General features: G+C 39.6%; 4 protein-coding genes across 6 annotated transcripts; all 4 read right to left on the reverse strand.

Annotated features, from left to right (window-relative positions):
* Positions 1–245: 245 nt before the first annotated feature.
* On the reverse strand, positions 246–7,477 carry cdk21 (cyclin-dependent kinase 21). The gene is made up of 7 exons (XM_026164272.1): positions 6,743–7,477; positions 3,845–3,977; positions 3,594–3,761; positions 3,297–3,406; positions 3,102–3,152; positions 2,201–2,333; positions 246–1,007 (listed from the first exon to the last, which is right to left on the reverse strand). Exons 1-7 carry the CDS (start codon positions 6,970–6,972, stop codon positions 930–932), a joined length of 903 nt encoding a protein of 300 aa, XP_026020057.1. The 5' UTR covers positions 6,973–7,477; the 3' UTR covers positions 246–929.
* A 191-nt stretch (positions 7,478–7,668) lies between these two features.
* Positions 7,669–15,020, reverse strand: retsat.2 (retinol saturase, tandem duplicate 2). The gene is made up of 11 exons (XM_026164275.1): positions 14,786–15,020; positions 13,765–13,947; positions 13,344–13,585; positions 12,153–12,354; positions 11,868–12,065; positions 11,664–11,783; positions 10,412–10,550; positions 10,005–10,114; positions 9,751–9,920; positions 8,353–8,512; positions 7,669–8,256 (listed from the first exon to the last, which is right to left on the reverse strand). The coding sequence occupies exons 1-11, from the start codon at positions 15,003–15,005 to the stop codon at positions 8,108–8,110; spliced, it is 1,893 nt and encodes a 630-aa protein (XP_026020060.1). The 5' UTR covers positions 15,006–15,020; the 3' UTR covers positions 7,669–8,107.
* Positions 15,021–17,250: 2,230 nt separating this feature from the next.
* On the reverse strand, positions 17,251–25,690 carry nmt1a (N-myristoyltransferase 1a). Its single transcript, XM_026164276.1, has 12 exons — positions 25,315–25,690; positions 23,004–23,109; positions 22,667–22,811; positions 21,192–21,310; positions 20,774–20,865; positions 20,570–20,686; positions 20,209–20,379; positions 20,005–20,113; positions 19,736–19,906; positions 19,482–19,646; positions 19,262–19,399; positions 17,251–18,667 (listed from the first exon to the last, which is right to left on the reverse strand). The coding sequence occupies exons 1-12, from the start codon at positions 25,512–25,514 to the stop codon at positions 18,647–18,649; spliced, it is 1,554 nt and encodes a 517-aa protein (XP_026020061.1). The 5' UTR covers positions 25,515–25,690; the 3' UTR covers positions 17,251–18,646.
* A 1,134-nt stretch (positions 25,691–26,824) lies between these two features.
* On the reverse strand, positions 26,825–56,169 carry plcd3a (phospholipase C, delta 3a). Of its 3 annotated transcripts, none has more exons than XM_026164291.1 (15): positions 55,701–56,168; positions 41,847–42,011; positions 37,795–38,023; positions 36,828–36,957; positions 36,069–36,294; positions 33,164–33,365; positions 32,926–33,070; positions 32,553–32,705; positions 32,316–32,468; positions 32,071–32,221; positions 31,794–31,910; positions 31,461–31,639; positions 28,749–28,884; positions 28,273–28,422; positions 26,825–28,175 (listed from the first exon to the last, which is right to left on the reverse strand). In XM_026164291.1, the coding sequence occupies exons 1-15, from the start codon at positions 55,786–55,788 to the stop codon at positions 28,033–28,035; spliced, it is 2,367 nt and encodes a 788-aa protein (XP_026020076.1). In that variant the 5' UTR covers positions 55,789–56,168; the 3' UTR covers positions 26,825–28,032. The 3 variants fall into 3 exon arrangements, with proteins under 3 accessions (XP_026020076.1, XP_026020078.1, XP_026020079.1); XM_026164293.1 differs by lacking the exon at positions 55,701–56,168 and adding an exon at positions 54,404–54,864; XM_026164294.1 differs by lacking the exon at positions 26,825–28,175 and having other exon boundaries at positions 28,322–28,442; positions 55,701–56,169.
* Between the last annotated feature and the right edge of the window lie 352 nt (positions 56,170–56,521).

Consider the following 56,521-nt stretch of genomic DNA (forward strand, 5'->3'; position numbering starts at 1 on the left):
GTGATTCTTCCCTTAAAGGGTACAAGTGTTTCCTCAGAATATACCAGAGCAAGGAAGGGGTCAAAAGTTCAGGGCTTTCCTTTAACCTGTCCCTACTGTGAAACCTGTAAATGTGAAGGCAGGCTCCACTGTAACGGCTCCCTTCCTGTTGGAAAAAAGTGTTATAACAGCGCCCCCTTGTCTTCGCACTTTGAAAGTGCAAGTGGAACACACAGCAAGGAACAAAATTCAAACTCAGCCCAATGTAAGAGACAGTTATTTATAGGAATGCTTTTGAAATGAACAGTGCAACTTGTGTAGAAAAATAAAACAATCTGTTAATACACACACAAATACCAGTGTGCTCTATACTGATTACACCATCAGTTATCAGTAAATATTTTTACAACAATATCAAAAATAAGTGTGAAATTTCCTCCGATTCAATCAACTCTAGAACGATTTTTTGTGTTAAAGAAACAGCAACAAACTTAAAGGTGCTCATAATAGGTTTTTGAAGCATGTAACGAAACAGTAAAACCAAACAACAAAAAACAAGCACACTCTGTAAATCAAAGAACACACACAAAACACATGAAGTTGAAATAAGAAATTATAACAGTGTAAAATAAAACCGCTTCATGTTTTGAAATTTATCGAATTTATCGAAATACGACCCACTGTCTTCAAGGTTGTGTGCCATAACATCCATATTCGGCGAGTCAGGCATCCTAATTGACTGATGTATAAAAAGGTGGAAACCTCAGACCTGACCACAGTCTCTCATGATGGTGTGACTGCAGTTTAAAACCTCTCAAAGGCAATAATCAAACTGCGCTCTAAACAAAGTTGACGGTGGATTTTATGGCACAAAACTATTATGTAGGTGGGAGAAGCTCAGAGCAGCAGCTGAATTGCTCTTTCTTCCTCTCCTCATTCGACCGAGATCTTCAGGGCTTCATGAAGAAAGGATGAGCCAGGGCTTTGGCGGCTGAGATGCGGCGACTCGGTGTGAATACCAAACATTGCTGCAGGTGAGGAGATGTTACACCTTACTAACGGTTTACAGACAATTACTATCCCTACTTTGTGAAACCACATTCTCAAAGTTGTTTGCCTTTGATTAATCTCAGATTTTTGAATTATCACTTATTCAAATCAGCAACCCAAAGAACAAAATATTACTTATATTAAGACACAAAAGCAAGCAAGCACTGCACATTATGGAGGACCAAAAATGCCAAATAAATAAATATTTAAAAAATGTAATTAGTCATTACAATACTTTACTGAGTGTAATTACAATACAGTTTACTATTAATTTGTATAATTAATATTTCTATTAAATAGTTTATTTATTTTTATATATTTATTTTATTTATGTATTTTTTTTTCCTTTTTGTACTTTTTTTCAAATGTTTTTAAATTGTATAATTTTTAATGCACTTCTGTTTCTTTATGCAAATAAGGGGCCATCATTCAAAGTTTATCAGTAGGTTAACTTTTGGGCTATTCTTTAAATAATTTCAGGAGATGAAACAGCCTTGTTTAATTAGGCGGAATAATGCAAATATATTTGAATTTAAAAAAATTCAACAAAATAAAATGGAAAGAAAGGGAATAAATATAAAAGTAGAAATTTTAGAAAAAAATTATCATGAGTTTTAATATTAATTTAATAAATGGCATAATAATTAATGACAAGGTTTTTTTTAATTAATTAATTTCCTTTTTTATTTTGGGCAGTTTGGGTACTCCGTAGAGGCGTGGATATGGGAACACTGGCTGCAAGCTGTGTAACAGAAACAGAACTGCTATGACATTAGGTTTAAAATGTAACGTTTCCATCAGAATGATGCACATTTTTTTTCAGTCCTGAGTTTAAATGCAGTGGCATCAATGTGTCCTGAAAAAATAACTTTTTTTTAAACTCCGCTGTTTTTTAATGCTCTGCAAATATAAACGGTCTAAACTAAGATGATAAACAAGGTAAACATTATGTGGCAAACATGTTTGCCATGGCAACATAAGCTAAATATGCACCGCTCTGACTAAAAACAGCCTCATAGCGCTGACAGCAGGGCTGTGTACATCTCATGCCCTTTTTTTCACAAATTCAACTATTCTATTTTTTCTACTGTGTTGAACGAGTGATTACGGAGGGGATGTGGACACAGCTGTCATAAGTGCAACGTGAACACACAAACACAGATCTGCTCACAGACAAGAGGTCATTCTCATCTGGGCCCAGGTTGGGCAGCAGCTTGGTCAGAGAGCCTTGAGGTCCCCAGTTGACTGAATATGAGATCGGGCTGTCTGTGGGCCAGTCCTCCTCACCAGGCAAACCAATCACCCTGAAAAACATAAAGCAAGGAACAACTGTGCAGCAGCACAAAACACAGAGTATGGTACAATCAGAAAAGGTATGATTTGTATGGAAGGGTTCTCCCTCTTCTTTCTAAAGGCCACGGCTAAAGTTTGCAAAGTTGCATCTGGACAAAAGCAAGACTGCATACAGCCCATGTGACTATGTTATAAATCAACAGGGTTAACAGTTCTCTTCATTGTCCTTGATACAACAAAGGTAAACAAACTTGGATATGTTTACAAACTTTTTGGTGAGGAGGATGGCTTGCGTGGATTAGAGGAGGGGGTTACTAATGTTTTGACAAATTTTCTTGCGTATTCTTGCAGTCAGCTGTAAAACTGGTAAAATTGGCATTGACCGCATCTTTGACTATAGACTTTTCTAATTTCACCTTGTCTCTTCTTTGTCTCCTCTGCTTCCATCTCTGTGGGGAGACTAAGACCCAAGAAGAGCAATAAAGGATTAAGCAAACTAAGAAATGAGAAAGTTAACCTCCAGCAGCCCCCAGTCCCTCAATAGAAAGGCCTACTTTGGTTCTGGGTTGGCTTTATCCCGATTGGTTTGGGTTTGGACCAACGATGACATGCACCACAGGGATGAAAATTCAAATGCTTGACCGCTTCCTGTGTTTCTTGGTGCATTTTCAGTATTATTGTTACAAACAACCCTGCATGACAGCAGAGAGGCAGTGCAGAGCAAAGAAGCTCTCCCCCCGTTTTTTTTAAAGATATACACAAAAAACAAAAACACTCACTGGAAGATTTTTTGCAGCTGCTGCACCTCTGTGTATCCCCGAAACAGCGGCCTGTGGGAACAAAGCTCAGCTCAAATCACACGCCAACTTCATCTCTATTTTCACAACTGTACAGAAGGTTTTATCTCCAAATTTAGAATAACATTCCAGCGTCAAATATGTCTTCCAGCGATACAAAGTCTGAGCAGCTCTTACCTCAAGAGGAAGAGCTCAGCAAAGATGCATCCAGCACTCCACACGTCCACCGAGGACATGTAAACAGAGTTCAACAGCACCTCAGGAGCTCGATACCAGAGTGTCACCACCTGAGCAGAAACGGGAGAGAATATAAGACATAAAGTTACAGGCGGGGGTGGAAGAAGCAAAGAAAAGGAATACGTTTTTTTTCACCTCAGGCCCAAGAACAGTGCCGAGTGTAAGAAAACTGTGTGAAGATAGGATTATTGTAGTGAAACGTAATGCTTAACATCAAATTTCTGTTGTCTCACTTACACCTGGGGTAAGAGCAATATTAAAGGTGAGGATCCGTGCCAGTCCAAAGTCTGCAATCTTGACTTCTCCACGGCTGCTGATGAGGATGTTTTCTGGTTTTAGGTCTCGGTGCAGCACCATGTTCATGTGTAGGAAGTCCAGGCCCTGCAGCAACTGCTGCATCACATCCTGGGAGCAGCATGGCAGTAATTACGATTCTATCTCAAGCTGTGAGCTTTGACTGCAAAGCAATATCAGATCGTGACTCACACCTTTATGCAGTCACGGCTCAGTCCAGAAGCAGGAGCTTTTGAGAGGTAGGTGGACAGGTCCTGGTCAATGTATTCAAGGACCAGTGTGAGGTCCAGGCTCACGCCCACTGGTACAGCAGATGCATCCAACAGCCTGCAGAGTAGTATACAGCGGTAGAGTTGAAACAAGTCAATGCACACAATTAGTGCACAAGTAAAATGAAACCAAATTAGGATAAATGTCCAAAAATCAATTTAGAATTGTGGAAAGCTTGAAATTAACAGGACAAAGGGATGTTTAAAGTGAGGCTAGACAGGAGTTGTGGCAGGATGTTAACAATAATAGAGGATTGAAAGACTGTACACAGATACCCATGAAATGATTTTCCAATGCTACCCTGTAAGCGTTCCCATAAAATTAAAAGGAACAAATCAAGCATAGTGCATGTAACACGAAGAGCTTTCAGAGGCTACAGAATGAAGCTACAGAGTAAATAACATCAGGTCTAACAAACTGGAAAAATAGCATCTCATACTTAGATTTTACATGTAAAAGTGTATCATCAGTGTGTTTAATCTAAAAAATTCAAATGTAGCAACTCAAGATCATCATTAGAGCATCTGGAAGACATCAGTGTGGTTTGCTTCTTTGTGTCACACCTGGTTACCTGTTCAGGTGCCTCTCTCCCTATGTCAGTACAGATTAGGGTGTAGCCATTTTTTTATTGCTGTAATTTCTAAGTGACCAATTAGTTGCAAATCCAGTTTAATGTCAAACGTAAGGTAAGTTCTATATTACAATGCTTTTATTACAATGCACATCTAATAAGAACATCTTTTAAAAAAGCAAGAAAACACATTCTTAATGAAAAAATATTTACATGTAAATATTTTTTCATTAAGAATGAGAAAGAGATTCATGACATAGTTAGAGGACTTAAGAACAAAACCAGTACACATTGGAATGATAGTGATATGGTAACAGTAAAGACAGTTATTGATGGTATTGTAAAACCATTAAAATATATATTCAACTTGTCGTTTCAAAAAGGGGTTTTTCCACAAAAAATGAAAGTTGCTAAATTTATTCCCATTTACAAAACCGGTGAAAGGCATCATTTTATAAACTATAGACCAGTGTCAATACTCCCCCAGTTCTCTAAGATACTGAAAAAACTTTTCATAAAAAGATTTGACAGTTTTGTGGAAAAATATGAATTACTGACAGATAGTCAGTATGGGTTCAGAAGCAACAGATCAACAGCTTTGGCACTAATAGATTTAATGGAAAAGATAACGGAATGTATGGATAATAAGGGGTATGTGCTCGGAGTTTTCTTAGATCTAAAGAAGGCGTTTGATACTGTTAATCATGAAATTCTAATAAAAAAAATGGAAAGGTACGGGTTTAGGGGAGTGGTTTTGGACTGGTTAAAAAGCTATGTAGGGAATAGGCAACAATATGTACAAATAAATGAATATAAATCTAATTTGATGGATATAGCTTGTGGAGTACCTCAAGGTTCAGTACTGGGTCCAAAAATGTTTATTATGTACATAAATGATATCTGCATAGTATTGCAGATTTTAAAGTTTGTAATATTTGCAGATGACACAAATATACTGTGTTCAGGTGTGGAATTGCCACAGGTTTTGGAGATGGTCACACAGGCAATAACGATATTAAAGAAGTGGTTTGATATAAATAAATTATAATTGAATCTAGATAAAACCAGATTTATGTTATTTGGAAAACAAAAGAGAAACATCAAAGTAGAAATATGTGTTGACAATGCATTTCCGTCCTGGGGAAAGCAAAGCATATGTTGGATCAGAAAGCAATGCACATTTTATACTGTGCTTTACTACTGCCATGTATGAGCTACTGTGTAGAGGTCTGGGGAAACACATACAAAAGTAACACACAAACAATAACTATAATACAGAAAAGGGCCATTAGATTAATAAATAATGTGGGGAACAGGGACCATACAAATGCACTCTTTGTCAAAATGCAAGCTATTAAATTCCAAGACTTGGTGAAGCTTAAAACAGTGCAAATAATGTATAAAGTAAGAAATAAATTGCTTCCAAAAGAAATCTGTAAATTGTAAAATTGTTTCTGTAAATAAAAGAAAGTAAAAAATTAAACTATAAAAACCTCATTTTAAATAAGTATAAGAATGAAGAAAACAGGGTTAACCCAGGACGGTAATGTTGCTGGAAATGGTGTTTTAGTTATTTTTTGGGTTGGTTTTTTTGTTTGTTTGTTTTTCCATAACTTGTGAATCTGCAAATTTACACATTCTGTATTTTTCATATGAAAGAAACTATACCGTGGTGGGGCTTGCTTATTTCTTGTTTTTGATTTATGTATGTTTGTTTTGTTTTATTTTGTTTCTTATGTTGTTTGTTTAATTTAAGACTAAAAGAAAATTAAATGAATGAGAGGTAAAACTTGAGGGGGCAGGGACAAATAAGTAAATACTTCTGCCTACTCCTTTTCAAACAAATAATGGAAGGATATTTTGTAATGATTGTGAAAGCATATGTTTGAAATGTTTGAAATAAAATGAACTGAACTGAATATGAAAACGCATTAGCTAAAAACAATAATTATATTTTAGCATTAAAAAAATAGCATTTGGATTAAAGAGCTCATGCATAATGGTGAATTAAGCACTGCAGAAACATCAAATCGATTTTGGTAATTACCAGTCTTGTTAATTTAAAAAACTATACATTGAGTGATAGTGCTTAACATTAAAACATTTTGAAGCACTAAATACCTTTTTTTTTCTTTTTATAAATAGATTTTTTTTAAAAAAAACAGGCCTTTCTTTGAACTCATGTTTCATGTTAAAGATAGATTATGTCACACTGTGTTGTATTAGGACTGTAAATGACATATAAACCTACTTGACTATGTTGGGATGGTTAAAGTGCTGCATCTTGCGCAGCAGCGCCACCTCTCGGATCATGAAGGCAGGGATTCCGGATTCCGACGTGTCTCCGTGGATGGTGAACTTCTTAACCGCGAGGAGGCGCTGTTTCTCTCCCACCTCTCTGGCTTTGTACACTTTACCATAGTAGCCTTGTCCTACTTCTGCCAAGAGCTCATAGCACAAAGGTTGAGTGCCAATGCTCATTGTTCTTGAAATTCAGGGTAAATTAACCTGAACTTTGCTCGAAAGACACACTTTTAGGGTGACAACGGCTCACACGCCCTTCTAGCTGCAGTCACAGTAAGCTAGCTAATGAGGCTCTGCGAGTAAACTGAGGGTTTGCAAACGGTAATAACCAGCTGTCACAGCACCGCTTCAAACCACCTGTAACACCGTTGTTTTTATGTATTAATAAACTCTGAATTATGATTAAAATAGCTACTGTCGTTTTTTAATTTTACCTGAGAGTGTTCAGCGCCCTTTTCGCCACCACCCGGCGACGACGTGAAAATGTCTTTGCGTGACTGTCACCAGCATGACAGAAATTATGAGAAAAATCACACCCCTTTTAATCGCCAACTAATCAGAAAGCACAAAACTTGCGTTTAGCTAAGCCCACTCCTGGTACACGTGTCCACGCTGCTGTCAAATGTCACTGTACACAGCATGCTGCGTTCAGGTGTTGGACATTAACAAAACAAATAAACAAAGAAGAGCTTTTGGCAAGTGGCCATTTTTTAGTCATTCACTCAAAGCTGGGTTAGATCCTAATAATTACTACTGAAGTGGGTCTGCTTTACATGGACTATTTCTAATTCCCATTGTACTGGGAATAGAAATATTCCCAGTACAATGAGAAATTAATCTGACCTGCTCATAAAACACACAGTGCACCAGAGATACAGTTGTAACCATTTTATTATTTGCACCCCTTGTTTAATGTTTAATGAAAGAACTGTTTTAAAAAAAAAAGTAAATCAAACATATGTCATAATTAGGCACATTATGTGCAAAAGAAAATTAGCATAAAATACCACACAACACAGTGGATATTAATTCTGTCTGTGAATGACTCACAAAGCATTTACATGAGTCGTGTTAAAGCCTGAGTAAGTACAAGTAGGCTTTTATAAGGACCACATTATTCAGACATGTTAAATCTGGTATTACAGACAACTTAACCAAACCGCAGAAGAGAAATGTAAATTAATATGAGTTCTCCAAGTGTTATGGAAGATTAAACTCTTTCCAGTATTTTAATGTTACTGATGAGCAAAAGTGTCACAGCACTGATTAAGTGCTGCATGAAGCGCTCTCTCAGCTGAATGGTGTTAGGCAGTTACTCCCCTTTCAGCTTGGTATTAATAAATGCTGTCCTCTTTGCCAAGGCGATGGTATCCAGATGGAGGTTTCGCTTGAGAATGGCAGAGCCGCAAGTGAGAGCTCCGGCGAGGGCACCGGCGAAACCGCACAGAAACACATCCTGGCCTGTGAAACAAAGGCATCAAGTGTTATACATGCAAAGTAAATCACAGCACACTGACTGGATGTTTGGATGTTCTAAACACACAGATTCACACACACCTGTCAGATAGAGGTTCTTCAGTGGCGTCTGAGCTCTCACTGTAATGTTCAGCTCAGGGTCGAACCGGCTGATGCCGTGATCTGCGCCATAGATCTCGCCTTTGGGGGCTCCGATGTAGTGTGTGTTTGTGATGGGAGTACCAGCATCAATGTATTCAATCTGCACAAGGAGAAAAAACAAATATATGGCTGCACAGAACTATTTAACTAGGAGTTCAAGACTGCTTCCATCCATCTGTCTTCTTCCATTTGTCCCATTCTGGGTCACAGCTCGGCTGGAGCCTATTTTCCAGCTGTCATGGGCCAAGAGGTGGACTACAGGTTAGGACAGGTTACTAATCTATTACAGGGCTAACACAGATAGATGATCACCAGTTAACCTAAAATGCATGTCTTCAGTTACTAAAAATCATGCTCTGTTGGGTTGTGACTGATTTGGCTTTTGAAAAATGTCTGATTTCTCTGCCTTGAGAAGCCCTTTGGTTGTTTTTGCAGTATGCTTTGGGTTATTATTAGCAGACACGTTATTAATAAAAAGTAGTGATACAGTTCCATACGGAAGTCACTTATTAAACTGCTTGTCAGGCAATTATCTAATTATGTCTGAGCCTCTGAAACAGTTAATGCAAAAACGTGTGCAAAAACCTTTGGCCTAAAGCTGAAAGTCTGCACTTGTTTAACATATTGTTTATTTGAATTCAAATCCGATGTTGTGGTGTAAAGAGGTCCTAATTGTATTAGTCATGAACTGTTTGGCTTCAGAAAGATGTTTTAGCTGTTTTTCAAACCTCCAACTTTATGCAGCCTGAACCATTCCCTCCTTAGATCTGTCACAATACAACACCACTGTCACTCTTTGACAAAACAACAACAATCTGTTTTTGGCTTCACTAATACGGCTCTGCAATGTGACTTCTTAGCCACCCTTGAAACTTTCCCACCATAAACAGGTGGTGTGTACATAAAGTGGGGATATAATCAAACTCGTGAACTACACTCAGCAACAAGTGGTCTTAAAATGGTGATTTTGCTTTGATGGTCAGTTCAAAATGAGCAATTATTAACAAATTGTGCAGCAGAGAATTTTAGATTATAAAAGAATTCTTACACAAACTTCTATTCTTCCCCTTTGGAGAATTGCTCCACCACGATTCATGAGAGATCAGCCACAATAAAAAGAAAGCACGTTCTGCAGGACTGAGAGAGTTTGAAGCAATGGAAGACAGATTGTTCCTAGAGCTTATTTTTAGGAGCCAAAGGCCATAGCTGTTGAGTGCATTCTTGATTAAGTTATATAAATAAGGTGGTTGTAACCGAAGTTTTGCTTTATATAGTACATAAGTGCCAAATTCCATCATTAAGCCCATCTACTAGAAGCTACATGGGAAGAGTTTTTACCTTGTCTCTGGTGATCTTGGGGAAAACATCCATTACTACTTCTAGAATGGTGTCAATGAATGCCTGTTTCAGCTCCGTGTAGTCGCGCCCTCTGTTTGTCACCTTGCCATCCTTCCACTCCTCAAACCATTCATATTTGGCAAAAGTGACCAGACTCAAAGTAGACTTCCCTAATGTGAAGGAAAAAAATGAGACTGTTTTTGAAAAAAATAAAATAAAATAATCTATCGAGTTGAGATTTTGTGATTCTGTACCTGGTGATCTCGCCTCCCAAGTAGGATCTTTAGCTGAGGGAGAGGCGACAAAGAGGAGAGGTACATTTTTTGCTGCCTCTTCTCTGTCTTTCTTCATATAATTCATAACCCTTAAAAAAATACAAATAAGAGACTCTTCTGAATTTATACTGACATTAAGGACTGGACCAAAAACTACCTTTAGGCATCTGCAACATCTGCATTCTGAACATTTCTCTCTATCATTCACCATGAAAAATCAGACATTTCTGATACTTTCTTGCTGTGGCAAAAAAAAATGTACAGGTAAGATTTTATACTTGTGTATCTCATTATTATGCTGTAATATTCTGATTTGGCTATAAATACCAAAGTCTATATTTGGTCCTAATTGTAAAAGGAATGAAAACAAAAGCTTGACATCGTACAGTTCATCGAAATTGTTCTCAGCAAAGATCCAGTAGTTGTCTGCTTTCAGGCCCAGCTCCTCCTTCGTCCCATTCAGACCCATGAAAACGCTCAGACCACCTTCACCATGCTTCAGCATACTCAGCTGCTTCTGGATAGCTGGAAGGCAGCAGAGGCACAGCACACAGTACAGCTTTACAAACAGATCAAAGCAATATAAAACTGATGTTAGAAGCATGAGTCATTCCCCTGATTAGAGGGAAAAACAAGTACTGCAACAAGTAGCACTGTGCATCAGCATCAGTACTTATTCTTTAAGGTCTTTGAGTGCTGACATGATTACTCAGTGACTCAATCAGCAAAGGGCGAACAAGGAACTTTGTTATTTACTTATCTCTCAAATTTATCCTCTCAAATGTGAGGGCTGGGTACTTTTCTCCGTTTTATATCATGACACGCTGGTGTTTTAGTTAGGAAAATCCAGGGTTTAGGCTGCAAATCATACAAATAAAGGAACTGTTAGCAAGATGTTTTTTCTATGTTGGGGCTTTCTAATTGATCAGAATAAAGAAAATCCTTAGTTACAGTTACAAGTCTGTTGGAGCCCTGATCAACTTTACCTCCTCAACTGTAACTGGACCCAGGAGCAGACTGAGCCAACTCTGGCAGGAATTTGATCTCATCCCCGGCCACTGTGCTCACACAAGTCCACAGTCTGCTAACCCTATGACCTTTTATCATGCTGTAAGTCTATGTTTTGAAAGCTGTGCCAAAAGTTATGTTAGTTAAGTTATATTTGTAATAAGATATTTATATATATATTTTTAAAAATCACAGTTATTGTCAGTACTGGGTGATAGTAAGACCTCACTATTTGTCGACTATGCTCAGAGGGAAGGTAATTAAATTGCAAAAAATCTGAGATGGCTTCTCTTAAAACTGAGCTCCCTCTCTCTCTTGGGTAACTTGTCCAATGTTATATGTATAAAAGCAGGTAGACTGCTGAGAAAGAGTGGGGACTGCACATGGGCATCTATCTTTGTTTGTGGTAAACACAGTGTGACACTGTAACTAGAGCAAACAGTTCAGTGGTGAGTATGATGTGTGGTTTGGGAGAGGTCTTTCAGTTGACACCTGCTTATTATAATATGACCAGTCAAGCTGACTGTTTATAGGAGTGAGCCTGAAGCTTAGCAAAGACAGTGTCCACTATCTTGCCACTTTCCTGTCAAAAACATCTTCAATGTTCCTTCAAATAAAGTCCTTTCTTACCTGGCATGGTCTGGAGGTCTTTGGGAATCAGCTTCTGGTATGTGTTGAAAATGCCAGCATCAGAGATGATCAGAGGAGCATGGATGTGTACTTCCTCCTGACCTTTCATTACGCTGACACCTGAAACCATAAAACACAAACACAGTGAATCACCTCCTCTGTGGGATGTTGAGCTAACTGTGTGTAGAGAAACTGAGGACCCACCACAAGCTTCCTTGGCATCATTGAATAAGATGCGATTGACTGGAGCTCGAACCAGAACAGCGCCCCCTGCCTTTTCAATGATGGGGATCATATGGTAGGCGATCTCACTAGCTCCGCCTTTAGGGTACCAGGCGCCATTCAGGTAGTGGGTGACTAGCAAACTGTGCATGGCAAAGCTGGCCTCTTTGGGAATTTTACCTGCAGATCAGAGATGGAAACCAACAGTGAGAACAGCATAGCGAAGAACTGATCTGATTACACCACTAAAACCATAGCTGGGCTCACCATAGGTGCCAAAGATGTAGCTGAAGACAGCCCTGAGGTCCTTGTTCTCTGTCAGCTCGTTGACCACATCTGTAAGGCTGCGGGGAGCCATCTTGAAGAAGAAAGACAGATGCCTGAGTAGGCCGGTATGAACCAGGAACTTAGCCAGCGGGAGAGGGAGAATCTTCAGAAGAGCGAGGAACCAAACTCCGTTTCCAGTTTTCTGAACATGAAACACACAGTGGAAAAAAGTGTAAGCAAAGTAGTCTTGTCTCCTGTGATTACAAATTACATACATTTAGTGATAATTAAATATTTTTAAATTATCACTAAATTTACATAATATTCATACTCATTACATATCATGTGGCAACAGCAAGGAAATATATTCCTGGCTATACTTCTACAGGAGAATGGACAAATGTAAGAAGTATGTTTGTGAAACAGATGGGTGGTGCCAGAAGGCCATAAAAACTTGGCCATAAGGTGCCATGAGGCCAGTCCAAGTGCACCTTTCCTTATTACTCCATAAAACGTTATGATAAATTAATAATGTATTGTTATTGCTATCAATATTTGATATGCTCTAATTTCCCAAAAATGGATCACTTTGTTTTGTGGAGTAAAATAGACCAAAAGTACTGCAAAAATGATCAGTTTTACAATATTGAGCTGTATCTGTTGGGAGAAGTTAGTTAACACTGACACGGTTCCAAGAAAGATAAAGAGTCTCTTAGAAAAATCCTCTTGTGAGAGAAACTATTATTATACGTTTCAAAAGATCTGAACCAGAGACACAAAGACTGTTTGCATAACTTAAAGCGATTGAGAAGAAGAAGGTTAATTAAAAAGTGTGCCCTCCAAAAGCACCAAGGAAAAACTGCTCCTGTATTTGCATGCCGAAGGGCAAACTTTGGCGCAACTCAGTCTGAGTGAAGTTGTGTAATGTTGCAGCTAAAAAAAAAAAAAAAGATGCTGCCTCATGAATCCGACCTTTGAGTTATCAGCTGATTATCTGTGCAACATCCACAGATGTTGGCTAATAAAAGTGCATAAACACACAGTTCCCAGGAGGAAAGGTCTTCACATGCTGGAATAACAAATAAAGGTCCACCCAATAAAATATGAGCCTACTTATTACTCAAAAAATACGTTTGCAATGCTAATAAAAGTCACTAAGTTGCAGAGGCACAAACTAAACTGTGATTCTACCTTGGCCAGCTTCATGAACTCGTCAATAGCCTTTTCCTCTCCTGGAAAACACTTCTTCAGTTCATCTGTGAAGCGAGTCCTGCCACTGTAGATGGGGTACCGGCGGCGGTTTTCTGGAGGTCCCAGCACAACGTGATCGAATGGGTTCTCCAGGGGCTCCCACTCCAGCTGTCCATTGGTCATCTGGTCCAGCATGCATCGAAACGGCTTGTGGTCCAACAGTTCGCCAATGTAGTGGATTCCTGTGGGGTGATTGTGTAGATCACAGAGAGGAGACTTCAGAGCCCTTAATCGAGATCGAAAAGTATTCACCAAACCAAAGATCATCATTGCAAAAACTGTCAAATCTTCTCTCCTCTTTAAAAAATACATATATTTTAATTTTAGGGAATAATAAGGTAACACGAGTCACTGATCTCACCAACATCAAATTCAAAGCCCTTCTCAGTGAACGTGTGGCAGCATCCTCCGGCCCGGCTGTGCTGCTCCAGAACCAAAACCCTTTTTCCAACTTTTGCAAGCAGCACGGCAAGTCCGAGCCCACCAACCCCACTGCCGATGACGATGGCATCCAGGTTCTCCGGTACTCTATTGGCCACAAAACCTAAAGAAGTGGAAACAAACCATTCAATCACCAGCATGGTTTTAGCATAACAGTAATAAATTGGAGAATCCTAGTCATGCACTACCAATAAGAATCATTTTAAAACATAATTGGTGTCAGATTCACAAAAACTCCAGATATTCTGTTTTGCTCACTTTCATACCATGGTGTATTCAGGCTATTACTACAACTTACTATATAACTACAATTTCTCAAACCAAATAAAATGGGAAGTTTAATGGGGTAAAAAAAAAAAAAAAAATCAGCAGACTGGGTATATTTATAGGATTCTAACTTTGAGGGGTAAAAAACTATTTTTTGTGACTTATTTATTAGTTTATAGTATGACATTTACACATTTTTGTAGTACTTTTTTTCCTCATATTTTTTCCCAATGTAATAACATAAAATATCCAAGTCATGTTTATTGTAAATTTGTAGACTGTGATCTCCAGTTTTTGTCCAGATTTCCTTCTTCCTTTTTTTTATTTGTGCAGAGATTATCTGAGATTTTTAGGCTGCTCCCTTTTTTTTGCAGTCTTGGTTTGGCAAAAGTACCAAAGGAATCTTGCACTTTTATAAACTTTGCAACGTCCATTCCAAACCCACAGATCTCATCTTATATCTATTTATATATGTTTATATGAGGAGTGCATGAAATTAGCACAATTTACAACAACTTCTAGTTTCAGTTCTGGCTAAGCATCTGTCTGCTGACTTATAAAAATCCACAAACAAATATAAATAAGAATGAGTCAAATAGTTGACTTGAATAGTTCAAATGCAAAGGCTGACACTTGACCTGCATAACTCCGCGTGTAATGGACCTTTCACTCACCTTGCTTCAGCACTTTATTTTTCTCTTTCTTGTCGTAAACTCTCTTCTTTAGCGGTTCACGAGTGTCCTTCTCAAAGGGATCAGGCCCGCGGCCGCCGAAGACATAATGTAATAAAAATATGACAATCGCCGCACAAATAATGCTCACAGCGATCATTATTGCGCCCCTTCCCAAACCACTCGGCACAGTCACGGCGTTCACTTCCTCATTGGGTTCCATCAAAAACCAGAGCCTTTACTTAACAGCTCGGATCAGTACCGCCCACATAACTGACAGGTGGCGAAACTGCCCAATCAGAAGCTCCCTTTTGGGACGCGTTATTATATTTCGACCAATTACCGTCAAGTTCAACGTGACAGCTTCCTTTGGTGTTTATTATGTTTTTAAGTTGAAATTTACTGTGTCCTAATGAATTTATTACGTTTTTATTGCTGCTGCTTTTATCGTCCTTGTGTTTTGCTGCTGCTTTATTCACATAAAGCAGTGTTCATCTTATTTGTAAAAGTTCCATGGCCAAAGCATAAAATTTGTCTTTTCAGCAGGGTAGTGTACATGATCCACAACATCTCTTTGCAGTGTTTTACTTTTGTTAAACCACTGATTAAATTAACTATTAAAAAAAACAAAAAAAACAAACAAAAACAAACCGTTTTCTCAAGGCGCTTTACATTGTAAGGTAAGGACCTTACAATAATGCTAATAAATTATCTTACAATTGGGCTGTCTCTGCGTAATAAGGTTTTAAAAAGTTGCCTATAAGGTAAACACCTTCCACCTTTGCAGTTACAGAATTCCTCGCTCCGGCTTATCTTAGACATTTTATTAAATGTTTAAAAAACACTTATTTGCCGAGGAACATTGTGTGATGTTTCAAAGCTTCTTAAAACCCTCATTTGTGTATTTGGGGAGGAAATTATTTAAGTACAGCTATATTTAACACCCATTTAATCAGACTTTACCAAAACCTCACAGTAAGCTCTACACCAGGGGTAGGCAACCTTTCTGATGACAAGTGCCATTTAAAATTTCCTCAGAAGTCAGTGTGCCATATGATTGCATTAGCAATAAATTTAATAACGCTCTGTATGAACAGTTACACAATATATAGAACCACTTTATAGAATATTTGTTCGCAGATGTTGGCAGCTATCAGCAAATAGTTATCAGCTGTTTTGAAACAAAAAAAAGACACTTTTTATCCATAACAAGAACTCCACAATAGCAAATGAACTGTACAACAGAAAATACAAACGCTATTTATGGTCTCCTCACAACAATGATAAGAGAAATAAACTGGGCCAATATGGCATGTTTGTTAATATTCAACCCAACCCTTCAACTCATTCATGTCACCTTAAAGGTAAACTTGTTTCTCCATCAGCTCTTCAGCTCTAATGATTCAGTAAGGACATCTCCTGGTTTCATCTTCATGTTTCCCTCTCACCAGATATCCAAACCGATATCATGACCAGCAGGTTTTACAGCTGTGGCTCCAGCAAACATCAGCTAATAGAAAGAAATATTAAATAAATTCTAACAACAGCTGATCAAGCTTAAACGTGCTGCTGTTGTTTAGCGCGACATCCGGCGGTTTCCTCTTTCTGGCGCAAAGTGGGCGATAAACAAACAAGAGAGAAAAGCCGATCAGCTTATGATTGACCAGTTTCATGATTGAAGTAGCAACAGGGGAGAGAGAAGAGGCAGCTGTGCAGAGTAACAGAATAAATCCACCTTTGTGCCTTTTTCCATTCTAGCTGAAGTCCGGGACAAACTGCGTCCCTTCTCAGCTCAACACCAAACGCCTAATATTTTCTCTGAATGCGGGACGATTCCATCTTTGTATGGGATGGTTGGCAACTCTACTAAGCTTGTGAATTAAAGTTCACTATCAGTAACATCATAGCACCCACCCAGCTGTATAGACACTCTGTCATGCTAGCTAGCACGCAGTACGAGTTATTGTAACTGACTGTAAAAAGTCAGCACAACGAAAATAAACTCCACCTAAACTTGGTTTATATCTGACCCAGACAGACTGCAGGTCATAACTTCTTACCTGAAGTTCAGTTCACCTGACACTCGGACCGGCGGCCGCCTCGGGTCTCTCCTTCTCCTGCCTCCCCTTTCTCTCATCCACCTGCTGGCCTCCACCACTTATTAATGTTAATGAATCTGTGGAGGCTCCGGCATAGCCACCACCAAACAAATGAGTTTTGTTTTGTTTTTTTCTACACACCGACCAGCATCTGGCCAATCCACCACTTTCATTGTTTATACCGTTACCAAAAAAAAAAAAAAAAAAAAAAATTCCATCAAGCCACGGTATGCCCGGTGGCCAGTCCAGCTATGGTCTTGCCATCACTTAACCCTTCGCATGCCAACTGTGGCACGCGTGCCCAGGGTTGCCGACCCCTGCTCTACACCCTTCCAACCCTAAAAGAAACATCTACATATTTTTCATGCATTTCCTGCACCATTCATTTTTTATTTTATTTATTTTATTTTTTACATCCGTTTGCAAATAGAACCAACATTTTACAAAATATTTTAACTGGGGCATTTCCCCAGTTATCATCCATCCACGCTGCAGGTCTTGCAAGTCCAGACTGCTGTTCACAGGTCCAGTTCCAACACCCACCTACTCTACCTAATGGCATGGTCAGTGTAAGCTAAATATGATGTGTGAGGTGCAAAATTTTATGATTGTTAATAATATTGTGGACTTGTAGCAGGGAAAAGTACCTTATCAGTGATGTCAGCTCATCAAATATGTAAACTTGTCTCCAACTGTTTATGGTCTATTACAGTTTGCAACATTTATACATTAAGTTTTTGACTCTTTAAGACATCCTGTGTGATTCCCTCAAGCAAAATCTGCATACTGAGCTTAAAAAAAACCCTTGCCCTTAAGACTTGTATACAGTGAGAGCCAAATCGAAGGACTTCTTAAGGTGGATTTTGCAACTGGAGCCCTGTGAACTTAAGGTGTCCTTATAAATTGTATCCCTGCTTATAAATGTTGATCAGAATGCCTTAAACCTCTCCATTGCAGTCTAACCACGTAGAAAATGATTGACTTTGTCTGAACTGTTAATCAGTCTGTGTAACTGGGTTCTAGTTAGTGCAGCAAGCTGTGGCGAAGAAAGTTAATGACAAGAAACTCCAGAAAATAAATGCCTTCTCTGGAATTCATCTTCAAGCTTTGCTCAAATGCCTCCATTACTGCCAGAACCGACTCTGATAAGCAAAATACAAACGACAAAAAACTGTTGACAAGGAAACTCTAAAACAGAAGCCCTTATTCTTGTGTACACTTTTGGTATTTATTATCTCACCTTTTCAGCCGTTTTCTCTTTAAAATAATTTTGATCCTTTTGATTTTTATCTCTAAAACTTAAGGATGACAGAATTATTGTAGTTGCAAAAAGCACTTCCAACAAACAGTAGACTCTAGTCTGTATGCGTTAGGGTGTAATTCGCAGTTATGTTTGACATTATTTACACATACGGTATGCTTTGTCACCAACAATGAGCGTTTGGTATCCAGTAACCTGTGCAAACTGTTCTTGTGAGTATGGTACAATCAAGACAGCTTTCAGATGTACAGTTGTTTGGGATGGTAACTACAATGGCTTAAGGTCCATGTGATCGAGGAAGGAGGGAAGAGCTGAAGACTCCCCCCTGCCTCCCTGCCTGGCAGCGGTAGTGCAGGTCAAAGTTCAAAAGGTCAAAAAGTAAAAATGGGCGGTGGGTTTCCATTCTTAAAGTAGGAGGTCATCAGTTCATCTGTCAGGTGGCCAGTGCGATTGTGCCACCTCCTCACCTGATGGTGCCACTTGCTTTCTGCATTAGAAGGGATGTCACTGCAAAACCAATCCCACCTGGAAAAGAAGCAACGGAGCAGTTATGAAAACAGTCACAAATGTAGCTTGGGTTTGTGCAGGAGTCACTATGGCACATGTAAGGCATCTGTAGTAGTACTGCATGAGACTGGATGAAAATGTAACAGAAAAGCTAGATGCATGAGAAAGATGTGAACAATTAGCCTTTAAAAAAATAAAATAAAATACATGATGCCACAAACAAAACTGCAATACAAGTGTGAATCCAACTGCAGTGACAGGTTAAACAGTCTCTTGCATGAACAACCATAAAAAGCAAATACTTATGTGAGCAGCACAATGATACCAGAACAATTTATACCCAAAATTAATACAGACAACAATTATATCTTTTGGTAAATTAACCTGAAACATTAAAATTCCCTTAAGATAGTTTCATATTTGTGCTACAGCAGGTGCCCATATGACAGGAATGCAGCAGCCCACATTTGCCAACCTGCAGCACTTTGCCCTATCTTCTCCTGCACTCCATCCCCCATTTCCTGTCTACTCTTCACTGCAAACCTGTCACTAAAAAGGCAAAAAGCCCAAAACGAAATCTTTTAAAAGAAACAAGTCATTTCAGAAACGCACCTTTTCCGGCCCCATGCTGGGACACTTCCAATTGTACAGGTAATACTGTAGATTCCCATCACCGATGCCAAACTTAAGCTTTTCCAAGAAAGTCTTGTTTTCCATTAGATCCAGTGCATTAAAGACATCAAACCCTTTCTGAATAAAGAAACAGGAAAAATTATTAGGTTTTTGAAAGTAAACATTTCAGAGAACATGTTTTTAAAGATTGAACATGCACCGATTTGGCCAAGATGAGGGCATCAGACATCAGGTCGAGCAGGGGGGTGGTGGTGTGCACATTGTAGAAGGAGTATGCCGCTTTTAGACTGCGGTGCACAGGATGATTCATAATGGTAGAGGGCAGAGTGTAGAAACTCAGGAAGTCTGTCACTTTGCCATCATTCTGTAATGACAACAAAGTAACCCTTAGTTACTTGGAGAGAATTTTAAAGGGTTTTTTTTCCCCTCAAAGATTTTTTCTGGATTCTTTACCTCCACCACATAAGTGTCAATAATATTCTCTTGGGGCAGCAACCAGTGTTCCACCTCTTCCTGATTCATGACTGGCACCAGGTTGAATTGGCTCAGATATTCACGGAGGAGGCGATGCACCACGGGCACGTCCTTCTTGGTCATTGGCCGCAGACCAGAAGTCTTTGGGGCCTGAAAGAGCGATGACAAGGACGAATACATTAAAAGGCATGCTGGAAGAAAGAGGCGATTTCTAAAGTGACTGAAAATTTGTGTTAGTCGCCAACAACCTCTGGCAAGCGGTACAACTTCATGGTCCGCTGCATAGTCATGTTCCTGCTCAGATGGGAAAACTTCACTTCAATTAGTTTTCGAGGGTTCAAAGAGCGATGCCAGTACCTGCACGAAGGAAACGTCATTAAGTACCAATTTAAGCAGTGAATGAAATCTAACCCTAGGGCTTGGGGGTTAGAAAATATCCCTGTCACACCCACCTGCATGTGCCCACAGGTTTGGGTAGTACCACTCCAGCAGTATACACTGCCTGAAAGATTCCCTGCAGGTTGACCCGTCTGGTGATCTCTCTGATCAGAACTGGAGCGACTCGTTTGGAGCGAAGCTTCTTGTGGACGCAGAGGAAATTAATCTCAACCATTTTCTTCTCTCTAAAGCAGAAAAAAAAAAAACAATCATGAGACATTTATTTATTTCAATAACACACTGAATACAATCTATTAGAAATACTAGTCATAGGCCAGTAATAGAAACAAAACAAGTTCCATCGGGAAGTAAATAATGGACGGAGAATAACATACCGACTCCCCCCCCCCCCGCCAAACTATTCTGTTTACTTACATGTCATAGATGTGGATGGTGGCAGGAATGGCACTGATAAAGCCAACCAGCTTCTGGTTGGAGTTAACCCTCACTCCACAGTGCCACTGAGGCAACCAGCCAGGAGGTCGCAGGGCCCTGAGGACGACAAGGTCAGTCAAAAATGCCACACATTTCTATGCACTTGTATTAATATTTGAACAATATTTAAATATGAGAAATTACCAGAGCAGGAACTCAGGAGAATAGTCAAATCGGAACATGTTATCATCATCTTCAACATAGTTCTCGTTGAGAAGGGTGTAAAGCTCCTTGAGCTGGTTGTGGAGAGAAGAAAAGAATAAGAGTCATCTTAAAAAGTCAAGAGCACCAAATTAAAAAACAAAACCAAACCACATTTCTACAATGAACATTTGACAAAAGGACAAAGTTTCTGATTGGACTGCTACTACACTCTGACCAAACAACAAGCACTTCTGCATAAACAGTCACATAATTACTGAGAGGACAAACTTGGAATAAAAAACAAAACACTAGTTTCTTAACAAAATGTAGTGCAAAGCACCACGAGTCCAGGACTTTGTTACTGAAAGACGAATTCCTCCTGTGCATGCTTGCTGTGAGTGTTTATATGCTTTCTTACCACAGCGGGGTTCCCTAGGTCGAGGGTGTCCCAGCTGAAGCCCTGCGGGAGGCTGTAGGGCTCTTCTCGAATGTTGTCTTTGTCAGGTTCAATGGAGCCGTGTGATGTCACCGTCTCCCCTGAAGGAAAAGTAAACAGAAGTCTGACAAAGCACAAAAACCTGCAAATTATATACACTCTTTTAGACCGTCACTCTTAGAAGACCAGAAAGCAATGGCACATCCACTGGCCACCTCATTAGGTACACATTCCCAACATTTATGCAAATCTCTCATCAGCCCTTTACCTGACAGCAACTCTGTGCATGTAGGCAGATAGACATTGATAAGATGTCCTGCTGAATTTCAAAACAAGCATTAAAATAGGGAGGAAAGGCGATTTAGGTGACTATGACTGTAGCATGGTTGTTGGTGCTGGATGGATTGGTCTGAATATTTCAGAAACTGCTGATCTACTACTGATTATCCCCACAACCATCTCTAGGACTTACAGAGAATGGCCAGAAAATATCCAGTGAGTTATTTGGGAGAAAACGCTTTGATGATGTCAAAGGAGCATAGAGGCAGACTCCTTTGAGCTGATAGAAAAGCACCAGGACCTCAATTAACTACTTGTTACAACAAAACTATGCAGCAGAGCATTTCTAAATGCACAACAGTCAAACCTTCAAGCAGACTACAGTGGGTGCCACTCCTGTCAGCTACGAACAGGAGACTGTGACTAAAATTCAGCTTACCAAAACTGCAGAACAGAAGACAGGAAAAATACTGCCTGGTTTGATGAGTCCTAATTTCTGCTGTGACATTCGGATGGTAGGGTCAGAGTTCGGCATAGATTTATGTTGCCAACAGCTCAGGATACTGGCAGTGAAGCAACAGTGTGGGGAAAGCTTCCTTGGTCACATTGGGCCCCTCAGAATAAAACAACATTTAAACACCACAGCCTACCTGAGTACTGTTGCTGACAGTGTGATTCCCTTTATGACCATAGTGTACCCATCTTCTGATGGCTGTTTCCAGTAGGCTACCATGTCATATAATAAAGGTCAAGTAATCTCAAACTGGATACTTGAACATGAAATGAGATCAGTGTACTCAAATGGCCTCCCGATTCACCAGATTGCAAACAAAAAGAGCACATCTGCGGTATATTGAAATGAGAGAAATAGATGTGCAGCTTCCTCATAACCATGCCTAATCATCAATTCCTTTCACAATTCCAGGCACATTTCACCAACAGATTGCAAAATAATGCTGTTGTACCGAGCTTTTGCATACTTGAGTCATAAGCACAAGCCTTTTTCCCTTCTGTTCACTCTGTGTTAACTGACCATCTGTGTAAGCCCACTTTTGTCCACATGCAGAAAAAAAAACCCCAAAACAACAACAAAAACATTCTTTTATCAATCCCTAAAGATTTGACCTATAAGCTACATATTGGCATGAAATACAGAACTACGCCATCTGTAACCATACCTAGTTTGGGCACAGGCTGTGTGTCCCAGAACTGGTAACTCCTCCGAGTGGCCTCCTCCATGGTTTTGGCTGGACCTTGGCCAACAGAGAACAGTTCAATGGCCTTTTGGATCTCCTGTAGCTTATCAGCTGGCAACGAATTCACCTGTTTGGGAAGTAAACACAAATATACATCAAACAAGACAACAACAAATAGAAGTCGATCCTATCTAAACAGTCTTTAACCATTCTGTATCTAAACTGTGATTTTAGTAGTTTACACCTTAACTGGACCGTTTCTCCTTTCCTTTTAGGTTAGGTTTATAACCCATTAAGACAGAAATGCATAAATTCATGCCTTGGCAAGGGGGTCCTGAGCTGCTTCTGTGGCACCAGATTTCTTCTTCTTTTTTTGCTTCCTTTTCTTCTTCTTGGCGCCAGTGTCGTCCCCAAGACCCCTCTCACTGGAACAGGACAGAAATAGATGGCATCCTTTTTAAGACTGATCTCAGAAGAAAAGAAAATCATGGTGGAAATTTATTTTCTGCGATCTGCTTTTAAACAACACCCAAGCTTATTAAACCACCGACACTTCCAACACAATTTACATTTCATTGCTGATGCAAAGCCTTGTTAGCCGAGGAGTAGCTGTGTGTTTAAACTAACAACACGAGGTGTAGCTCTAGGGCAGCTAAAAACACAATAAAACCAGTCCTTCAGCTAAAACATACAGAAATTCCCAAGTTGTTTGCAGGATGTTTAGAAGTGAGTGCAGATTTTCAGAATAACCCTCTCTTCTGATCTGCTCCAACCAGAAAAGCCACATATCTCCAGCCAGCTACTTCATCTTCTGGCAACATACTTACACAGGATAATCTCATTAGTGTCCAAGAGGGGAGAAATGCAGGCCAGTACGCAGCCTGTATTTGAAACACCAGCACAGATGGTGAATCAGATGACATCTAGAAGAAGAGTATCTGTGCGTGTGTGTTTATGTACTGTATGTACAAGAGCCCAGCAAGTGACTGGAACAATGGACAACAAAACATTCAATGGTTTGTTCTCCCACTTTCCATTTCAACAGGGTAGAGCAGTTAAGGGGCCAAACAATTGTTTCTGAGTGCAGGAAGGTTCAAAGACCTGCAGGGGAATATGTTTCACTTTAGCTAGGGTGACCAACCGTCCTCTTTTCCCCGGACATGTCCACTTTTCACGTTCTGTCCGGGGGGATTTTTGAGATTGATAAAAAATAAAAAAATAAAAGGCCGGGTTTTCCTATATTCCAACAGAGGACCCATGTGTGTGACATCATCCCCAAACTGCTGCTTTCTGAGTTGTTCTGCGCTCACAGACGGGACAGACAGCGCACAGCAACTGTTTAAAAGATCCCAAAGCGCAAGTGCATCTTTTCAGACGAACTGCAAAAGAGATTTCACTCGTACAGACCCAGTACTGGTAATTTTTCTTATGCAGATGAGGCATTATTTCTGTACCATTATTTAATTCAGGGGCTTTTAAGGTTTTTTTTGCACTTGTTGACTTGTAAAAGCCTATATGACATAGTTTACAATTCACAATCCATTAACTGCACAGAGAAGGAATCTTTTAAATATGTCAAATATGTTTCTTTAAGCAAGTCCTTCATGACTGAGCCAAGAGTCCTCTTTTTTGGAAATCAAAATATGGTCACCCTACTTTAGCCATACAGCAACGTGGGTTTGAGGTAGAATTCTGCAACATTAGGTTAATTTATTTCTCAGATTTTATCTTTATTCGCTTCTTTGTGTCTCTAAAAACGGAAACGCGTGGCTGTGGAGTCAGATTTCCTCCAGTTAGTGATCAGATGTTTGCGAAAACTATCTTACAGAGACGCATTCTTATTCCACTTGTTCTACTAAAAACAAAGGTCAGCTGCTTTGCGGACACGCGGTTTCATATGTGACACCACTTCTCTCTTTAAAAAAAAAATACAATAAAAAAAAAAAAAAACAGGGTTTCTATCAAAGCTTGTACTGAGTAAGAGCAACCGAGCTAGGCTGCTTTAAGATCGTGAACAATTATGTGACTAAAGAGGGAATTCAAAGCCCTCACTTCACAACGCCGGGGCCCAGGTATATTATGTTTAAGCTGAGTGCTTTTTGCATGCACGTTTGTGCTTGTTTCACTTTTGATCTTGCACCGAATCCACACACACACAGACAATGCCAGGTACGCTAGCATGCAAGCTAATACGCTACATGTCAGCTGGCGCAAACGTGATTTGCATCATTTACCGTCAACACAGCAACGGCATGCGAAGAACACCGGAAACTATCAATTTAGTTAAAAGTTTATTTTTTCTGCAAGTTTTATGAGTAACAGAAACATGCGTCTTGGTGTAAAATTGGCTTCTAAACGCACTTTGCTTTCTCCTTTCTAACCATATACTTAGGAAAACGCTAAGTCCAGCCTATATTTGGAAAAGACATCCTTCTCAGCCAATCGGATGAAAGAACAAGCAAGCGAACGTTGCTACTAACCAATAGGATGAAAGAAAATGGGCTGGACAACGTCGAAGGATGGCCGTCTATCCCGACTGCTCACCGAGGTTTAGTTTAAGTTAATTTTGTTAAAATCTCCAGAGCCGTGACGTATTTTACGCCACCGACCGAGTAAGCCTGCCTCCTTACCCATCGTCAAAGTGGTGCTCTTCATTTTCACAGTCGCTGCAGTGTGCGTGATCCTCTACATCTTCTTTCTCCGGCATCGGTGCTGTCTCATTCTCATCCGCCATCTTCAACCAGGAAGTGAGACTCCACCGCGTGCCCCTTGACACCTTTAAAAGAGTCTCGACGCTATTGGCTGAAACGTGCAGTGGAGGCGTAGCCATGGTCGTGTATTTTTACCCGATCATTTCCAAATATTTACGATAAACAGAAGGCTCGTAATGGAGCGGGCACGGTTTGTCGTTTTAAAGCGTCCATTTTTAAGTTCTCACAGCCCCAGTAAAAATAGTTTTATTGTGTATTTAATATATTTTCCCTCTAAAGACAAACAGCCATGTGGCGCCCATACAACCCAAAGGCAAATGAAATCACTGGAGTGGAAACACGTGTAAGATGGTGAATCTTGCAAGATAATCTGAGGCCTAATAAATTAATATTACAGCAGGGTGAGTAAGAAGGCAAAGTCATGTTCAGATTTAGGTGGATTATTTAATGAGACCATCTGAGTAGATTAAGTATTGTGGCGTTGATATTTCTTATTTGAAAGTCAGTTAAAATGCACTAACAGTTAGGTAAAAATGTACATTAGCTGTTCTTTTACGTAGTCTGCGTAGTGATTAGCGCCTCCAAAGCAGCCAAAACCTTTTAGGCCCACATCTAATCTATTTTCATAATAAATAAACCCTGATAGGAGCATTAAAGAACCCAGTTTTTGCATAAAGTAAGCTAACAGGATATTCTTCTATTGACGTTTTGCATGAATACATTAAAAGTAGTGACACGGTGTTTAACAATAATTACTACAGCAATGGAGCTACAGCTACGGCAACAACAGTTGGACAAAATACCCACAGAGTTGCAACATACACAGTATAAGAAATCGTGGCAGTCATATGAGACGATAACATGATTATATTTGCTAATGATTATTTCAGAGAGCCGTGTGTGATTACTTTTTGTTAGCAATGCAACATTTTGACCTAAATATCAACAGGGACTATATTAATATATTTGAGGTGTATTTTTGAACCATTTCTGCTGATGTTAAAAACATATCTGTGATGATTTTAGCGTTAATTTTAGACTTTTTAGCAACATATTTCTTGAAGGGGGAAAACTACTAATACTGACCTCATTTTTCTGTCATTGTGGTGTTGCTGACTGACATTCACAACCCACTGTGTGTGTGTTTTTGTATTTAATTAAGTTTACCACAAAATATTCAGTGGGTGGATTAACTCATAATTCACGGAGATGCTCGGAAACAAAAGAAGTCCAGTTGTTGGAGAAATTGCTGCCATGCTGTGTAATGTGAAATTTCATAAATATTGCTAAGAGTTTTCATTTTTTTTGTCTTTACTTTTGGCCTAATCAGGCAGGGACATATCCATTGATAGTTCTAATGTTGGAATATAAAGATTTATCATGTTTTAGGCTGACAGCTTTAGAGTACCACAGAAAAGTCAGACAAAAATTCACAGATTAGAACCTTCTGGTTATGCATTTATTAAAGTGTCAGGTGTCCACACACAACACTGTGGACTTTTGAAACTAAAACAGACACTTGTATCTTTTGACAGCATGTGAAAAAAATTGTTAGAAGTGCTTTATAAAAACATTTTTCTTGCAAACATAACCACTCAAACGCATCCCACAGCTTCTATATTAAACATTAAGAGAGCAAAGTTTTACTTCACCCACTATTAAATACATATTACATTCTTCTCAAAAACCAGCGTGACCATTAAAACTGTAATTACAGTAATTACTTTTCATCGCTGGACCATTTTATTATCAGTGAACCTCCTTATAAGAGTATTAAAAGATTCACTGTAGCCTGGAGTAATTAGTGGTTGTATTAGATTGATGCAATTAGTTTTTAACAGCATTTTTTTCTAGATCTGAATACGAAGACAAAAGTTGACAAAATGAAAGAAGCTTATATGGAAATACTGTATCGTTAAAAGTCAAATATGATTTTAAACAAGCACATTTGAACATATGTGAAATGATGCTAAGATAAAATACAACACATTTAAGAAAAAAGCTTATCTTTGCAAGTTAAGTCTGTCATGTTCTGCTGGAAGATGTAAGAATATGTTAGAATTTGTCTTCCAGACAGAATTTAAAAAAGTGCCCAGATATCTGGAGTATCAAGTACTTGTACCTGGGCAGCATGGGCCATGGCGCCCTGGGGCACTCACTAACACAAAATTAAATCTGTATTACAGCACAGTTAATGGTGCCAATAATAACATCTAAAACACTGATGTTTATGTATATTGTCAAACACAGTTAGTTACACTTGGTTTACATCTCATTGCAATTCTGTTATAGCATCAATTTAAGAAGTGCTATTTTACTTAAGCGATCATTATTCTTCAAGTTAAAAAAACATGTTAAAAAATAAAATGATGACATAAAATAAATGATCTTCATTCTCTCTAACAGTCCCTTTTTCTACATTTTTTTGTTATGAATTACAGTCACCAGAGGGCATGTGTCCATCTCTGACAGACACCTTTCTTCAAGCACTGGGAAGTGGTTTTGTGCAAACTGGACCACTTGGGGTCTGAACTGTAAGACAATGGCAGCATTCTGTCTCTGTCTGTTTACACTCGGAGCTCCTCCTTCCAAGGTCCTTCATTGTCCAGATATCTGATTGTCTTGTTCAGATGTGTGTCACGCTTTGCCTTTGGCAGCGGCAATACGCTCAGCCATAGTTTTGACAGGAACACCTCTGCGAGTCACTTTGACATGGATAAAGAGTGTAGCAGGAGAAAGGCTAGAACCATCTGCCTTCAGTAAGTGAATATGTCGATAACCTGGGTGGGGAGAAGAAACAAAAAAAAGAGTATGACACATATTAAAAAGAACATCTGAGAGTGAAGACTGACTTGTAGACTAAATCTTAATAAGCACCTATGCGAAAGCTTGTAAAAGGTAAAGTGAACTGCCCCACAAAGTCATTTTTGGCAGCATGATCGTGGTCCTCCACTACAAACCGCACCAGGGCCAGCTCAGGGACCTGCAGCTGGAAGCTCAGAGTACAGTCCCAGCGAGGGTTGAAACCTGCAGAGGGCGCACAAGAGCTGTAAATACACCATCTGGTGCATTAAACCGTTCAAACAAACTAATCATGGCATTGGATTGAAAAGACTCCTACACAAGTATATATTCCAAGATTTGAATAAGGTACAAAGAAGCTTTCTGACATCATCTCTTGTCTCCTGTCACTGCATTATAAAAGTAACACTGATTTACAGAAATGCCTGCATTGAATTTAAATATACATAGATAACATATATATTATCACTCTGCAAAAAAAAAAATACATATAAAAATGTATTTTTAAAATTTTATTGTTGTGGATAAATAAATAAATAAATAAATATTACCATTGTTGTCAATGCGGTGGGTTTTTTGTTTTGCTTTATCAATAGCCACCCCATGAATTTCCACCCACACTAGTGGGTCCACAATGGAGCTCGCCTTCTCTGTGTTGATTTTTGGCAGCTGTTGTGCAGATATTATCTGAAAAAGCAAAACATAATTCATCATTGTGTGCATGAAATTATCATTAGAAATGTATAAAAAAAAGTCTATTGGAGGCAACTTTTTTGCAAAATCTGACAATCTGGATAGCACACAATAGCTCTATGTTTAGACTCTAGTTTAGACATAAGGGAACTCTTCCAGAGGAACAACAGAGGATGGCCTCTCCTCTATGAAAAAAATTGAAGTATGGACAGTAATAACAAGAACTAAATGACACTATGAAAAATAAACTTGCCACAAAAAGGAAGGAAATTTCCTTTTTCTTCTAACAATACTTCTTAGCAATAAATCCTACAGGGAGTGCAGAATTATTAGGCAAATGAGTATTTTGTCCACATCATCCTCTTCATGCATGTTGTCTTACTCCAAGCTGTATAGGCTCGAAAGCCTACTACCAATTAAGCATATTAGGTGATGTGCATCTCTGTAATGAGAAGGGGTGTGGTCTAATGACATCAACACCCTATATCAGGTGTGCATAATTATTAGGCAACTTCCTTTCCTTTGGCAAAATGGGTCAAAAGAAGGACTTGACAGGCTCAGAAAAGTCAAAAATAGTGAGATATCTTGCAGAGGGATGCAGCAGTCTCAAAATTGCAAAGCTTCTGAAGCGTGATCATCGAACAATCAAGCGTTTCATTCAAAATAGTCAACAGGGTCGCAAGAAGCGTGTGGAAAAACCAAGTTGCAAAATAACTGCCCATGAACTGAGAAAAGTCAAGCGTGCAGCTACCAAGATGCCACTTGCCACCAGTTTGGCCATATTTCAGAGCTGCAACATCACTGGAGTGCCCAAAAGCACAAGGTGTGCAATACTCAGAGACATGGCCAAGGTAAGAAAGGCTGAAAGACGACCACCACTGAACAAGACACACAAGCTGAAACGTCAAGACTGGGCCAAGAAATATCTCGAGACTGATTTTTCTAAGGTTTTATGGACTGATGAAATGAGAGTGAGTCTTGATGGGCCAGATGGATGGGCCCGTGGCTGGATTGGTAAAGGGCAGAGAGCTCCAGTCCGACTCAGACGCCAGCAGGGTGGAGGTGGAGTACTGGTTTGGGCTGGTATCATCAAAGATGAGCTTGTGGGGCCTTTTCGGGTTGAGGATGGAGTCAAGCTCAACTCCCAGTCCTACTGCCAGTTTCTGGAAGACACCTTCTTCAAGCAGTGGTACATGAAGAAGTCTGCATCCTTCAAGAAAAACATGATTTTCATGCAGGACAATGCTCCATCACACGCGTCCAAGTACTCCACAGCGTGGCTGGCAAGAAAGGGTATAAAAGAAGAAAAACTAATGACATGGCCACCTTGTTCACCTGATCTGAACCCCATTGAGAACCTGTGGTCCATCATCAAATGTGAGATTTACAAGGAGGGAAAACAGTACACCTCTCTGAACAGTGTCTGGGAGGCTGTGGTTGCTGCTGCACACAATGTTGATGGTGAACAGATCAAAACACTGACAGAATCCATGGATGGCAGGCTTTTGAGTGTCCTTGCAAAGAAAGGTGGCTATATTGGTCGCTGATTTGTTTTTCTTTTGTTTTTGAATGTCAGAAATGTATATTTGTGAATGTGGAGATGTTATATTGGTGTCACTGGTAAAAATAAATAATTGAAATGGGTATATATTTGTTTTTTGTTAAGTTGCCTAATAATTATGCACAGTAATAGTCACCTGCACACACAGATATCCCCCTAAAATGGCTAAAACTAAAAACTACTTCCAAAAACATTCAGCTTTGATATTAATGAGTTTTTTGGGTTCATTGAGAACATGGTTGTTGTTCAATAATAACATTATTCCTCAAAAATACAACTTGCCTAATAATTCTGCACTCCCTGTATACCGTTGGAAAGTCTCTTTATTTGTCTCTAACTCCTCATGTTGGTGACCAGCTTGGTCGCACACTGCTGTGGGATGGGATGACATTTTTCAACCAGCATTTACTGCTGTTAAACTACCAATATGTCTTGTTTCTTCATAATTCAATTATCCAATCCAACAAATAACACCAAACAAGAGTTATTAGCAGAATAAGCTGTTTGGCGTTGGCAGAGAAGATTTGGCAAGTTTTTCATGAGTGCAACCCACATTCTCAACACTACTGCTCAACCCACAAATGCATTTTCCTTACAAATGTGGTATCCTTCCAGTGGTATATAAGATTTATTACCAAGAAGTATTGTTACCACAAAGAAATAATCAACCAAACACTAATTTCCTTACTTTTTATGTTAAGTTTAGAACAGCGGTACAGAAATCTTACTATAACGTCTATCTCCTCCTTAACAGGTAGGCACATCTGAACGAAACTTTGGAAAAACTTCATCACATATATTGTGGTTATTAAAATCTATATGCTTTAAAAAAATATTCATGATGAATTTAAATTCTTTGGATTTTTGTGTATCTATCTATCTATCTATCTATCTATCTATCTATCTATCTATCTATCTATCTATCTATCTATCTATCTATCTATCTATCTATCTATCTATCTATCTATCTATAATGTTCATTTCCCTTAACTTAGTAACAGTTACTCACTCGTATAGTCAGCTGAGTCGGGGTATGACCGGGGCCTCCTCCCGTGTTTTCTGGGTTAAAGTTGGATGTGGGGCTGCACAGGAAGCTGGGTTTGAGGACGTATCCACAGTGACCATTTGCTAGGAAGCGGCCCTGGTTCAGGTCCATTTGCTCCCCAGCCGTCTGGAAGTTTAGAGCCACTTAACGGCAGAAAGAGGAAAGTGGAGGGACACGGGATTAAATTAACGGAATCAGAGATGTCAGCAGGTTACATGTGACATGACAGTAAGTTTACAGAAATAAAACACGTCTCTGGGTTTTTAAAAAGCGTAGCTTTCAGTGTGGAGTACCAACCCAGCTGGCATCCACAGTTCCACATTTCCTGAGGATCATAGTTGGATGATTGAAGGCGCTGGCCACAAGGGTAGATCCGGCTCAGCTGCCTGCTGTTGTGTCTTACAAAAAGCTTCCCTGTAAATAAAAAGACAGAAATCCACAAGCCATGATACGTTGAGGGCTAATTATAATTTCTGTAGAACCAGCTGAACCAGCTGCACAAAAGACACGATGCTGGCAAACTTTTTGAATTTCTCTATCTGATGTCAAGATGCAATTATCTCCACTATTGTACCAGACTCTTTGATGTGCTTGAGGGCATCGTTTTCAGAGAAAGAAGACATTTCATTTGGCGGTTTTTCAGACACATTTCCAAACCCACGGAAGGGGACACTCTTGCAGTAAACCACCAGGTCGGCTAGCTCGGGGCACAGTTTCGAACGGACCTGGAAAAGGCAATGCAAAGAAAATTGGTCAATTAACTAAAGCGTTTGTGTTAACAGCTTCCACGACTCAATAACAAGCCTTTCTTGAACTGACCTTTGCAGGATCCTTCATGGGTGTGCTCTTAATGCTGCTGGCTAGTTCATCTTCAGAGCTCGAAGAGAAGCTGGTGCAGCTGCTGTTCTTCACCAGCTCACCCAGGTGAGGAGTGTGTTTCTTTCCTTTTACCAAAATGCGCCCCTTAAGCTCCTGCAAGGAATGCCATTGGAATAAATTACTTTATTAGAAAGGCAAATGGGTCCAGCTGTGCTTCTATGTGTGTGGTTGTTGTACTTCGGGAGAAGGCAGGTCTCTCAGTGCCTGGTCACTGAGAGGCTCTGTGAGCAGTTTTTTGCCCAGGATACTACGGAGGTGTTTGTCCATGACAGCCTGCTGCTCCACAGAACAGTGATTCTCCAAGGACAGGATTAGAGGGTATGGGGACGTCTGCAGGGAGAAACACAGGAAAACTCTTATGCTAAGCCGTTAAAATGCAATTAGATCACATTATAGCAATGCAAAACCCAAGAGTATAATACTATACAAAATACCACAGGATTGCCTCAGAGTCAGGTGTATAACCAAAAGAAGTGCAGTGGGTTGGCACAGCTGTAAGCACAACGCATAACTGCATATTTCCATGAGTGAAAGCTACAAAATCTCTTACCTTGAAGGCATACTGACCGATGGTTTCAATGACTTCCTTAAAGGGCACTTTGGAGGTGAGTGTGTGCCCGTGGTAGATGACGGGTTCACCTTTATCTCCATCCCAGCAGTCTAGCTCCACACAGCGGCAGCCCTGAATTAGAGCCCTGACAGTGACAGATTTATTCATTTGAAACCACAGGCACATATCTCACTAGACTGACTGAGGGCCAATGTTGCATTCTTCTCTGTCTCAATACCTCATGTACGGCTCAGTGCTGCTCGCACCGGTGACTTGGTCCTTGGTAAGGTAAGTGTTGTGTGACGAGGAGATGAAGTAATGGGCCAGGGGGTGGGTCATGTCCTGGTAAACTCTGGCATGGTTAGGGTTGAAGACATCATTCTCCAGAGACAGCATGTACATGGTGAAACCATTTTGTGTCATGAGCAGGTTCTTCTGAGCTGTAATAAATGGTATTTTATTTCCATCAATTTGTAATCTTTAAGTGGATTTAACAGGATAACGAAGGGCTTTAAACAAGTAAAAAGAAAGCAGGGATACATGGAAGACGTGAAATGGCATAACATATCAGCCTATGTATATCATTTAGGAAGCAGAGGACAGCATGAGGAAGAAAGCTCAAAACTGTGGAAAGGGAATCAGACCTAGAGTTGCCAGAAGTATTATTTCTTCTTTTATGCTGTTAATTTACATAATTAATAATATATATTATGATATAAGTGCATCAAACTTAACTTTTCCTGTCTTTAACAATCAGTTGAATTCAATTCAGTTTAATTGACACCAAAATTAGGTTGCAGTTGGTTTTTAGCATGCAACATTAAAACAGGACAACACTGGTCACAACCACCAAACAGGTGGGCCTCTGAAAATAGATAACCAAGTTTTAGAAAAAAAAACAAAAAAAACAATGTTGGTGTGCACAAACCAGAGACAGATAAACAAATCACAAACCGGCACAACTCAGATAACCTAGGCTGCAAATGTACTTTTTTTTTTTTTATTGAGACCTCTCATGAACATAATAATAATAATGGATTGGATTTATATAGCGCTTTTCAAGGCACCCAAAGCGCTTTACAATACCACTATTCATTCATTTGCGCATTCACACACTGGTGGAGGCAAGCTACGGTTGTAGCCACAGCTGCCCTGGGGAAGACTGACAGAAGCGAGGCTGCCATATCGCGCCATCGGCTCCTCTGGCCAACACCAGTAGGCGGTAGGGTAAAGTGTCTTGCCCAAGGACACAACGACCAGGACAGAGAGCCCAGGGATTGAACCGGCGACCTTCCGGTTACAGATACGCCTCCCAAACCCCTGAGCCACGGTCGCACCCCAATAACATAAGAGGTTTATAAAAAGTTATATTCTATTAAATATATATATCCAATCTAAGGAATAATTTCTTGTCTTAATTTGAAACTAAATTCTGTCATACAGTTGAGTCATAACTACATTCTTCTTGTGGTTAATATTATTTCTTGTTTACAGTAATTATTGTCAAGGGAATTAGTTGTACTGACCAATCCAGGGTGTAGTCTGCCTTTTCCCAAATGACAGCTGGGATAATTTTGATTTTTTTAAACAGATGTTATGACATTATTGCTAAAAGAAAATTAAAAGGTTTCCTCAGTTTAAGAGTATCAACTCTGATATGTTTAGTAATTTTACTGTTTTCATGAACAAAACTTATTCAGTGTCCTTTACAGTGGACAGCAGAACTTACTACCTCACGTTTTCATGTCCATCATTTAGATAGCAGAAGACAGATGGAGGAAAAAAAAGCTCAAAATTGTGGAAAGAGAATCAGGCCTAAAGTTGCTTAAAGTTTGATTTCTTCTTTTATCCTGTTGATTTACATAATTAATGATATATAATATGGTAGAAATGCATTCAGCTTTACTTTTCCTGTATTTAACAATTAGTTCAACTCAGTTTAAATGACACCAAAATTAGGCTGAAGTTGGTTTTTAGCATGAGACATGTAAACAGGACAACACTGGCCACAACCACCAAACAGGTGGGCCTCTGAAAATAGATAACTAGGTTATAGGAAAAAAAGAAATCCAATGTTGGTGTGCACAAACCAGAGACAGATAAACAAATTACAAACAGGCACAACTCATAACCTAGGCTCCAAATGTACCGTTTCATGTAGACCTCTTATAAACATACAAGGTTTACAAGGCTTTTTTAGAGTGTAGAGTTATATGCACACTAAATCTATATTTTAATAGATATATATAATGCAATCTAAGGAACTCATGCAAGGAGCCTCTCTGTCATACCATTCCTGATCACTATTAATGCTTTGGGTGATGAGACCTAAAAAGCCCGGTTGAGGTAAGTATTAGGTGTACACAATGAAGTTTAATAAAAAGCGTGATGTTGATAGGTTACATGTTAAAATGATGTTTTAATGCTCAGATTTGTTTCCTTCTTTTTTTTTTTTCAGAAATGGAACCAATATCATTCATTCTGTAATTAAACATGACCCCATGTCCATTGTGAGGGACAGAAGATTAAAATAAATAAATAGCTTTTTTTCCGTAATATGTTTCTCTCAAACACAATACTTCTATCCCTTTATGCCCCTTTATGTCACAAATCTCAGATCATGTCAGACTGTTTCTTGAGCATGACAATGAGTTCACTCTCAAAGTCACGGAAAGAGCACCTTTAGGATGTGGTGGAAGGAGAGATTTCTATTTTGGATGTGCAGCTGACAGATCTGCAGGAATGTCATCATGACCAAAAATGAGGATTGTTTCCTGAACATTCTTGAATCAATGCTACATAGAAGGAGGCCGAAACAGGTACTAAGAAGGCATCCCTAATAAAATGGTTAGTGAGTGCACATACAGTATAATCAGTACTGTCATTATGGCTGAATTATAATAACTCAGTGATAAGAAAAGCGAAGCAAAGCACAACTTTTCTTTCTTAAAACAACGAGCTCTCACTGCTGGATTGCTTTTTTTGCACAGCAGCAGGATTGTGCCTCAGATTTTATGGTGATAGGCTAAATCGCTATTTCTTTTGTATGGAGACGGCATCAAAAGTCACATTCAGAATGTATTTATATATAAATATTTTGGGTTCCTCCTTTGAGTCCTTTAATGACTGCTTTTACAACTTACCCCGGTCATTGAGCTCATAGGTGAGTATAAGACTTCGAGCATGATCCAGCGACGCGTCCTCCCCTTGATCTCCCAGGAAATCACGCAGCTCAGCAGTGGAGAGCACGCTACCTTTACTTGAATAGTGTCTAAACACGGCATCTAGCTCAGGCCGTCGCAGCAGCTCCCTGCAGAACTCTTCAATTTCTGTGTGATCCAGGCGGCCATCGCCAGATTGGTCACACCGCTGAGATGCACAGAAAAGGTGTGTGTTAAAAAGAGCCAAGAAAGTGAACACACAGAGAAGAAAATAGACAATATCAAAGGCTGTTCACTTTTATTTTGGGAGTGCATCAAACTCCCTGTGGGAAAAGCACCTCTATAATAATTCAACGCAGCTGTGCGCACCTACGTTGAAAACATGCTTCTTTGCACTGTAAGCTGCACAGAGAAGAAGAATAACACTAACAATTCTGCCATAATAGTGAAGTGAGGGACATAGCAGGTAGTAATCCCTGCACAAAAGAGAAATAAATGGCTCGTGATTTGTTGTGGGGAAGATAAGAGGGAGGGGGTAAAGATGTGGAGTGAGGCTGGTGGTTGGCTTGCTGCTGGGGTTGGTAATTGAACACAGACTCTGGACTCCAGGGTGTCCGAGTAAAATGACACCTCCTTAACCAGATAGCAACAACTCTACAGCTCTGTAATTCCCTCACTTCTTTACACTCAGTGCTGCAGTTTAATGAGCATACAGGTACTAAAACATCACATGACTCTGACCTTGAATAAGCAGCGGGCATATTGCTCGCTCACGTCAATGTTGATCATCAGCAGCAGCCGTTTGACCTCATCGTAGCTCATCTTGCCGTCGTTGTTCTGATCTGCTCGCTTGAGGTACCCCCGAATCCAAGTGTAGGGAGTTAAGAAATCAAGCAAGACTAAAGCATAGAGTCAAACTGTTAAGACGGTACTTTTATATGGGATGTTACTGGGTTTTATTTGTTATAAATCCACTTAATACCTGCTCTTTTCCCAAGGGAGGTTATTTTTGCTAAACCTCCTTTTTCTTATATTTGATCTCTTTTTTATTCTATCCTGCTGTTATTGAAAGGGTCTGTATTTTTCCTTTTCATACTCACCCTTTCTAGCAAGAATTAAAGGACAAAATGCATATTTGGTACATGAATTTGATTTGAAACTGAGTCAAGTAAAGCATCATCTTCCAAAACAGATACTGGAATTGTCTCTTAGTGTTTTTCCAGACTGATAATGCTATAGCCTTTTGACACGATAACTATCAGCAACTGACTCAACTTTATGCATTTAGTGCTTTTCACATTGTGTTGGACCATTAAAGCAAAAGCCATTTACAATTCAATGTCAATTTTTAACCTGTTGACAGTTTATGGTGTCCTTGCACAGCCACATTAAGTGAAAAGCACTTGCTGCACTTGACATGAGTTTTATTTCACAATGAAAACAAAATGAGAAACAAACAGAGCAACGGGGAAGATCTTATACTCTACCTGAACACTACACTGCTATTTTCCTCTGGCTATGAGAGATTATAATTAAGAGTGATAGCAGGCCTATATTTAGACAGGGCTTTTTTGTCGAGCAATTACCTCTCACCTTAGCTATGCTGTGTACGTAGGACGGTACATGTGACAGCAGAGTCAGTCACCATAGCAATGCTGCCTCAGCTACGCTATATTTATTCTAGCATATTGGAAATTGGGCAGGATATTGGTCCAGTTTTTCCTTCTGACTCATTCTGGCCACTCGCTCCTTTAACATGCGGAGACCTCGCACCCAGTGCTGAGCTTCCTCTGCAGTGGGGCACTTCAGGTCCAGGCTCTTCCTGGCTCCTTTGAAGACCACTGTGAAGCACTGGTTCTCTGGTAGGGTTCCAGACAGCCGCCTCAGTGCCTCCGACTGGTAGCCTTCACACACACACTCCACCTCCGTCACTGCAACTGGGACAGGAGCGATAATATCGATGAGTAAACTGCTTCAGCAGGAGACCATGGTTGCACAAGAAGCAGCTAAAGGTCAAGTGTGAGGCGTTTTTAGAGAATGCGAGTGACACATTAATGAGACTGCGAAACATATTATATCCACACATGTTCGTCAGCAGACTAATTTTAAAACAAAAAAAACAAAAAATGACATGAGAGTAATGACTTAGACCTTCAGTGTGAGGTTCCTGTACTGACAGCTTGAGAATCAGGCTTCATTTAAAGTATGAGACATGAAAAAAAGAAATCTAACTGTGCTGCTAGAGGCCATTCAGTATCAGATAAAATATAGTGCAAAATATATATGAAATCTTGTCTTGTGCCCCCCCCCCCCTCCCTATAAAATTAAAACCTATTTATTCAAAGTTTTATTTATTTATTATTATTTTTCAAAAGGTTGTGTGGATGCCACCTGCAGCGGCTCTCCACCTGCCTGACTAAGAATTTCCCATTATATATTCAGCAAAGTTCAAATGGGCTATTTCCTTAATCTAAAAGTAAAAAATAATTAAGGGATTTCTCAATTACCGTAAATACATTTTCCGTAGCACAGCAAATAGCACATTTGCCCTACATGTTCACAATCAGGAGGAAACACAAAACCCAACCACCAGGGGTCAAAAGTAGTGTCCTATTGCCAGCTCCAACCTGGGATAAATGGGAGGGGTGTGGGAAATAAAGGAGCAGCTGGATGTACGGTACATCACATCATCATAATATTAAGACAGCCCCAAAACATATCTGCACCCAAAGGACCACACCTAAAAAGAATATAAATAACCAGCAACGAGGTCTTTTTTATTTTAGCATGACGGTAGCAAACATGTTCTGCATTCTGCACAACATCACTCTGTTAAGCCGGTTGTGAATCCAGTCTGTCCACAGTTCAGACCAGTGAGTCATTAAAAGCTTTTGGCATTCCAAAGAAGAAGTAGAAGAAGAAGAAGAAGTAGAAGAAATAGTAGAAGTAGTAGAAGAAGAAGAAGAAGAAGAAGAAGAAGAAGAAGAAATAGTAGAAGTAGTAGAAGAAGAAGAAGAAGAAGAAGAAACTCCCATATTCACAAGGGGTTGGCTTCAAAACTTAAAAATTCATAAGCATTGTAAGTTTTAACATTTTATATGCTCTTTGTACTTTAGTAAGGAAATATAGGATTTACGTTATTTGTTTTTATTTTTTCCAGCTCAAAAAGGGGAAAGGCGTTTTTTTCCCCAAAATATGCATATGCATTTTTACATTTTGAATCTCAACAATTCAACATCCTAAAGAGCATAAGTGCACTGCACTGCAAGTCTTCATTTTTGGCCCGGGAAAAAACCTCAGATTTACAACTATAAACAAGGGGAGGAAACAGGCTGACACTAACACACAGTGTCTCCTAGTTTATTCTAACACTAGAACTTTATTCAGCACAGGAGCTCTTCTGCTTCTGCACTGAGATGCCTGCTGGGCAATAAGTATTCTCTGACAATAACCTCATTCTCTTGCTAGAGGTCATAAAAGCCTCTGCAATCCACCTCTTCGAAATTACTCCGCATTCTTCCTTTGTGGTCATCTCGGAGCCATGGTAAAAGTAACATATACATGTGGGTGTGTGCCTATGTGTAGTGTGAAGTTTTAGGTGGTGTATATTACGCCAGGATCACACGCAACCCTGAACTTCAGACATTAGATCAAATCAGACCTGGGAGACTAGAAAAAGGGAAGAGAGCCAGACCTTTATCCCGTACAGAGATTTGGTCCTCAGCAGCCTGCCAGTGTCTTAAGTGGTCACTCTGTTCTCACGCTGCTTGATGTCATCATTCTATGGAGTGTTACACGCTGCAGCTCGGCCGCTCTGTGTCTATTTGCGGCATGGCTGGCACAATCAAAACGGCCTTCACACCCATTGACCCACAAACCTGCCCAACCACACACGCTGTGAGACAAGCGGCAAGGGTTAGGATTAAACTGCATTCTAACATAAGGGTGGAGATCACAAACAGCACAGAGGTGGGAGAGCCAAAGGTCAGGCAACAAGGGAGAAAACAAAGCTGATCTCATATTACGTGCTCAAAGCTTTCCACCTTGAAGTAAATTTTCATTTCAACAGAAAGAATTAGCTACAAAGACCTAAATGGAATGGGAGACTGAACAGATGCTGCTGCGAAGTCTCTTTTGCTCTTTTACTTTCATTAACTCTTCCAGGAATTGTGCTTCGGTAATTTAGGCCATCAGTCCAACCCTCTGATGCCATGACAGAAGAGTTGCGCTCTGAACAAGATTTGTGTCCTACATACTGCGCTGACATCCATGAATTGATTCCCTGAATAACTAGATAAAAGACATTACTATCTTTCCCCTGTGTGCTTTGGCACAACATCCTAATATAGCTACTACATGACTAGTTGTTTAAAACAGTGGGCTGAAAAGCAAGGCATTATAATAACATTACATAATATAATGGATGAGCTGTGAAATTAAGTATAAAGTCTACTAACTTCTTCCCCACTATTTTATTACTGAAAATGGTGCTTTGCAAAAGATGCTTTAGGTACTCAAGGAGGTCCGATCGCTAAAAGAATTGAAAATAAATATTAACAGCAAAAAAACCCCCCAAAACAATCTCATCTGCTTTTGCAGTTTAATTTTACCCTTAAGCAACTTGCAAACCTCCAACTATAACTTATCTTGTTTTTCACCTTGTGTACATAACCTTAAGGAGTTTGTGCAAAGAGTGATAACAGGCCCAAACTTGCATAAGTGGGAGTTGAGTCTATAGGATTCTATGTAATATCAGTTTTGTTTACCCGCTATAACAGAAAACACTCAATTCAATTAAACTTGGACATTGATCATTAGCTTGACGTTTGTTTTTCAAGGTGAAACATTCAAACATGGGGGAATCTCGACCTACCACTCTCAACCAGGGTAACCTACAGGCATGTTTCCTCTGTGTTGACTTTCTAGAGAGCAGCTACACTCTCCTTCCACATGTCAAACAATCACTGGAGTGATATTTAAAGGGCCTATCACAAGTTAGTCACACCCTGAAGCATACCATGCTTTTTCTGTTAAAAAAATACTTAAATTAGGCTACTGATACCATAATGTTCTATTGAGGACTTTCAAATAATCTTAATGCTTTCTGAAACTAAAGAAATAAATGCACATTTAAGAAATTTCTGCACTGGCTTTACTTTTCAGTCTCAGAAGCTAAATCCAGTTTTATGCGCTGGTAAATTATAAACTGATCCCATCAAAGAGCTCATGCCCATTTCTGTCGGAGGTCTAAGTGTCAGTAAGACTATTAAATGTATATTAGGAAGCTTGAATTGGTAAGTCATAACCACTACAGATCACATGATTACCCTCCTCAGTTACCAGAGAAACTAGAACCGTCTTTAAATGGGCAAAGTAGGGGAGAGGGCAGAAGACAGAGCCAAGATAAAGCAGCTCAACAACCCCAAACAATGTGCAGGCTGAATGAGCGCACTGAATCACATCTCAGTTTCTATTGGACTAATGGCGGGACGCTTACATTGCTTGCTTTAAATATAATTCAGTTTGCGCTGTTCTCACGTACACTCTTCCATTACTTAAGTTTCCTTTCTATTTATCGTATTAGTTCACTCATGCTCACAATCAAAGCTCCTTTTCCTCCTCAACTCCTATTCATAACTACCCCACTTCTCCTCTTCATTAGGTCATGATGTCTGCTCAAGCCAGCCCCCCACCCCGCCACACACTGAGCTCTCCTTACAGAGTACTCTGACCATAAAGCTGGATTTCAGACAAACTTACATGTCTGCTGGGCTTTGCCTTTGCGGGAGCTCTTGGACTCGCACCACACGGTGAGTCCGTCCTCCAGCAGCCGCATGCTTCGGTTCCTTTGCCAACTTGTAGACCGAACTTTCAGCATGCTGGAACCTGCCATCATCACGCGTATGTCCTCATTTTCATGAAGCCCTGGAGAATACACACATTCACAAAACAGAGCTGTTAATGCATGCATGACTCTGGTTGACACTGTGCAAATGCATCATCAGCAACTTAAGTTCAGCTTGTCTTCACATACATGCCTATTGTTTGATCAGTTTAATCAGGTTCATAAGTGCACATCTGTTTTCCCAAGTTCCTTAACTCTAATGCCAAACATATTATATTTGATACAGGAGTTTATGTCAGTGTTTTGAGACCTCTAAATCATCATCAACAAAACTTAAAATTAATTGCACATTACATTTTTGGGCAATAGATTGCACAAACGCCAGATGCAGTAAAACTGATACTGAAATTAAAAGTCACATATGCAAACTGATATCTCATTTCTTTCTTTTTTGTCAGAAGGTTCAATAAACACTCCAGTATGATTTTTTTTTCTGACAGTTATTTAGTGAGTCAAGCTTCACAGGGCATACTTTTATGAAATTTTAGACAAATGACAGTGCAATGCTTTAACTGAAGTGCTTAGCACAAAATGACAGTGCTTACAGATTCATCCATCCATTCTCTTCCATTCTTATCCTTTTGAGGGTCGCAGCGGGGCTGGAGCCTATCCCAGCTGTCTTAGGGCAAGAGGCAGGGTACCACCTAGACAGGTTGCTGGTCTGTCGCAGGGCTAACACATAAAGACAGACAACCATTCGCACTCACGTTCACAACTTTAGAGTTACCAATTAACCGAACTCCACTAACTGCATGTCTTTGGACTGTGGGAGGAAGCCAGAGTACCTGCAGAGAACCCACGCAAACAATATAATGTTTACTATGTTTATGCATCAAGACTGACAGAAGAAGTTTTCTATAAGGGCTTGAAGTGCTGCTGTTTAAAGTTTATGCACACAACCTTCTACACTGAATATCTAACGAGTTTGGTCAGTAGCTTGACAAGTGTTAAATGTTTGCTAAATGCAGCAGCTAGTGTGTTGTTATCATCATTTCCAATAAGGACACAATTAGCAGTTTGAATTAAGACAAAACTACCCTATGGAGAGTCACAAATTATGCATGTGAGTCTGTAGTGGATTTATGAAGTGAACTATGGGTACGTACTGTTAGCATGCAACATGCATTAACTTCAGTGAAAAGCTCAAGACATCATTGCCCGTGTTTGATGTGAATCTCATCGGTTTTGATCAAAAGTCTGACCTAGATGAAGCAAAAGGGATCACCTCTAAAGTACACTTCATGACATTCAGCCAGAGGCATTACAAATGTGACAATAAGCCATAAAGGGTCTACAAAATTTTGTGTCATTCCATGTAAGGAGTGTAGAGACATATCCTGGGGTCAACAACCGTTACTATCAAAAGAACAATTATTGAATAACTTTTGCCCAACAAGTTCTGTGTGGAGCTGCAAAACATATTTGAACCTCATTTTAAAACTGACTGCATATGACGCATAGATTCATCAGCATTACTAATAGGTGTAAAAAATTTAATCACATGTGGCTACTCTGCTTTGTGATATTTCTAATTACTTTTAACCTTTTAAACAGTACATTTGCACTATAACTGAAACTAGCCCTCTGACTGAACAATGGGCTGTGAGGTCAGCTCCTTGATCATTAATATGCAAATTATCAGTTTCAGTCATTGTGCCGTGTACTGTTTACAAGGTTGGGGAAACCTTCAGTCAGCTGAAACTGAAGAAGTCACCTGGATGAGTGATGAAACATTTCTCACACTGAAAATGCAACGACCAGGTGAACAGAATCAACCTTTTGGGAGTTACTTACCTGGATGATTGAACATGCTTTAAGACACTGTGATGGTGGAAACTGATCAAAAGTCGCTAATTTTGATATTGCATAAAAGAGTTTTAAAATAATACTAAAATAACATTTTAAAAAAATAAGGCAGTTCTCATCTTTTTACTTCAGCTACATACAGCAATCAGCCTTTGGCCCTGTAAACACAGCCTGTTCTTTTTAAATCGCCTGTTTTATTATTTGCTCATTTCTTCCTGCAGAGCAAATCAGTAAGCCAGCAGCGCTGGCAGTGAAAGCAAACAAATCTGTCCGCACACCATTTCCTCAAGAACTTTTTTTTCTTCCCCCATTTATAACTAGGGAGACTAAATGTTCATTACATCCATGCAATCCACTGAGCCTCATATTGGAGTAAATGAAAATTAAGAGGATAACACAGGATATGCTTTTTTAAAAAACCCAAACAAAGTCATTGGAGACTTAACTCAACCTAAACCACTGTTTACATTTTCAGAACTGTAGTATGTGCCATTTCTGCAGCTTTAGCATGCCTAGCTATCTTACCCATCAGTCACTTAGGCCTAGAGAGTGTTTGGCAACCTTTTGGAAACCTCTGGTTGTTTTGATAGAGGGTGCTCTATCAAAAACCTTGTTGTGATTGCTTTGGTTGCTAGCAGTTAATTGTGGTTACCTGTGGTTTGCATGAAAGATGCTGATTTGTCTGCAAATACTCTCTAAATGGTAGTGAAATTTGAAAAAGTGTGGTGGAAACCAGAAATGTAGAACGTTCACCTCCAGAGTAAAAGTTCCACGTCAGCGCTGAAGCCAACACATTGCAACAGGTGTAGCTTTGACTTTGAAGGTGAATGGTGTCCGTTTCCAATTTGCAACACAATTACAGTTTCACAACCACTTGGCAAGCAGTTTGTGTTTACAGACAAGCTGCCATCTTACACCCAAACTGCCGTAACCACAGCAAACTGCTAGTGAAAGCAATCAAAATGAGGTTTTTGGTATAGCATTGTAATCAAATTAACACTAGCAACTCCCACCAGCTGCTTGCCAACTGGTTGCACAATACATGCATTTTTCCCTATTAGATGGTCACAGACTGATCTGTAGGCCTCTGTGATTGGGGCCTGACTAAAATATCACTCCATCTTGAAATAATCTCAGAAATATTGTAAAATAAAATGTGGTTTTTTTATGTGTCTCAGTACTTAGATGTCATCACCTAATTTTTTAAAAAATGTGACTTTATAGTTGCTTTCGTGTTTATCTGCTTTATTCAGTCCTTTTCTGTTTATCCTTTGAGCTTTTTGAGAGCTTGAGAGTGTTTGCTGGTTTTAAAAATGCCTGCCTTTCATTCAGCCATCTTATTTACTTGAAAACTGACCTTGAACAAATACTTGGACAAATATGCTCAACGCATCTTTTCTTATATCCAAAACCTTGGGCTGTGTTATATATACAAACCTTGGAAAAAATGACCGGTGCATTTGGCGTGTGAGTCAAGCGTTCATGGATCATCTAAAAAAACCATGACTTTATCATTTAGTAGTATTTATCTGTTTTCTTTAGGGTGAATAAACCACTGTCAGTTTAAAAGAAAGCTGATCAATGAGATGTAATTCAGTCATGATAGTTTGTAGATTTACTTCTCTCCGGGGGCAGGAGCAGGCCAAAAGGCAGCAGGAATGAAAGCTGCTATAACAGCTGGAGTATGGACGGCTTGTGAAAATGTTTGTCCAGCTGTATTGCTCGTATTAGTGTTTCCTCGCTATTAACGTCACTGGAGATGCAAGATTCACAATTTCAGTGGTGCCTTAGATAGTAAGCATATATCACCACTTGGCTGTGGAACTGGTCAGGCCATATAATCAATGAAGAAAAAACACATTGCAAATTTTAAAGGCCCTTTATTGTAGCATAACAGACTTTAAGACTTATCTGAGACTAAATTATTCATTAATGGCAGAAGCAACTGGGAATGAAAATAAATCCACAGCTCAGGCTGAAGCAGTGTCTGTTTACAAAGCAGAAAACACAGCAGTTTTTCCACTCTCATTCAGAAGGTTCAAATATGAGAGACCCACAGAGGGCTCAGAGTGTGAAAACTGCCCACTTCATCTTTTATTTTCCTTCTTTCTGTATTTTTTTTAAATGCACATTTGTCACACTTAAATTTAAGATCAATAAATTGTTCATATTAGACAAACACAACCCCTGTAAATACAAAATGCAGTTTTTAAATGATGATTTGATTTATTAAGGGGGAAAAGCTATCCAAACCAACCTGACCCTATGTGATGAAGTAGTCTGCCCCTCTCATTAAACCATGAATGAACTGTGATTAACTTTATGTTTTGAAAAGGTGAATTCAATTATTTCAAGAGCTACACGTAGACTGTTAGAATCTGTGTGTTTTGAGTTTTGTGAGTTTTTGATTCGCTTCTGGATTTATATGTGATTATTACTTATAATGATAACTTTTTATTTGCCTAGTGCTTTGGTGTTTAGTATTTTTCCACCCAGTGCTTATAATTCTAGTTTTTAGTCCCTTTTTTGGTTGAGTCAGTTCCCTTTTTTGTCCACTCTGTCTTAGTCTTGTTTCCTTGGTTGTTTCTCTGTCTGTTTGTGTCCAGTCTCCGTCTCTGTATTTGTTTACTTTTGTCTGTGTCTACTCTGCATTTCTGTTTCCTGTTTACTTCATCACCTGTTTTTTTATTTCACATGGTCCCTGTCTGTTTCTCCAGTCGTGTCCCCTTGTCTGTCTGGTTTCTCCGTGTCCAGTCGTTTTAGTGCCGTATCCCCTCAGGCTTGTCTCCATTTGTTTATTTTCTTCCCTGGATCAAGTTTGTGTGTCTGGAGCTTGTTTCCTGCCTCTCGTCCTATGTGTGTTGTGTTGAGTTTTGCTTGTTAGCCTGATTTAGTTCACCTGTGTTCCCCGGTGTGTTCAGTTTAAGTTCCTTGTATCCTTGTTTCCTGCATATTCAGCAATAAAGCTGCTGTCAGCTTCAGTTCTCCATCTGAGTCCCGCATATTGGGTCCACACCTCTGGATGCCACACAGCAACATATAACACAGGCCTAACTACAACCAGACCCAGTGAATCAAAAAATCATTTACATAGAACCTGTCTGACAAAGTAGAGTAGTCTAAGAAAGAAAATCTCAAAAAGCAACCTATCACACCATGATCTACAAGACTGGGCAAAAATAGTATCCATGGGACAGTTCCAAGGTGAAAACCACACAGGCTTGTCTCACATTTGACAGAAAACATCTTGATGGTCCCCAAGACTGGAAATAATATTCTGTGTACAGACAAGACAACATTTCGGGAAGGTATGAGTCCTGTTGGATCTGCTATAAAACTAACAGCATTTCATAAAACGAACATCATGGTAGTATAACGGGCTGAGGCTGCTTTGTTAAAACTGATGGACCCCTGGACTGTGCTCTCTACCAGAAAATCCTGAAAGATGAAATCCAGCCATCAGTTCATGACCTGAATCTGGTGGCCAAAGTTCCTCCACAGTGACGTGAAAGACTCAGTCAGTTATTGCAAATGCTCGATTGCAGTTGTTCCTGTCAAAGTAGCACAACCAGTTATTAGATTCCGGGAGCAGTTGCTTTTTCACTTAGGGCCAGGGCTGGACTGGAACAAAAAATTGGCCCGGGCATTTTGACTACAGACCGGCCCCCCAGGTATTACAGGAAAAGCCATAAAGCCTTTGAATGAAAACAGACGCTGTTGTGAAAGTGATGGACACTGTCTTGTTGGTATATGTATGATTTCTATACATTTTACGTCAGATAAAAACTTTGGTTGTAATCTTCAGATAATTATTTAATAAAAGCAAGACATTTTAAATGAGAATAAGAACATATTTCTTTGTGCCCCCTTTTCCCTGTTAATGCCCTACCTGGCCCCCTGGCAAAACTTTGCTAGATCCGCCCCTGCATAGTTACCAGCTCTCAGCGTAAAAAAGGATCCTGGTGTTATTTGTCTCTCAGAAACAGTTCATAACTTCCCTTTAACTCATTCATGTCACCTAAAAGGTAAACCTGTTTGTCCATCACCTGTTCAGCTTGATGATTCAGTAAGGACATCTCCTGGTTTCATCTTCATGTTTCCCTCTCACCACGTATCCAAACCGATATCATGACCAGCAGCTTTACAGCTGTGGTTCCAGCAAACATCAGCTGATACTTGAAATTAATATTAAACAAATTCTAACAACAGCTGATCAAGCTTAAACGTGCAGCTGTTGTTTAGCGCGACATCCGCTGGTTTCCTCTTTCTGGCGCAAAGTGGGCGATAAACAAACAAGAGAGAAAAGCTGATCAGCTGATCATTGATCAGTTTCATGATCGTGTTCATTGAAGTAGAAACAGGAGAGGGAGGGGAAAGAATGAGCAAAGAATGAGCAAAGAAGAGGCAGCTGACAGCGTAAAGACAGAATAACTCCAGCAAATGCCCCGTATGCCCGATGGCCAGTCCAGCTATGCTTAGGGCCAAGTAGGTTTGGATAGATTTATTTTAATTAATTAATTATTAAATCATCATTTAAAAGCAACATTTTGTATTTACTCAGGTTATCTTTGTCTAATTTTACATTTTGCTTGATGATCAGGACGAGGTCAAATACTTTTCCACTGTGTATTTCAACAGGTTTTTTTTTTATGTATTTATAGTAGTAAGGAGTGTTTCCTTTAAATTATGCATGTTTGTGACTTTGCTGCTTTCTCATTTAGTTAATCATTTCAGTAAATGTGAGGTTAAAAGGTTAAGTTGTTACATTTCTCATTGGGAGGGTTTGAAAATGTTTTGACTTTCACTTTAACAGTTCTTAATCAAGTAAATGTATCTGAATATGTAAATGCTTCAAACAACTGGTTTAACTGGTTTAAAAAGTTATGTTAAGAACTTGGTTGCTGCAATTAGCCTATTGAATAGGCATAGGTTAGTTGCGTTACTAGGCAATAGTAATGCAACTAACACAGGTGTTAAACAGCATTCAGCCATGGCATGTTTAGTCTTTTGCAAGAACAAATGGGCTCTCTTATGGAACCTTCCCTTTTAGTACTGCTGAAGGAAACAGCCAAAACCAGCTCTCACTCACTGCTCAAATTATTCTTCAGGCTTTAGTCTTTTCTGTTCATGTCTAAAGAAAGGGCTTGATTTGTTTCTTTAGCTCTTAAATCACAGTCCTCATCGTGTCAGTGCCAAGTTCTGGAGTAAGTAATGGACCCCCAAAGTTATAGCAAACAGAAACTTCCCTCCACTCCCTCCCTATCCCTGAAAGCGCACTGGGTGAAACCATGGATTTCTCCCCATCAGGGTTGAAAACAAAGAACTCCCCCTGCCAGGCCGTCCATAACAAGCCTGTTTTTCCAAGCTGTTACCACATGCAAGGCATTCCCACAAGCACAGCACAAGGACCTGATTAACTGCAGGTCAGTGACCACGCTAAGCTACCCAAACAGCCTTAACTAGCTCTCTCTCAACCTCCTGCTTCACTTTTTATTATTCCCTCTCCCGCTACAGCCACATTCTTGTTTTACTGCCTGTATAATTTTATTATCTGCCCACAATGCAAAGTGCGAGTAGCTACAAGTCCCCAAGTGTGGCCATATCCACAGATTTAAGAAATTTGGTACAGTTTGGTGTACTTCTGAAAAGCCTCTTCATAACATTTCGGTTTAGCATGTTGGTGTACTATTTTAAAAGAGGCTGAAAAGTCTGTAGCATAGAAGTGTTTTTGCCCCAGTTCTAATGTTATTGTACGAAACATGCTCACAAATGTCAGTGTTTACTGATATTTACCATGTTTACTGTCTTAGTTTGCCATTTTGATTTGCTACCTTTTGCTAATGAGCTATTACCAACAGATATTTAGTCATTAATTAAAGCTGTGATTTTAATGATGATGTTGTAAGAAAAAGTATGCTAATTTGCTTGATAAGCCTAATGTAATAGCACACTCGGAGTAAAAAAAAACCCGCTGAGGCAACACTGACAATTTAAAAGGTTTTAAAAAAGTACAACTGTTAAACCTTATCTTTAAATCAAGATAGAGTCCAGATATCCATCAAAAAGAGGCGCTTACTGAGAGTGGGTTTTGTCAGCAGGTACATGTAAACAAGTCAGCTAGCTGACATCTACAGAAGCTAAAGCTTAGCTTATTCTGGCTGAAGTAGTTCCAAATCACCAAACTTTAAAGCACTGCTAGAGTTTGTGCATAAAGATGAAAACTAAACACCAGTTATATTTTGGTAGTTAGTAAAGTTTGGCTAATTAACACATACAAATGAGCCGACTTTTAACAAGGTACACCTTGTTAATACCAGGCCGGGCCTGTGACGGCCTATATGCTAGTTATAAAATCAATTCAACAAGTTTCTGGAAACATTACTCAGAGATTTGTCTATTTTGACGTGATAATGTCATGCATTGGTCTTGCTCTCTGGAAATTTTTTACTCTTCTCTGGAAAAACTAGGAATTACTGTGCAGAAAATCACAGTAGATCATCAGTTTCTAAAATACTCAGAGATCATCTTGTCTGGAACCAACAACTGTGCCACATTCAAAATCTCTCCAATCACCTTCCTTTCCCATTCTGATGCTCAGTTTGACCTTTGGGGGGGTTATCTTAACCGTGTATACAAGACTATAATGCAATCACTGCCACATGATTGGCTCAACAAATATTTGTACCACTTCAAATCAGGCATTCTTAGGATAATACTGGCACAGTGGCACTCTCTTAGAAATAAAGGGTTTTCAATAAAAGTACTCAAGGATCATTCAGTGAGGAGCAACATCTGCAATTTCTCCAGTTGGCAAAGGCAACTGTGATAATGCGGCAGGAAGAAGACATAAAACTGCAGCCAAGAGAATGTCTGGGATGACACGATCCAAAATACAAGGTTAGTTAAGAAGATGTTGTGTAGTTTTGAAAAAGTATAATCCCAAAATTATGGCTAGACAGGTATTTATAATTTGCTGAAATAATAGTGTCTGGGACAGTTAACCCAGACGCTGTACTGTACACTGAGTTTTTAAAAGCCTACTTAAGAGGGATGCTACTAATGAGCATTGCTTTAAAAAGTGTTGCCTCCTGTAAATGAGTTCCTCAGTCAAAGCAGTAAAAGCTAGGACTGAAAAACACAGTTCATCTCCTATGGAGGTAACAGAGGTGTGCATCACATATTTAATGTCAATTAACCAAATGTTCATGCAGGAAAGAGAAAGGGACACCACAGCCAATAAGATTCCTTCTCAGGGGAACGTGAAAGTAAATGAAATTTCATGACAATACAATGAATAGTTAGAAGAGATCTTTTCGTCTCAACCCAACAGACTGACATTATCTATCTCTACAACTGTGCCACTTGCAAGTGGATAAAGCAAATAACGGAAAACAATTAACATTTTAATTAACTCAGCAATGGAGATTCCTCCGAGGGTGCTTTGACACTGTGAGCAGCAGTGTAGCTTTAACGCTGAAAGGAGGATTAAAATCCAAATAACTATATCAGCTGGTCAGTGCACTGTGCTTGCATGAGTCCTCTTCACTCAGGCCCACATACCAGCTCCTCCCGGGACACGGTTCACGTTTCTGTCAGCATAGCAGCAGTCACAAGAGTCAGCTAGCATGGATTCTCGCATAAAGATAGACAAGTATAGGGGCTGTAGATTTAATACGGGCCAATTAAAGTTTCTCAGCTCTGTCGCATAGCTGTCCCCTCTAGGAGGCAAACAGTGGCATCCAGTCTGCATCTCCAAAATCAAAAGTGTTTAGGCAAAATGATGAGATTCCAGCTCAAAAGAAGAAAAATGATCAGTTGGAAACCGTATTTTTCTTCTTTGGAATCGGGACTCTCTGTGGAATTTCCTGATGTGAAACCCCCCCCCCCAACCCCCCAAAAAAGGACTGAGTGTTATTTGGAAATGCAGAATCGTTGCCAATGGTTTCTGGACAGCAGGGAGTTGAACATGAAAGCAGAGCAGCCTCTTTGCATTCAGTCGAAAACAAACAGCTTTTAGTCAAACGTTCTCTTTGTCTCTTATAATGAATGAAACATCATTTATTTGCTCATTAATAAGCAAGTTATGACCACACAGTAAGCAGGACTCACTGTGTGCGACTAGACTCGCTCTGAACAATATCTGGATTCCAATAAAATATTAAAAAAATGTTGAGAAATAAATGAGCTTTTGTAAAAAACTGTCATTTTATTTGCCAATATGTGGTTAAATATGCCGTCAAAGCACAATTTAAGGTTGCAATGCGTATTAACAAGGCTATGATCGTGATTTTTAAGCCACATTAAAGTCAAACCTCTACTGTTGATTTACTGTTTTCCAACCTGAGGTTGGCAGACTTAACCATAGGCAGGAGAAAACCAGACTTTGAGAGCAGTATGGTTTGGTAGAAGGGAAAGGGGATTCCTATTTTCTTTTGGACAGTGCACAACTTGAAAAAAAATTGAAATTTGAATGGAGTTGAATAGAGCTGACTTTAGCTTGAACACGTCAGTATATATTTTACCTTTTGTCTAATAAACTGGCAATACTTTTCTTTGCTACAATGTGAGCCTGCACACACAAAAACAGCGGAGCTGTGATTATTTAGAAAAAAAAAAGGTTATTCACAATCAAATTCAAATTCAAATTTTATTAGTCACATACACAGTCGGAATAAGTGTCTGTTGTTACACAACTGATGCTATTTATTGTATGTTGGGGCTCAGTTAGATCCCACTGAGGTTAAATCCTTCTAAACACCTGACCATTCAAACCGAATAACAGATGATAACCTTGTTGATTGTGACCTGTTTGGCCGGGAATGTTGTTGACCACAATCGCAGACATAAAGCATATGTAAAGCTCTCAGATTTACAGCTGAGTTTACTCAGATACCAAACAGATACCACGTATTCCCTGCAGCGGCCTCCGAAAACATCACCTCAGCTCACGATCGTGTTTACATTCATCTTGTAGATGCAACGTGTGAAATTGTCCCATCTCTTCGGTCTAAACCGACTGAAACTCATCATGGATGTTGTTTTGTAAATCCTTGGCTTATGCAGGCTGTTGGCTCACACAAGAAACTAATTGCTGTGTACCACCGTTAACAGCGCTGCCAACAGCCGCAGACTCTCTCCCTGAAATCAAATCCCCCAAAACCCCTGTGGGGACGTCTGTGGCAATGAATATATTTATCCATGTTTGCGCTAGTCTGATTCAAACATGGATTATCTCAAAACTAACAAATCTCTGCCTCTCAGGCCACATTCGTCACTTTGGCTCACTGTGAGTGAGAAATGTTTGAACGAGGAAGGCGGATCAGTCCTGTGACACCACATGACACAAAACCTTTGAACTTAGGTCAGTCCCACCTGCAGATTGCGAAACTATTCGGTGTTTTCGCTTTGATGTGAAAGCGGCTAAAACATGGTGGGTGGACAGTCACCTGACAAATTTATGACAACAAGTGGTGGTGGTGAGTCTACTTGGGTGACCTCACTTGCTTTATTATTAAGTATTAGTGGGACACTCAAATATAGCAATGCCAGTGTTGCGTTTTCAGGCGCAGATACAGTTTCAGACTTCAGTAATGCTTAAACAAGTCTGTGCATAGTGTCAGAGTTTAAACATGGTGCCACTGCAGAAGTATGGATCCATGTTTACACACTGTTGCAAAAACATTAAAATTCTGCATTTCTGTTTTCACTAAACATGCAAGAAGAGCTGAATTTATAAGAGATTGTTTCTGCATACTGTTTTTACTTATTAAGGTCTTTGCTTTCAATCACAATTTTGGCCTATAGCGACTTTAGGATAAATAAAGTTGTTATTTGCAGCCACCCCCTTACCACTAGGGGCTGCCACAGCAGATAACTCCACATGTTTGATTTGACAGAGTTCTTAAACGGATGCCAACCCCAAAAAACTTGTATCTCTGGCAAGAATCAAACCAGCAACCACTACACCACTGCAGATAAAACAATTATTATGCCCCATTCTGGGTTGTTATAATTATCTTCCTGGAGTTTAACGTCATGATCCGGAGTCTGTTTATCAGTAATCCCCCAAGTTTCACATTTTCCTCTCCTGGTGCGTTTCCTGTATCTTGTCTAGTCCCCATCTCTGCATTAGAGAGCCTCTGTTTAGTTATTCCTCGTTTTATTTAGTTAGTTTCTCGTGTGTTTTATTTAATTTTGCATCTTTTGTCTCATTTTCTTCAGTTAGGTTCAGCTGTGTTAACGGGTGTTTTCCATACCCCTGATTACCCCACGTGCATATTTAATCCCTTATGGTTTTCTTAGCTCATTGTTGTGCTGTACTGTGTCAGCTTGTTAGTGCCTCCCTCATATGTTCCTGTTTCGATTACTTTGTGCTGTTCTTTGTCAGCTAACTGGACTTCCTGTTTCAGTTGACCAATAAAACACTTAATACTCTATTTTGTTTATAAGATATTAAGAAAAAGAGTTGGATTTACTTCCTCAGTAATTGTGTTAAAATTATGATTTAAAACTGACCAAAAATAATTATGATACTGCAGACCAGAAATACTCAGACCAGCCCATTTTACACCACCAACCATGCCATGTTCAAAGTCACTTCAATTACCTTTCTTCCTCATTCCAGTGCTCCGTTTGACCGTCAGCAGGTTGTTCTAATCATGTCTACATGCCTAAATGCACAGTGTTCCTGCCAGGTGATTGGCTGATTACCTATTTGTCTTAATAGGCAGTTGAACAGATGTGCCTAATTAGGTAGTCATGAGTGCATTCCTCATGCTTATGCTGTTACAATGTTGGATGCTCATGTGAAACACTGCCAAAGTTTCAGGCTTCATGCTGCTCTGAATGCTCAGTTTCAGACCGGTTTCTACTCTTGGCTATGTGCCACTGTACATCAATGAGAGTGGAAATCCCTGATATAGTACAGCTTATTACTGGATCATATTGTGCCAGTGCAACACCTCAAGATAAATATTTACAAGTGAGTCATGCAAAACTACTCTACTAAAGTCCAGGAATTAAAAATATGGGGTTGGGTAAAAAAACACAATACGTCCCCTTTATACATATAAAACTGAAAAGAAAAAAAAAGAAATAAAATAAAAAGCAAAGATTTCATCCAACATTTCTGTCTGTGAGCTAATTTTGTATGCCTGCATATATACGTCGTTAACACTGGTTCAGCCTTCCAGAAATCCAGCGTCTTCTCAGAGATTCTGACAGGTGCGCTATGGCTGCTCAGCAAGTGTCTATTTTGGGGCGAGTTTGGGAAGGGGCAGTGACATATCGGGACTGAACTGTGAGGGGAGTAGGCTGAGATGGGAATGGCGAGGAGCCTGAATCAGAGCAGTAGTCCAGTGAGCAACTCTGCTCTTCATAAACACATGACTGTTGTAACTACACCCACAAATACTCAGAACTTCGCTTCTGTTTGATGCCATTATCTGTAAGCTCGGTCATTACTCACTTTCTAAGAACATCATCATTTTAAAAAAGCAAACCTGTTATGCCTGTTTTGTTAATGTATTTTTTGTAAACTGGGGGAAGTAAATGAATGACACGAATTAACGAGACTACAAATTAAACCAAACAATCTGTAACTAAGAAGTGAGCAATTATCAATGAAAGTAGGTGAAATGAATCATCTTTTCAGAAAGATGCAAAGATTTCTCGAATTACACCGCCTTCTAAGAGAAACTATGTTATGAATTATGAAGGCATAAATAGCTACCGATTATAATTGCTGTCTTAGAAAAAGGCAACATAACAAACAAGGTGACTAAAAATCACTGAAGCCTCAGTTAAGTTTGTACCAACAATGAGCGGAAAAACAAAACAAAACACTTCAGCCTGGAGCTGACGGTGAACTCCTAGGAGCAGGTCAGATTTGGAGGTGTCCTTACCGAGCCTCCTGATGAGGTCCGTCGTCTTCTCATTCACTTTCCTCCTGTGCTCCCTGGGACTGGTCTTGCCGGTGCCTACGCTTAACATGATCGCTACATAAACTCCAGCGAAATAAACTTAAGCTTGTAACTTTAGGGGTTTGAGGAAGCTGAGGGCGCAGGTGTCCTTAAACTGCCCCAGACAGACCCCCAGCCCGCAGAAAGAGAGCGAGCGAGAGAGAGAGAGAACCGACCGCAGGAGTCCCCTCCCCAGATTTGCTACTCATGTTTGTGCGCAGGACTCCAAACGAGTCGCACGCTTCTGGAGCCAACACCTTACTCCTCCTCCTCCTCTTCCTGCCCCAACGAAAACGTAAAGGGACCTTGGTGGTGGATCAGGTATGGTCAAGTCCCCCTCCATACATTAATTTGTATACACACTTGTTTAAATGGTTTAAAGCGCACTATGTGCGCACAGAGTCTCAACAGTTGCGTATCAAAGCCTTTTTGGTTAAATCTGTTCCTCAAAAAAAACCAAAAAACTTTTTATGGGACCTTTTTGTTTTTTGTAAATAAAATAAATAAACCCAAATATAGACTTGTTTGAAATGTTTATTTCGAGTTTATTTTGCGCGGATGCCATGCTGTATTCCAAAAAGAAAAATTGTGCTGTTTCACCTACCTTTTCATATATAAATTTTAAAAAGCTTGCATACTTACATGAATATAGTGGCGTGATTAACGTCCACAGGCAAAGAGCAGGTTACCCTTTGTCTAGGCTCAGCAAACATTTAAACAGCTGAAATCTTTTCTTTCAGAGGAGGTAAAGCAAACATATAACC

The sequence above is a fragment of the Astatotilapia calliptera genome, chromosome 4 (assembly GCF_900246225.1).
Source record: "Astatotilapia calliptera chromosome 4, fAstCal1.2, whole genome shotgun sequence".
Taxonomy (NCBI): Eukaryota; Metazoa; Chordata; class Actinopteri; order Cichliformes; family Cichlidae; genus Astatotilapia; species Astatotilapia calliptera.

Excerpts from the sequence above, each read along its gene's own strand:
- cdk21 (XM_026164272.1), bottom strand. The coding sequence starts at position 6,972 with ATGAGCATTGGCACTCAACCTTTGTGCTATGAGCTCTTGGCAGAAGTA. Across the intron at positions 3,762-3,844 it reads TGAGCCGTGACTGCATAAAG|GATGTGATGCAGCAGTTGCT; the intron begins GTGTGAGTCACG and ends TGCTGCTCCCAG. Across the intron at positions 1,008-2,200 it reads ATGAGAATGACCTCTTGTCT|CAATGTTTGGTATTCACACC; the intron begins GTGAGCAGATCT and ends CCTCACCTGCAG.
- retsat.2 (XM_026164275.1), bottom strand. The coding sequence starts at position 15,005 with ATGGAACCCAATGAGGAAGTGAACGCCGTGACTGTGCCGAGTGGTTTG. Across the intron at positions 12,066-12,152 it reads CTACATCTTTGGCACCTATG|GTAAAATTCCCAAAGAGGCC; the intron begins GTGAGCCCAGCT and ends TCTGATCTGCAG. Across the intron at positions 9,921-10,004 it reads TTGGGAGGCGAGATCACCAG|GGAAGTCTACTTTGAGTCTG; the intron begins GTACAGAATCAC and ends CCTTCACATTAG.
- nmt1a (XM_026164276.1), bottom strand. The coding sequence starts at position 25,514 with ATGGCTACGCCTCCACTGCACGTTTCAGCCAATAGCGTCGAGACTCTT. Across the intron at positions 19,907-20,004 it reads AGTTGTACCGCTTGCCAGAG|GCCCCAAAGACTTCTGGTCT; the intron begins GTTGTTGGCGAC and ends TCGCTCTTTCAG. Across the intron at positions 19,400-19,481 it reads CCCTCATCTTGGCCAAATCG|AAAGGGTTTGATGTCTTTAA; the intron begins GTGCATGTTCAA and ends TTCTTTATTCAG.
- plcd3a (XM_026164291.1), bottom strand. The coding sequence starts at position 55,788 with ATGTTAAGCGTAGGCACCGGCAAGACCAGTCCCAGGGAGCACAGGAGG. Across the intron at positions 33,071-33,163 it reads AGCACTGAGCCGTACATGAG|GGCTCTAATTCAGGGCTGCC; the intron begins GTATTGAGACAG and ends TGTCACTGTCAG. Across the intron at positions 31,640-31,793 it reads GAACTGTGGATGCCAGCTGG|TGGCTCTAAACTTCCAGACG; the intron begins GTTGGTACTCCA and ends TCTGCCGTTAAG.